This window comes from Aquarana catesbeiana, linkage group LG12 (assembly GCF_042186555.1).
Source record: "Aquarana catesbeiana isolate 2022-GZ linkage group LG12, ASM4218655v1, whole genome shotgun sequence".
Classification (NCBI taxonomy): domain Eukaryota; kingdom Metazoa; phylum Chordata; class Amphibia; order Anura; family Ranidae; genus Aquarana; species Aquarana catesbeiana.
This window is the reverse complement of record NC_133335.1, coordinates 214,418,823-214,490,911: the sequence shown is the minus strand read 5'-3', so window position 1 is coordinate 214,490,911 and position 72,089 is coordinate 214,418,823. Positions and strand designations below refer to the sequence as shown.

The window sequence follows — 72,089 nt, the reverse complement described above, 5'->3', positions numbered from 1 at the left end:
AAAAACAAAAAAAAGGTTCCCGCACTACCTTTCTGTGACTCGAGTGTCATAGACTGCAATGTTAAATCACAAATGTCACAAGGAAATTGCAAGCAAGTGGCAAGGAAATTGCAAGCAAGTTGCACAACTTTGGGGTAGCAGCAGTGTGAACTGTTATTGTCCCGCAGCAGGACCCTTTCACATGTTCTGCAGCAGGCCCCCTTCCTGCCAACTTGGGGCCATCCCACGGTGGTGGAACCCCAGGGCCTGGTCGTGAGTGCAACCTTTGCAACCCTGGTAATTCCACCATTGACTTAGGGAATCAAAGGGGATATAGGAAAACAAAAGATTTTAAGAGGGGACATATGGAGGAAAAGATCCTGGGAGATGAGAGGAGGAAAAGGCTCTGGGAGGGAAGTACTGTATAGGGAGGATAAAGCTCTGAAAAGTAAGTGGCTATGCAATCCCTTTTTTTATTAGTAAGTTGTAATCTGCCTTGAGTGCTTTTTTATAACACACTTGTATACTTCTTCTCCAGGAAAGACATATGTTTGATACAATATCATTACTAATCCAAGGCTCCATAGAGGGGGAAATGAAGCTTATGGATAACCTCTCTGGTTCGGTGTGCCATCATTATGCCCTCCATCCATATGAAAAAGGTTCATCCGAGAAGCAAGTAAGTATTGACAAGAAATTGTGCAGTTGCACTGGGGCGGGGTGTCACAGACAACCGTTAAAATGTTGTCAGAAGTTCTAACCCCTTAAAATGTGCTTTTGTCTGGCTCCCCGAAAATGAGATGACAAAAGACCCTAACCCTTCACTACTCTATCAAAATTAAATAATAAAAATAATCCTTTGTTTGGCATTGGGATTTACATTTTTGTTTAGCTTGTTATCCTTTTTAATTCATGATTATTTTTGCATATTTAGATCCCACTGGCGGAGATGGAGGGCTTGTCCCTGACTTCAGACATTCTTTCTGAAAAATCCTGGTCATTAGCCTTAACGGATGACTCACTGCCAGATGACATTGTCTTCAGTGTCCTTGAATCTAAGGTACTTTTGTTCCTTTGTACATATTACAAAATAATCAAAATGACTTTCTTTCTCGTCCATTGAGGGACCGAGAATTTGTGAATATATGTATCATACTGTTGCCTACAGGAGGATAGGACACTGGCAAACTAAAAAATTGTGAGCCAGCCTTGGGTATAATTCCTCCCATGACCAGCATTCTTTGGCATAATACCTCCCATGACCAGCATTCTTTGGGATACCTCCCATGATCAGCATTCTTCAGTATAATACCTCCCATGACCAGCATTCTTCAGTATAATACTTCCAATGACCAGCATTCTTCGAGATAATACCTCCCATAACCAGCATTCTTCAGTATAATACCCTCCCATGACCAGCATTCTTCAGTATAATACTTCCCATGACCAGCATTCTTCAGTATAATACCCTCCCATGACCAGCATTCTTCAGTATAATACCCTCCCATGACCAGCATTCTTCGGTATAATACTTCCCATGACCAGCATTCTTCGGGATAATACCCTCCCGTGACCAGCATTCTTCAGTATAATACTTCCCATGACCAGCATTCTTCAGTATAATACCCTCCCATGACCAGCATTCTTCAGTATAATACCCTCCCATGACCAGCATTCTTCAGTATAATACTTCCCATGACCAGCATTATTTAGTATTATACTTCCCATAACCAACATTCTTCAGTATAATACTTCCCATGACCAGCATTATTTAGTATAATACTTCCCATAACCAACATTCTTCAGTATAATCAAGTCAAGCTTTATTGTCATTCTACTACATGTGAGGACAAGAACGAAATGTCGTATATCACAGGGCCACGTGGCCACATACAAATTAAACATAATTTTAAACAAATATACAAAAATAAAAACTAACATTCTTCAGTATAATACTTCCCATGACCAGCATTCTTCAGTATAATACCTCCCCTGACCTGCATTCTTCAGTATAATACCCTCCCATTACCAGCATTCTTCAGTATGATACTACCCATGACCAGCATTATTTAGTATTATACTTCCCATAACCAACTTCTTCAGTATAATACTTCCCATAACCAACATTCTTCAGTATAATCAAGTCAAGCTTTATTGTCATTCTACTACATGTGAGGACAAACGTTAGAACGAAATGTTGTATCTCACAGGGCCACGGTGCTACATACACATTAAACATAATTACAAACAAATATACAAAAATAAAAACTAACATTCTTCAGTATAATATTATTATTTTTATTATTATACAGGATTTATATAGCGCCGACAGTTTACGCAGCGCTTTACAACATTAGGGCAGACAGTACAAGTACAATACAATTCAATACAGGAGGAATCAGAGGGCCCTGCTCGTTAGAGCTTACAATCTAGGAGGGAGGGTCAAGTTATACAAAGGGTAATAGCTGTGGGGGATGAGGTAACGGAGAAAATAGTGCAGTTGTTAGATGGAGGCAGGATAGGCTTCTCTGAAGAGGAAAGTTTTCAGGGATCGCCTAAAAGTGGATAAAGTTGGAGACAGTCTGACAGATTGGGGTAGGGAATTCCAGAGGATGGGCGAGGCTCGGGAGAAGTCCTGGAGGCGGATAAGGGAGGAGGTGATGAGGGAGCTAGAGAGCAGGAGGTCTTGGGAGGAATGGAGATGGCGATTAGGTTGGTATTTTGAGACTAGGTTAGTGATGTAGCTGGGGGCAGAGTTGTGGATGGCTTTGTAACTTATTGTTAGTATTTTGAATTTAATTCGTTGGGCGAGTGGTAGCCAATGGAGGGATTGGCAGAGAGGGGTAGCAGACACTGAGCGGTTAGTAAGGTGGATGAGTCTGGCAGCAGCATTCATGATGGACTGAAGGGGGGATAGTCTGTTTAAAGGTAAGCCAATGAGGAGTGAGTTGCAGTAGTCAAGGCGAGAGATAACCAGGGAGTGAATCAGGAGCTTTGTGGTTTCATTGGTTAGAAAGGGACGTAGTTTAGAGATGTTGCGGAGGTTGAGGCGGCAAGCTTTGGAAAGTGATTGGATGTGGGGCTGAAAGGAGAGTTCAGAATCCAGGATAACACCTAGTACCCTGACATGTGGGGACGGGTGGATGGTTGTGCCATTGCTCTTGACAGAGAAGTCGGGGGAAGTGGGGGAGGAAATATTATAAGCTCGGTTTTGGACAAGTTGAGTTTGAGGAAGTGGTGTGACATCCATACAGATATGTCGGTTAGTAAGTTAGTGATGCGTGAGGAGACTGATGGAGTGAGTTGAGGGGTGGAGAGATAGATTTGTGTGTCATCAGCATAGAAATTATATTGAAAGCCGTGAGAGGCTATCAGCTGACCCAGGGAAGAGGTGTAGATTGAAAATAAAAGAGGTCCAAGAACAGAACCTTGGGGGACCCCGACAGAGAAGGGAAGAGGAGTGGAGGAAGTAGAATTGTAAGTGACACTGAAGGTGCGTTGGGATAGGTAGGATGAGAGCCACTGAAGAGCACAGTCACGGAGACCGAGGGAGTAAAGTTTTTTGAGGAGGAGGGGGTGGTCAACCGTGTCAAAGGCAGCTGAAAGATCCGGAAGTAGGAGTACAGAATAGTGTCCGTTGGTTTTTGCAGTTAGTAGGTAATTTGTGAGTTTTAAAAGAGCAGTTTCTGTGGAGTGTTGAGGGCAAAATCCAGATTGAAGGGGATCAAGAAGGTTGTTTTTAATGAGGTGGTCACTCGGTTGTAAACCAGGCGTTCAAGGAGTTTAGAGGAAAAGGGGAGCAAGGAGATTGGGCGTAGGTTGTTAAGATTGGTAGGGTCCAAGGACGGCTTTTTGAGTATGGGGGTGACCAGTGCATGTTTTAGAGCATCGGGGAAGATGCCAAAGGTGAGGGAGAGATTGAAGATGTGGGTTAGAGAGTGTAGGATGGGGTCAGAGGGTGACCGTAGCATTTGAGAGGGAATAGGGTCCAGGGGACAGGTGGTTAGGTGGGCGATAGAAAGGAGTTTAGCAACTTCATCTGTAGTAGTAGATTTGAATAGGGGGAGTGTCAGTTGTACCTGTTGACATGGGGTCTTAGCTGGGGGAGATACCTGTAGAATAGAGATTTCATCACGGATTGTATCAATCTTGTTTTTGAAGTGATTAGCGATTTCCTGGGCAGTGAGTAAGTCAGTGGGTGGAGGCGGTGGAGGACAAAGTAGAGAGTTGAAGGTAGAGAAGAGTTTATGGGGATTGGATGAGAAAGTGTTAATAAGAGTTGTAAAATAGGTTTGCTTGGCAGTGTGGAGGAAAGAATAGTATATTTGGAGGGCAGATTTGTATTGGTTGAAGTCTTTGAGAGACTTAGTCTTGTGCCACAGACGCTCAAGAGCGCGACTACGTTTTTTGAGAATTTTAGTGTCATCTGTTTGCCAGGGTTGTAGGGGTCGAGGCCTGATTCTGCGTGTAGTGAGGGGAGCGAGCTTGTCCAGGGTGGAGGACAGAGATTTATTGTAGATGGACATGGCATGGTTGGGGCAGGACAGGGGAGAGATTTTGTCATAGAGGTGGTCAGTAGCAGAATAGAGGAGAGAGGAGCATTTTTCAGTATAATACCTCCCATAACCAGCATTTTTCAGTATAATACTTCCCATGACCAGCATTCTTTTGAATAATACCTCCCATGACCAGCATGAAGCTCAAAGCTCCAAAATGCTGGAGTCGAAAAAATCAGTTATTCTCTATGGAGTTGGTACACATCTCCACTCCAAGTCATCTGAAGCCTTTTGATGCCTTTTGCTAAAATTGGGCAAATTGGTGTGTTTTTTAAGTGTTTTTGTTCCATAGAAATACATGGAAACAATTGATTTGAGTGTTTTAGTGCGTTTTATTGCATGTTTTTGAAGCATTTTTCTGCTTAAATTCAATAATTAAATAAAAATAAATAAATAACCCTAATATTAAACCCTAATATAAACTTCTAACCCTAATATTAAACCCTAACCCCTAAAGCTAATATTAACCCTTAATTCTAAACCTTAAAGTGTTTTCACACTAGGGCGCTGTGCTGGCAGGACGTCAAAAAAAGATTGCAGATGAGACATTTTTCAGGCGCTTTACAGGCGCTATTTTTTTTTAGCGCTAAAGCGCCTGAAAAATGCCTCCAGTGTGAAAGGGGTCTTACTAGAAAGTTTTTTTTTTTTCTCTTGGGAGGGGGTTGCATGTGATCAGCAGAGGGCCAATCAGCACTGTCCAGGCAGAGGGTCAGGGGTCCTTGCAGCCTCATAGGAAAATCAGGGGAGAATGAAAACTCTTCCTACAAGCTTTAACCAGTGCTTTGCTGGACACTGTTAGAAGTCACAAGACTGCTATATACTGCTGATGAGAAAAGGTATTTAGCAGTTTAGATTTACTAAAATTATTGCATTTCCATGTACTGTGGGAGACCAGATATAGTAAATGCAGGCTCCTGGGTTTAGTAACACTTTAACCCACAATCTAACAAAATAAATAAATAATGAGTAAATAAATAATAATAAATGAATTCATTATTATTATTAAAATTAATAGTAATAATAATAAAAAAATATAATAATAAAAAGCATACATAAATAATAAAAATAAATTAAAAACCCTAACCCCAACCCTTAACCCGAATATTAACCCCTAATCCTAAACCCTAATATAAACTCCTAACTCTAATATTGAACCCTAACCCCTCAAAACTAATATTAACCCTTAATTCTAAACCTTAACTCCTAACCTAACAAAATAAATAAATAAACCCCTGACCTTTAACCCCTAACCCTTAGGCTGGATTTACAGTTATGCAAATTGGATGTGGGTTTCCCTGCATCCAATTCGCATAGCAGGAGATTGTGACCTGCTCTCTATGGAGCCGGTTCACACATCTCCGCAGCGAATTGCACAGGAGTCCTGTGCGTCTTTTGGTCCGTTTCAGGGCCAAAGTCAGACAAAAATTTTACTCAATCTCTTACAAAAAAAAATAATTAATTAAATAAATAATAATAATTAAAAAAAAGTAGAAGAAAAAAATGGCAAGAAAAAAAAAAGGTAAATAAATAAAAAAATAATAATAATTACATAAAAGTGGATGAAAAAATGGCAAGAAATGATGAAACGGATGATATTTTTCTTTGTTGGCTAATTAAAAATACTCCAACGCTCAACAACACTTTAAAAACACTCTACATAAAAAAACACTCAAACAGTTGAAAAACGCCCCCCAAAAAAATGCTCAAAAACACGACGCTAAGGTGTGAATGCAGGCTTATAAAGAGATTTACCCTCACGTTCCAGATGACAAGGATTTCACCAGACAGGAGGTGAGGGAAAATCTCCAACAACAACACAGAAGATATGTTTTTGGCCGGAGTTCTGCCACAAGCCTTCTTAGACTTTTCTCTGAATTATAATATTTGCATTTCAGGCTGACTTTTCTCCGGAGCAAAAGTCATCGAACACGAAGGAAAGCAACTTGTTAAGTGTGAAAAAGCCACCGGTGTGCCGAACCCACTCCCTGCCAAACGACAGTTACATGTTACAAACGGGGGAGACTTGTGCAGAGTGCCAGGCAAAGAGGAAACTGGTCTGCCAAAAATCAGGTGCGAGATCAAGCCCATGTCAGCCAATTGCTGTGATGACTATGCAGATACGGGTGAACCCTGGTTGCTGTGAATTATTGTCACTTGGGTGGGGGTGTCAATCGCCCTCTGAAAAGTGATCTGTGGTAGATCGTTTTTCAGAGGGTTGCAGAGCAGTAGCCCATATATATATATATATATATATATATATATATATATATATATATATATATGTGTGTGTGTATATATATATATATATATATATATATATATATATATATATATGGCTTGTGTCAGTAGAGCAGTGGATGGTGTCATAACGGCAGAGATTGGTGTCAGTAGGGCAGTGAACAGTGTCAGTAGTTTTTATTAAAAGAAAAAGGGGGAGGGTTTTTAACAAAGAGCCCCTGGTCGGACTTTAAAGGCACAGCAAATCAAGAAGATCATATTCAAAATAACAATATAGTAAATTTTATTAAATACAAATGCATAAATAACAAATACATTGAGAAAAAAATGTAAAAAGCATCTATGTGAGGATATACATAATGTGAGCCCTGATGCGTCTACGCGTTTCGTTCTAAAGACTTCCTCAGGACACATCTAAGTTTCAAATAATACAGAAAAAAGGTCTCACTATCTTAAAAGAGGCTTCCATAGACTTAAATGATTAAAGATAGAAATCTGTAATTCATATTTCCGCTGTAGGTGCAGGATTTTATGTCATAAGAATAAGTGACCGTCAGCTGTTGCCATATACCTCCAAACTCTGGGTTCATTCCTAGCAACGGAAAGGATCAAAAGTTGCCAATCAGCCAACGGGGTGAATGTTCACACCACCAAAGCTCCACCAATCATCACAGGGCACAAAAAAAGCCAAAGGGGATGTATATCAAACCCAATTGATAGCTCCTCCAGTGTTGTTACACACTTCCACATGGACTACTAAATGGATATCTTATATGGGTTTTTTTGTGCCCTGTGATGATTGGTCACATTATGTATATCTTCACATAGATGCTTTTTACATTTTTTGTCAATGTCTTTGTTATTTATGCATTTGTATTTAATAAAAAATACTATATTGTTATTTTGAATATAATCTTCTTGATTTGCTGTGCCTTTAAAGTCTGACCAGGGGCTCTTTGTTAAAAAAAACCCCTCCCCCTTTTTCTTTTGACAATTCAATTATACGGACATGGCAATAGGAGTGTTTTCTCTTTATATTGTGTTCAGTCGTTTTTATTATTTTATTTTTAATTATTTTTTTTTTATTTTTTTAGGAGGAAAAAAGAATAGGAGAAAGATTTTTTCATTTGGTGAAATTTCAGGGGTCTAAACTGGGGGAATATGCGCCACATGGGGTGATTAGGGTGTGCCCAGGCACACCTGGCACACCCTGTGCACACACCTATGCCTGGTTCATACTGCTGCAACTTCTCATGCGACCTGCATGTACACAGAAAGTCACATGACAAGTCAAAACACATTCATTTCAGTGGGTGCCGTCTTAATTGCTTGCGACTCAAGTCACAGGCTCTGAGCACAGCGGAGGGAAGTTGAATATGTGCAGCTGGGGAGGGAGCGACAATTAAATGGATTTTTTGCTTTGCCCTGCACAAGCTAAAATAAAGTTTGCAATTTTATATTTCCTTTTAAAAGTTGTAAATTTATAAAACATTCGTTGCAGGAATGTCAGAAATATTTGTGCAAGCTGAACAAAATTTCACTGTATGCTTTCGAATAGATTCATTCCTGTGTCATCAGCTCCATCTAGTGGCCAGTATATTTTCTCATTGACGTATGGCAGAAAACTATAATGCATTTTTAGCCACTAGATGGAGCTGATGATACAGGAGTTAATCTGTTCAGAAACATAGTGTAAAATTTCGTTCAGCTTGCACAAATGTTTGTGACATTCGTGCAGCGATTGTTTTATACACATTATTATTATCATACAGGTAAATAGACCCCAAAGTGTACTTTGAAGTCAGAAATCTCCTGATGTTTATAAACTTCCCTTTTCTGTGCAGGTTCCAGCGTTCATGTTCAGTGTCCGTTAAACGACGCCAGTTGCGGCCGAAAAGAGACAGCGATAAATGATAGAAAGTCCGAAGGCCTCATACCAAAACTCAACGTACCAATGCGATCACCGTCCACTCACAGAATGCTGCAAAGACAGGCAGGGATGCTTTTTTTCCATCTCTGGTTATAATATTGTGATGTGACTTTACAGTGTATACTAAAATAGTGCAGTCAGTAATCACCAATTGCATTTGGTCAACGAATATATGGCTGTGTTTACTATCTATGTGTTTTGATACAGTGCATAAAATAGGTATGAGCAAAATCCCAATACAAAAGACATACAGTATAAACAAAAGGATCATTAAACTTCAACCACTTGACCCCCCGAAAGTTTTACCCCCTTCATGACCATGGCATTTTTTGCTATTTAGCACTGTGCTATTTTAACTGACAATTGCATGGTCATGCTACATGGTATGCAAATTACATTTTTATCTTTTTTTCACATAAATAGAGTTTTCTTTTGGTGGTATTTGATCACCACTTTGTTTTTTATTTTTTGCTATATAAACGAAAAAATACCGAAAATTACAACAACAAAAAAAAATGTTTACTTTCTGTTATAAAACATATCCATTAAAATCGAATTTCTTCATAAGTTTAGGCCAAAGTATATTCTGCTACATGTTTTTAGGTTAAAAAAAAAAAAAAATTTGAATAAGTGTATAATAATTGGTTTGTGTGAAAGTTATAGCGTCTACAAACTATGGTATATATACAGTATATATTTGAAAATTGAAAAATTGAAAAATCCTGATGTACCAACAGCCTAATTTCTTGAGGCCCCAAAATACCAGGACAGGACAAATACCCTCCAAATTGCCTCTTTTTGGAAAGTAGACAGTCCAAGGTATTTAGTAAGAGGCATGGCAAGTTTTTTAAAGTTGTAATTTTTTGTCACAATTTTTTGGAAAATTAAAAAATCAAATTAAAAAAAAATTCACATTTTTTTTTTTTTTTTACATAGTGTCACCAGAGCAGTGCAGTGTCACCGTTTGACTGGTGTGATGGTGATCAGGGATACTGACTGGTGACAGTATGTGAAAAAAAAATTGATTATTTTTTTTAAAGATTTTTTTTTTTTTTTTAAGGTTTTCTTTTTTTACATCCTGTCATCAGAGTAGTTTAATGTCACCATAGTGACACTGTACTTCTCTGGAGGGGGGGTTATCAATGGCTTTCATCCAGGACAGCTTATGATCTGTGATTGGCTACAGGTAATCACATGGTACAGGGTGCTGTGATTGACCCAGGTACCATGTGATAGTGTGTGTCAATCACAATATCACAATAGTATATAAAACAGTCATGATTGGATTGCCATTCATGACTGTATTCTTTACATTGTAATCATGTGATCGATATGGTCAATCATAGTGATCACATGATACCCTGGCCGCTCACAGCGTCCAGTTACCAAGCGCCATGATCCACTATCACGGGATCGCACCAATGCATGCCCCAGGGGGTGCACCAGTGCGAGTGTGCTCAGCAACATACCATTACATCACTGAGCTTTCAGCTGCAGCCCTGCCGCAGTAAATGTACTGTGGCGGGGCGGCAAGTGATTAAATCAATACCATACACATTGCAAAAAAGCCTCCAAGGAGGGACCAACTCCACATTATGCCCATGATTTTAGTATGGGATGTCACACCCATTGAGTATGGTTAGGTAGTATAGTTCCACTTTACATTGGCTGTAGGCCTAGCTCAGAAACAGCAATTGACCAAACCTTTAGGTCTTGTTTAGCCAAATACTAAATGAAAGGGAAGGATTCCCAGTTGTGCAGGGAACCAATGGTCCTATTTATTAAACCCATAGTTCTCCACACTCTGACACCTGAATAGAAAGTCTTGTGAACATTGATATTAAATTAGGATTTTCCTAATAATAGTTCATGAGATTTAAAGGTGTTAATGGACAATAGATGACGGATTCCAGATCCAACAGGTGATTGTTGGATCAGAATATAAAGTAAACAGCACCTACAGCAGCCCTTTCTCAAACTTTACAACACGGAGGAACCCTTGAACCCATTTCCAGTCTCAGGGAACCCCTGCTAAAAATGACTATATCTACAACCCATGATACATTAGTGTGATGGTCAGTGGGAAGAATGCTCCTTACAATTGTACACTTTTTAGCTAAAAAGATCAATGGTGTCAGTGGGAACTTATCTGAGAGGCAGAAATTTTGAGTTGCTCAAGGAACCTCTAGGAACCTCCTGGAGGAACCCTAGTTCAGAAACCTTCTCTATAGGCAAAATCTGTATGGGCAATTCTAGAATCTTTACAGTAAACCCTTGGCCAACATTTCCAACCCCTGAACATCTATTTTTGATTTTCTTGGTATTGTTCCTAAACATCTATGCTGGGGTGGAGCATGCATGGGAGAGCGCATTTACAATGACACCGGGATGGGAAAAGGGAACATACTCCTTTGTTTCAAATTTATCAAAGTTTACAAATACCTACACCAGGCTCCATCCAAGATGAATCTGTTCACTCCCATCTACAAGAGAAAAAAAGTAACATTAAGAATTTCAGGTAGACTTTACAATAATACCCGAAGAGCTTTGGGCATTTCTGTTGTCTGCTCTTCCGGATGTTTCAATAGTGTGGCTCTGCAGTATGCTATGATTCCTCCTGTCAGGCCCTAAATGACTGCCAGACACCACAGTGACCTATAGGCCCACAGTAGAAACCACAGCACAAAGTGAGGCCATGCTATCTAACACACTCAGAGATGTTGGATAGCAGCAGGGCTGGGTGCACTGTAAGAGAGCCAAGTATGTGTTCATTACCCACTGGAGTTGTAGACCTGTCCTTCAGCCCTTAGGGGGGCTGGACCATGACCATCAGACGTATTAAGTGTCCCGGCATCAAGGGGAGTAAACAATGCCCCATTTTTGGTGTCAGTGAGAGGAATTGTGCCCTATTGTTGGTGTCATTGGGAGGAATTATGCTCCACCGTTGGTGTCAGTGAATGAAACCCCCCAGAGGGCTAGATAAAAAGCAAGCAAAGGGCTTCATCCAACCCCTGGGCTGCAGTTTGGACCCCTGCTTTATAGGGTGACTCTATTTCACTTTGTTATGCTAAGGACAGGGTCAGTTAAATCAGATTATCTAGTGGAATTTGCTTGCTTTTTTAATCTGTATGTTTGTCTTTTTAGAAGGCGATCCACAACGACTCCTTTGACATGCTGTTGGACAGTAAGGAAAACGACGAGAACGATACAGTGGACCATCTCTTTGTGAATTTACCTGTTTGCCAACCATCTGCGGAAGTGCCAAATGCTCCAAAGCCAAAGGAGCCAGAAAGAACTTTGTGTGATCTGGAAAAACGCAACCCATACACACAACACTGCTGGGATACACCCCAGTGTCCGGGTCCTGCCCAGACTAATAGGTACTCTTTGAAAGAACTATCCTCAGCCCAAGAAAGGACACATTTGTTGAGTACCTCTCTTTGTAAAAAACATTTGAGCTTAAAAGCGTGCGAAACGCTAAGACTCTACTCTGCCGCTTACTCGTTAAGCCAGAAGGTAAAACTGGAAAACAGCAACAATGTAGTTCTGAAGGACATGAAGAAGTTCTACAGCGTTGACGCTCATGGTGCCCTTAGAAAAACCACCTCATGGCTGGATGAGGCCAGAAGACATTCTATTGAAATTTGTTCCATGGAAAATAGTCTTTCTCATTACCCAGCCTCCCGTTCTTGTGGCTTTATCAGCCATATACTCAACGAGAGGGACGACTTTCTAACCGTGCAGAGAACTGGTGGACACATTGCCTACTGCCCGGAGTGCATGCCTGCTTCTAGACATTCCTGTCTGGAACCCGAGACCCTGAAAAGACAATCTTACTCTTTAGATTCTAAGGACCTCCCTAATATTGTTGATCCTTTAGTCCCAGAAATGTCAATATCTTAATTTCTATTGATATATTTTTTATCAGTACTATTGAACAAACAACTATGACTATTTTTGATGACGCGTTAACATTTGTTACAATACCAGGAGCCCTTTCTATAGGTCAAAACTGAGTGGCGTTGGTGGCTCCGGGGAAATACTTGAACAACTTGTTCTCCTTGGACAAATAGCAATACACTTTCCAAAAAAGGATTTTCATGTTTTTGTTTAGCTAGAAAAAAATACATTATGTTATTTTCTATGAAATAAAACTCTGTCTAGAGAGTCTATTTATTGAGGGCAATGGCCCCATGGTGTGACAATACCGAATACAGAGAAAAGATTCACAGCCAACACTTCATGGATTTCTTATTTTAGTTAAAGTGACACTGTCATGAAGGAAGTATGGGGGCTGCCATTGCTCGCCTCCTGAAGAAAATGTATTCTCAAACGCATTCTCAAAAGAAGCATCCAGCAGTGGAAGCTTCTTGGATGCCCTTATGACAAGGCCCCTTTCAGTGCCCGGACATGGTCATCTAGAGCTCAGGGCAAACATGCCAAACTGCACCCCCAACCCCAAGATGTATGAGCCTTATGTGTCAGGAAACCCCCGCCCCACACACACACACACACAAAAACACTGAGCACTAATCTGCATGCTTACCCCTAAACATAAACCCCCCTCTTCCCAGTACAAATCTGCACCCCTGCTGAAATCCCCCCTCCTAGCACAAATCTTCTTTCCCTCATCCCTACCCCCCCCCCCACAAATGCCCATAAATCACCCCTCTTGGCAACCCCCTCCCCCAAAACTCCCCTCCTAGTACAATACTTACCCCCTGCCACCAAAAATTCCACCTTCAAACATATACCCCCTAATTTCTCTGCCCCCCCTCCCCCACATGATACCATAGTGTTCAGGACAGCTGCCCCTCTTGCCCACCCCTTGTCTTGGCCCTGGCCCCTTTAAGGGTTTTTCAAACATTATTATTAGGTAATAGTGCAAGGCTATTAGTAAAACAATAAGCATTACTTTCCCTTCACTTTGGACAGATGTCCCATCATTTATTGTTTTGTCCCATGGACAAATGAGACCGACAAGAAAAAAAAAAACTTGTTCTACCTATGCTCTGCTTCATCCAAAAACATCTGGTGTTAGATTTTTGAGTATTTGAATTGTTTACTTATCAAGTAGTTGAAAAAAAGGATATATTTTATATTATTTTGTAACAGAAATTAATAATTTTTGACCTACCTCTTTCCATAGTAAACTCCGGCTTAAAGAAGATCTATCATTATTTTTTTTATTCTATGAGACAAAGTACATGTAGTAATTTATCACGTTTCTATGTGCTTCCAAACCCTAGCTATAAGGTCTGAACTGCACTCAACCCCCTCCTCCCGTGGCCGACCTGACAACAGCTAGGAAGGAGACAGAGGCTTCATAGTGGCAGCTTGTATTGGCTCTAAGCACTTTGGGAATGGCAAAAGAATTGCAGAGGGAGGGGGGATGTGCACCCCCTGCATTCCTCTTGCCGATGCATGTCTCAGGAAAGTGCTTAGAGAAGATACAAGCTGCCACTATGAAAGGTACATCTTTTTCCTAGCTGTTGTCGGATCTGCCCCAGCAGGAGAGAAGGGAGTGCACTTCAGAACTCATAGATAGGGTTAAGAAACATCTAGCAACATCGGACAAAGTACTCTATGTACTCAGTGGCGACTGGTGAAGTTTTAGGATGGGGGCGCCAGACCCCGCCCTTCCTTTTTGACCCCTCTCACTTCTCATAAGCCCCACCCCTTATAGAATCCACCCACTCTGTCCCCACTTGCTTCCACCCATAGTATCAGGAGTATACAGCTTAGCATCACAGGACAGAGTATATAGCCCCAGCATCACAGGACAGAGTATATAGCTCAGCATCACAGGACAGAGTAAATAGCTCAGCATCACAGATCAGGGTGTATAGCTCAGCATCACAGATCAGGGTATATAACTCAGCATCACAGGACAGAGTAAATAGCTCAGCATCACAGATCATGGTATATAGCTCAGCATCACAGGACAGAGTATATAGCACAGCCTCACAGATCATGGTATATAGCGCAGCCTTTATCTCGACCAATACTGTGTCAATCTTATCCTGAAGAATTGCTATATTTTATGGTACTGCAACTATCTCTCACACAATGTATAATGTCTCACTGCTATACTAACACACTCCTGTAGAATTAGGTTGTGCTACTATCGCTAAACCGATGTGAACCTGCTATCCCGACAATCTGTCTCACTCTGATATGTTTAAGATATTGCAACTATTTTACATCTACATTTATCTTACATCTTAATGTAAACCTTCTCACATCCTTAACAGACAGTGCAGAGTGCAGACACATTGCTTACCAAAATAGCTCTGCCCAGGCCATGCGTTCCAAGGAGCTGCTGACGTCACTTCCGGTTTATCACTGCCACAGGGAAACTGGAAGTGATGTTGGAACTCGGAGGGAATGCACCGCCCATATCCTAGGGTGGTGCCAATCTGGAACAAAGCACCCGTAGTGATACTACGGGCCGAAGTATTCCAGCACAATGGATTGCGCCACAAAGCAGGTTAAAATTCTGCAAATGAGGTGTCTCGTCTGCAATCTCGTGATTGCATAGACGTTGTGCCCATTCACCCCCTATGGACGGGTCGCCACTGTATGTACTGCAAGTTAAGTTAAGGGAGTGCAGTTCAGAACTCGTAGCTACGGTTAGGAATCACCTGGCAACATAGGACAAAGCACTTCATGTACTCCAAGTGCTCTAAGCACTTTCCCAAGACAGGGAACAGCAAAAGGAATAGAGAGGGAGGGGGAATGTGTCAGCTTCTGCATTCTTCTTGCCGCAACTTGTCTCAGAAAAGTGCTCAGAGCCAGTACAATCTCCCACTATGAAAGTTCCATCCTTTTCCTAGCTGTTATCGGATCAGCCATGGCAGAAGTTAAGGGGGTGCAGTTCAGAACTCATAGCTAGGGTTAGGAAGCACCTGGCAACGTGGGACAAAGTAAGGGTTGCCACCTGTACGGTTTTCTCCCGGACAGTCCGGTTTTTGAATGATGTGTTCGGGTTTACTTCTGCCCCAGACCCGGACACATCATTCACATGGACTGCCCCGAGAGTGACATGTCATCCCTCTCCCTGACAGCAGCTTGGTTCAGCAGAGCAGAGTGTCAGGGTATCAAAGCTCCTCCCCTTCACCTCCTTCTCCATTCTGTACACACACGAGGAGGAGGGGGAGCAGGGATGCACTGATATCAGGTCTATAGAAAGTTTTTATTATGCTCTGTAGATGGAGGAGGGAGGGGGAGAGAGCGGCTGGAAAGGAGGACAAGGTAGAAAATATGTGGAATGATCGAGGGGTTAGGAGTATATGTGCTGGGGGGGGGGGGTTGTCAGGGGGAAGATATTCTAGAAGTGTGGATTGGATTTGAAATCTGACAACCCCTCCTTGCACTATCTCTCTTCCTTCCCAAAGGACCCCTCCAGCACAAATCCTACCCCCCACCCCTCCCCCTTGCACTGGCCCTCTTCTCTCACAAAGCGCCCCCAGCACATATTGGCACAGAGGCTACATATGATGGGCACAGAGGCTGTATGATGGGCACAGGCTGCATATGATGGGCACAGAGGCTGTATGATTGGCACAGAGGCTGCATATGATGGGCACAGAGGCTGCATATGATGGGCACAGAGACTGCATTTTATGGGCACAGAGGCTGCATTTTATGGGAACAGCGGATGAATTTGATGGGCACAATGGCTGCATTTGATGGGGCACAATGGCTGCATTTGATGGGGCACAGTGAGGCTGCAATTGATGTGTTTTCATATTTTTCAGTTTGTTTGCAACCCCCCCCAAAAAAAAATTTTGAGCACCAGCCGCCATCTTTTCTACTCTATGCTGTTATGCATCCGTCTTCATTCTAATCTGCCAAACAAAGCCACTCCTTCTTTGTTAAAAGCCTCTGCACCTACTTTACAAGACATGTTAGGCAGTGAAGGAGTGGCAAGTTTGTGCGAAAGCATAAAGGGAATTTGTACTGAGGGAAGTATTGGGGCTGAAATTTCTAACCTGCTTCTGAGACCAATATGCCAATTGCCTGGCGGTCATGGTGGTCCTTTTCTTTTAGTATTTTAACCTTAATACTCACTGACTTGAAGTAGGTTGAAAAAGTCAGAAGTTGTTATCTGTATACTTGTTCCAAGTCCTTGACTCAGTATTAAAGCTAAAGGATCAGCATGCCAGCCAGGCAACTAGTATTTTGAGATGAAGGTCATCAGTGGCTGGCTCAATGTGCAGAGACTGTGGCTATGCAGGTCACATCTGGTCTGCTATAAGATTTTATCTGGCCCTCAACTAGGGACAGTAGCTTATTCTGAATGTGTGTAGATTGAGGATTCAGGTCAGCAGAGGCTGCCTATGGTCCCTATCTCTCCCTTCTACCATCATAATAACCAGTGACAAACTTTCCCCAGCATTCAACAAAGGATAGAACGGAGGATAGAACTTTCAGACCTTCTTTGCCTCCCAGCTACCGTACTGCTGCTACAGTCACACTGTAAGCCTTACAATGGTAAGAGGGATTCTAAGGGAGACACTGATGTAAGGGGGAATGGGGGAATCTGATGTGATAGGGACCTGGGCGAAAGGGGACTTTGATGGGGACCCTGATGTAAACTGAGAATCATTCATTTATAAAAATTGTTTTTATTTGTTTTCTTTTTAAGCTTATAAGAATATTTAAAAAATATGTGGCCCTTGTACTGAAAAGTTTGGAGACTTCTGCTTTGCCAGATAGAGGTTATGCTATAGGTGTCCTAAAAAGTACACTCTAAGCTGAGAGTCGGGCCGACTGTTTCTCTAAAAATATAGAAATCTAAAGAGGTGATTCTGAAAACTGTAGAGCATGCAAAACTATTGCATATGTTGCATCAACAGATAATTATGTAAGCCTACACCAAAGTAATGGAACCTTTTTAAAAGCCTTCTCCTCCTTGTATTCAGTGGAACAGGTAAAGGTTAGAACCTCTGTCCAGCTTTTGGTGCTGCTTAAGGACCCCAAAATTTCCACAAGTGGGCAATCAGCAATAAATACCGGACAATGGTAAAAAGAGATTTAAGATTTAATTGCTGTCTACACCCCTATTTGGAGAACCTGCTGCCCTGGTTACTACATAGGAAATGAGAGGAAATTCTATTATGACTACTACTTCCCTACTCTATTCAATACTAGAAACAATTTTCAACACATTTATTTTGCGTTTTAAGAAGGCATACCGTGCTTCACTTTAACAAAGTTGTATGTTTTATAATGTCTCCCAAATACCAGATGTATAATAACTTTTTATCACACAACCTATCCATTTTCCATGCTAGTACCAAGACCAGATAGGTGGTTAAAATGACAATGGACACATACCATCAACACCATACATTTGTATCTGCAGTATTAAAGTGGATCTGAACTCAAAGTAAGAATTTGCTATCTTATAGGCAGCACCTAGAAATGTTATTTCTGCCTATGTAATACCTTAAAAGATTTACCTTTTGGTTTAATTCCTCTTGAAAAATAGCAGTGCACTACCTATGCCCAGACACTCCTGTGCCTTGAGCCTGTAAAAGGATACTACTAGAAAACTACCGCTTCTACCGATAGGGCACTACAACTTTACATGCATGTTAATCAGTTTTCCCCTTTCTTTTCTAGGAAGCTCTGCACAATTTTCCATGGGTCACCCCTGCATTAGTGTGAGAGAATGTGTCCAGCACACCATGGATCTCCAGAACAGTGACATTCTCTCGCTCTAATTACCTTTGGTTCCAGCCAGTGTACTTATCAACACTGACAGCCATTTTGCAGGAAGGTGTGCGCTGGGAATGTTGGAACCCCTGCGTTAGTGCACCCAATATTTAAGATGTTTCTTTCCTTGGCCTCCAATGCCTCTTAACCAGAAGTAGATGTTTATTTATGTTACTTTTGGGCTTTTATGGTTTACATGTCTGAACTTTTTTAGAGGACAAGTCCTAAGCTGTTCCCCACCCACGGTTGTTTAGAGGACAGCACTAAGCTGCTCCTCAATCATTTCATTCAGAGGACAGCTCTAAGCTGCCCCTCAACCATGGCTGACAGAGGATGGCCCTAAGTTGCTCCTCAAATGTTGCTTTCAGGGGACAGCCCTAAATTGCTACTCAACAATGGCTGCCAGAGGATGGCCCTAAGCTTCTCCTCAAACTTTGCTTTCAGGGAGCAGCCCTAAGTTGCTACTCAACCATGGCGTTCAGAGGATGGCCCTAAGCTGCTCCTCAAACTTTGCTTTCAGGGGACAGCCCTAAGTTGCTACTCAATCATGGCTTTCAGTGAATGGCCTTTAGCTGCTCCTAAATCATTGCTTTCAGGGGACAGCAGAGTTCAGTACAGCGCAAATGGCACTATTGGTTGCTGGGACGCTTGGTAGCTCAAGGCACCTGCGCTCCATCAACAAAATACGCTAGGCGACATTAGCTGCCCACATCCTAGCAATGGTGTGGGCGAAGCTTGTGCTTCTTGTATACATTAGGTGTTTCGGTTCCCCATCAGGTCTGCTCTGTTGGCTGATGAGATCAGCAGTTTTCGCCTGTGTATATATATTGATTGGCAGGGCAGAAACAGCTCCTCCCACCAGCTGTCAAAGCAGACCTGATGGGGACCGTGATTGTCATTCAGGGCCAAAATGTAAAAATCAATAGAGAGTAACCAGTGGCATTAGTATCCACTGATTGCAAACTATTTACATGTGGCCAATAGTACTGCCTGCTTCCTAGCAACAAAGGCTGCTCTGTGTCCTTTATTGGTGGGAGGTAGGTAGTTCCAACAGAGTGCAGCGCTTTACACATGTAAACATTATCTCACACATTTACCTTAATACTGCATAAAAAATGTGAAAAAGGTGTCAGAAGATGGGTTTGGGGCTTTTTTTCTATTTTAAATGCTGTTTGGAAAACACTGATATAAAAGACCAGTGTGCATGGACACATTGACTATAACAGAGCCGTCTAAACAAATATGGAGTGAAATCTGGTGATGACACTGATGTGCTGCTTGCTGGAAAGGAAGCTGTACGTGAGGACCTGTAGTGTAAGCATCTCCCTGCTCCTGCTTACTCCATTCTGTGGCTCTGTGCTTCCTCTACCTCTCCTCCTGCTTCTTCTGTACCAGCCATCTCTCCATTATCCCCTTCCAGTCATCAGGGACGTAGTCATGACAAAGTTCTTCTCCTCTTTCAAGATACCCATCTCCAGAAAGACAATGCAGGATAAGGCATGGTAAGTGAATAATGGGCATACCTGGGAACTTTGCAAAATCAGTGAGCCCAATATTTTAGGTTTCTTTTTTCTTGTTCTTTTAATAGATCTTTCATCATGGTTGTAGCGATCACAAATGTGGCTTTTATAATTGCTGTAATTGCAGTAAACTCTAGCAGTCATTGACTATCTACTTTGTTGTGTCCAGTCTCTGACACTTCAGTAACACACTGTATTGTGTACAAACCACAAGCTCAAATTGCAAGGCCGTGGCAGGCATTTGTTATAACAAAATAAAAAAAAAAATCACAATGCCATGTTTCAGAGACACAAGCAGTGCTGGCTGATCCATTAGGGGCACAGGGGCGCCGCCCACCCCACCCGATCCCTGTGCCCGGGCCCCTAATCTACATGCAGGGCGCTGGACGCATGGATTTCAATGGATACTACAAAAGCCAGTGCACCAACCGCTCACCACCTCGGGGAATTATTATAGGCATTTTCTACTATATTTGTTCTCTATGGTCCCAATGTATGTAGGAACGTTGCCACCCTTCCTCGCTTGCTCCTGAGATGGACTATAGGATTTGTAGTGTGCATAGAGCTGTGCACATGACCGCAACTAACATGTGCTACTAGTTCCAAACAAACAAAAGTGAGGGGGGAAAAAAAGAGAGGTACCGGAGCTCAGAGGACATTACAAGGAGGCAGAAAAACACAGACATTTCTTATGAAAAATAGATTAGAGGGCCATTAAAGTGGTGTTCCACCCCCAAAAAAAAAAAAAAACACATGAAAATTCCTAAAAAAAAAATAAAAAGAAAACATTTGGAATTTTTTTTTTTTTTTAACTCACCTCTAAATGCCTGTTGCTAGGGGGTCCCTCGTAGTCTGCCTCCTTCAGTGCCTGGGCTGGTGACATCACTTCCCCCTCGGCACAGGAAGGGCTCAGCTCTGCTCCCTCCCTCTTGTCAATCATCTGGGACCCATTACAGGTCCCAGGTGACTGAGCGGCCAATCACGCTCGCGCATGCGCAGTGGGTGCCCGGCTGTTAAACCACAGCCCGGCGCCCACAGTTGCAATGCCGGCGCCGCCGAACGGAGGAGGAGACGAGCGGGGCTTCGATCCCCCGCATCGCTGGACCCAGGGACAGGTAAGTGTCCATTTAAAAGTCAGCAGCTGCAGTATTTGTAGCTGCTGACTTTAAATTTTTTTTTTTTTTTTTTTTAATGGGCCCTCCTCTTTAAGTAGTGGACATGTACAGATTATTATTTATGCTTTATAAAAATTGGAAGAAAAGCTGCGTAGGTCTAGGTGGCAGCCAGTCCAGCACAACTTCCATATCGACCATGGTACCAAAACATCCAATGAGAACGCCCAAAAAAAAAAGTTTATTACAGGAATTATATGCAGCGAATAATAATAATATCATTAAGACAGCTGTAAAAAATAAAACCTCAGCATTTCATATTTTGCGTCTGTTTGGTATAAAATAGTAAGAACAAGTCCATGTACAAAGGAGGAAAGATCGAGGCTGGTGCTGGGAGAACACACGCAGGATGGGTGCAGCAGACAGCGACCTGAAGGAAATGTATTAGACATACATATCATACAATATTATGTTACTTTACAGAAAATAGGACGCTACCAGCATCATACTGGAAAATGCCACCTGTCTAGCAGTTATGCAGACACTCTGGGGTGGATTTACTAAAGGAAAAGAGACTGTGCAGTTGCTCCAGAACTTAGTAAATAAGGTGAAGCTTCACTTTGTAAAGAATACCCAATCATGTGCAAGGAAACAAAAAAAAAAAAAACAGCTTTTTTGCTTGCACATGATAGGATGACGGAACTCAGCAGAGCTTCTGCTCCTTTACTAAGCTCTGGAGCAACTGCTCTTGCAGAGGGCAACTGCACTTTGCAAAGTGCACAGTCTATTTGCCTTCAGTAAATCAACCCCTCTGGCTTTTGTACTACCAGAGTCATCAATCTGTAACTAGTCTGCAGATCAGAAAATTCAGAGGCTCCTAATCTGCATATTATTTTGGGTCAACGTCTCAAAGGACTGAAGCCAGGCGGCGAGCATGACAGACAGAAAACTAGCATTTTCAGCATAAGACGTGAGCTGTGATGAACTCCACGAAGGGTTCCTGAACAGGTAGAAGGTGTGCTCTGGTTTGAAGGAAAAACAGGAAGTATGATAAAGTAGGGAAGGCATAGATCCTCGGTCATGTGGTTGTCTGTGGTGTGTCCCCACTAGGAAGATTTCTTTCACTTCCTGGCAGGACAGGAAGTGAGGACACAGAAACTACACCAAAACAGTTTTTTTGCCCTCTGTAACCTAGTTTGGAAGAGTTAGAACTTGTAACATATTATTACTGTTTGTGTTTTTTATTCTTTTTCATAATGTTTGTGTTTTAATGTTAGAGTGACCACAGATCTCTTAATTTCTTGTCCTGCTGTCACAGAATGCAAGGTTAAAGTGGTTGTAAACCTCAGACATGAAATATGAACAAAGCATATCCCTCTATAATGTGTACGTGTCTCAATATTAAGAGCATTTCTGTCCGCTGCCCTGTTCTTCTGCTATCAGCATCAGTCACTTCTGACAAGTTTTCCTGACACCAAGAGAAAAAAGGTGGCGGGGAGGGAGCTCCAGCTGATTGACAGCCTCAGCTCTGTGGGCTGGGGGTGTGTCTCTTCCCTCCAATCAGCTCTCACATCTAATATAACTTCAGCTCTCCGCCCCCTGCTTTTTAGAGCAGAGAGATTCTGTGTAAATTCTGAACTTTGAACAAATGTAGGGGACAGACAGCTGTAGATAAACAGGTACAACTTGTAGGAAGATTTGTTTAATCTCTGTGTATCACCTGAGGCCAGTCACTTCACTGGGTATATGTAAGGGTTTACAACCACTTTAACGGAAAAATTCAGCCTTTTGCAGCTCACAAAAATAAATGCATCCACATCACAAAAAACAAAAATTTGCATTTTTTTTCTATGCATTTGAGTCTGCACCTGCCATCATCTGATCACGGTTCTGAATTTTTCACTCTGTACACAACGCACCCCTAAACTCTGCACTCTGTGCATAGAGCAACCCCTAAACCCTGCATTCTGTACACAACGCACTCCTGAACCCTGCACTCTGTACATAGCACACCCCTGAACTTTGTACACAGCACACCCCTCAGCTCTGCGCATAGCGCACCCCTAAACCTTACACTCTGTACACAGCGCACCCCTGAAATCTGCACCCTGTACATGGCTTACTCCTGGACTCTGCACTGTGTACATAATGCACTCCTAAATAAATAAAAAAAAGAGTAGATACATAGTTTTACAGATACAACTGACCCTTTGAGGGCAACCATAGCGCTGATGTGGCCCGCAATGAATTTGATTTTGACACCTGCCCTAGACTATTGTTGGTGTCCCATCACATATGTCCTTGGTCCGCCTCTTACCTTCACCTATGAAAGGATAAGGCAACCCACTCACATTGCTCTGGATACCCACCCAAACCTGTCTGCCATTCACATCAGTGAAATCTGCATTTCATAATGAATTTAATAATAATAATAATGTGCTTTTTAACGCCTTTAACGTTTAGGCTCATAATTAAGAAAATAAAAATCAGCACAAGGGAGATGACTTACTATTAATCTGATATGTCCCTTGAGCTGCTGTCTTCTGCATTTGTTGAAATATTCCTCCTACAATCCCCCTCCGCACACCCCTGCTGATGTAAACTTTTGGTGCCGTGGGGGTTAATAGAACCTACAGACCTGGGATAGGCACTATGCCTGCCCATTCCACTCCCTCCTCCATTCATAGATGCTGTACTATAGCTTCTCTAACATAAAAGAGATCTATGAATAGAGGACAGGCAAATGAATGAAAGGTCTGCTTCCTCAACCCCAGCCAAATCCCAATACCTCAACATTAACCAGACAAACAGTAATTTGGGGAAATCTCAGCTACCCTAACTTTTCGTTTTTTTGGGCCGGTTACACCTGGATCATTTGAATTGCCTTCAAAATGCATTGGACCATGGAAAAAAGTAGTGCTTGAGCTACTTTTAAAAACACACTGCACCAAACCACATGGTACTGCGGTTAGCGATCTACATTTGAGGCGCCATTAACAATATGTTGGCACCTGCATGCAGATCGCAAAAGCAGCACAATCACCAGCAGTGTGGGAAATGTGCCTTTCCCACGCCGCGTTCTTGTGTGAACCAACCCTTAAGAAAAAAACACTTAATTGTATAAGGCTAAAGAAAAAAACAATTACAATGAACCCTGTATAACAAGCGGCACCGGCAGGTACTGCGAACCATCGAACGCGGTCAGACCTCAGTTTGTGTCTGCTCCACAAATTCTAAAACCAACTGCCCCCATTCTGGAGGCAAGATTTCAATAACGTCCTTGTTGACTGGTTGTACTGTAAACTCCAACCTGCCCGGGGCTGGATAGCATGGATCGGGTACCGCCAGGTCAACAACGCGGTATATGCAAGCGTGCGCCAGTCCAACAAGGTGAGTCTGAGAGTCTGGAGCTCGATGGCAGGTGACGCCGCGGCAGTATATTCGAAAGTGGCGGATATTGTCCATGCTGTGGCTCCAATGGAGGGTTAAGCTGACAAAGAGTTGATTGGACTGCTCGTCCCTTCGCCATAGAACGTGGGACAGAGAGAGGTCAGTAGGCAGCACAGGACGAGGCGGAGGTAGAGAAACATCGAGAGCCTGCGGAGAAGAAAGAACATTGGGTTACAAATGGTTCACCACAAAGCAGGAAAAGCTATTTATCAATTTAAAAGTATTTAAATACCCATTTGAAGAACGCAATTTGTGTATATATATATATATATATATATATATATATATAATATATACACACACACACACACACACACACACACACAATGCAGTTTTGAAGAGGATCGAATCGCAGTTATCCCAGTGAGATGAGAAACACCAGCGAGTATCGGGAGAGGATCTCTTCTGCTACTTTCAAAAGTGATCTAGCGGCTAATCAGTTACTCGGAAAGCTTTTAATATGGAGTTATCCCGGGATTCGATCCGGCGGTTTGCGCGGTTGGCCATAGAGCTGAAGAGAGACCAAATCATCTCTGTTTACCTCTATGATTTAAGAGGCCAAAAGCCATGTCATGACCTCACTTCCGGTTTAGGGCAGATATAAACACTGCCTTTTTTTTGGGGGGGGGGCATCAGATCAATGTTTTTTTGTTTTTGGATCTGATGCTTTCAAGGGTAGAGGAAAGATCTGAGATCTTATAGACCCCAGATGTCTCCATAAAGAGGACCTTTCATGCTTTATTGTTATCAAGGGATGTATGGGATGTTTACATTTCTTGTGATAGCAATAAAAGTGCTAAAAAAATAAAAAAAATAAAAGGGACAGTGTAAAAATATTTATTTTTAAATAAAATAAATAATAAAAAAAAAGCTTTAAAGCACCCCTGTATAAGAGCAATAATTCTATCTCTAGACCTTCTTTGTAACTCTAAACTGGTAACCTGTAAAAAAATTTAAACTGTCGCCTATGGAAATTTCTAACTTGCCGACCGGGCCATAGACAAATGACATTCTGGTCGGCAAGTGGAATACCGGGGTTATGGCTGCAGCAATGTGCCATAGCCCCGGTATTGTTTTCTTTCAGCCGGCGACTCTCGACAAGTTAAAAGTGGTCCGAATGACGAATTTGGATCACTTTTAGGAGTGGCAGGAGGGGTGCCCTCCCGTTCTGCCGGCGCTTCCCGGGTTTACCTGACCGATCAGTGAAGCTCGGGACTCATCTGGCACCGGCGAATGCTTGCAATAGAGAGGAGTGAGGACAAGATGGCCACCACTCATCTCTATGGTCTTGGAGGACTGGAGTGACGTTGTGACATTACTTCCGGTTCCTCTGGCATGTAAACAAGGCTATTTTTTTATTCATTTTTTTTAAGCAAAAGATCAAAAAATATCTATTTTTTTTTGTTTTTAAAGGTAGAGGAGTGATTTGACCCCAGATCTCTCCATAAAGAGAACCTATCATGCTGTATTGCTATCGCAAGGGATGTTTACATTTCTTGCGATAGCAACAAAAGGGATCACATTTTTTTTTTAAAGGGGACAGTGTAAAAATTAAAAAAAATTGAATAAAATTAATAATAATAACAATAAAAAAATGTAAAGTGCCCCTGTCCCCCCGTGCAGTGGTGAACGCATAAGTAGACCACTTCCACGTATGTAAACATGTTTAAACCACACATGTGAGGTATCCTTGCCAACAGCGAGAACAATAATTCTAGCACTGAACTTCCAATGTCAACTCTAAACTGGTAACTTGAAGATATTTTTAAAATGTCGCCTATGGAGATTTTATAAGTAGCGTAGTTTGGCGCCATTCCATAAGTGTGCTCAGTTTTAAAGCATTATATGTTGGGTATATATTTACTCGGCGCAACATCATCCTTCATATTTTTGGTTATATATTATTAATTTATAATTTTAATTCATTAAAGTGTATTTTTTACAAAACAATTGTGTTTGAGAAATCGTTGCACAAAAACCATGTGACATAAAAAATTGCAACGAGCGCTATTTTACTCTCTAAGGCCCCTGCTAAAAAATATATATATATTGTATATATAATGTTTGGGGGTCCTAAGTAATTTGCTAGCTATAAAACACAGATTTTTACGTGTATTAGAAAAGTGTCAGAATTGGCCAAGAAGGCAAGTGGTTAAGTACCGTAGTTGTCACCATTCCACGATAGTGCGCAATTTTAAAGCATGACATATTGGGTATATATTTACTCAGCATAACATCATCTTTTATAACTTACAAAAAATTGGGTTATATATTGTGTTTTTTTAGAATAACATCCATGAAAGTGTATTTTTTCCCCACAAATTGCGTATGAAAAACCGCTGAAATACGTGTCAAAAAAATTGCAATGACTGCCATTTTATTTTCCAGGGTCTCTGCTAAAAATAAATATATACTGTTTGGGGGTTCTAAGTAATTTTCTAGCAAGAAATACTGATTTTTATTTGTAAAGTGTCAGAAAAGGCCTAGTCTTAAAGTGGATAGTTACCCTTATTTCTCCGATGCGACATACAAAGTTTTGCTCCTCTTTATCAGGCGTCAGGTTGGAAAAATGTACAGATAGACTGGTCAGGAAACATCCCCTGAGTTCCACCTCATAATATCTAAAAAACAATGGTAACATGTTACAACATAAGCAATCTCCTTACATCTGAGCTCTGTTTAAACAACTTTTAGTTTTAGATTTGAAAAGTGTGGATGCCTTAGAAACTATTGGGTATTTATCACTGATCTAAAGATCAACATACCGAGCACTCAGCTGCATGTCGATAGGGCGAAACTCAATGACAACATTTTGACAGATCAGTCTGAATCATATACTGTATATGTTTATTGTTCACAGAAGTGTAGGTCCAACATGTTTCAGGGCAGTGCACCCTTCATCAGGTTTGTTTGGAACCTTTGTAAGGCAAGATATAGTAATTAAAAACCCTTCTTTAGTGAAAAGAAAGTACCTAAGTCAGAGGTATTCAATGAGGGTTCCACAGAACCCAAAAGGTTCTTCCAGTGGTTGCTAGAAGTTCCATGAACAGTGGCAGATTTGTCTCCCATCTACAATGACCAGCAATGTAAGGAGGTACTTCTCAGTGACATAAATTAAGGAAGCCTTTCTCAACCATAGTTCCATGGAACCCTAGGGTTCCTCCAGATATTGCAAGGGGTTTCTTGAGCTGTGGTGGATTAAACTCCCACCTAATGGTGCCTGCATGGTTCTGGCACCAATTCTTCATGGCAGAGCCAACGACATGGGACCAGTGGAGCTCCTCCTCCCTTTTGTTGGTTAAGTAAACACTGGCAACAATTACTGTTTTTTGCCTCTAAAGGGACATTTTCCTCACTATACACCAATGTAAGGAACATTCTTCCCACTGACCACCAATGTAAGGAACATTCTTCCCACTGACCACCAATGTAAGGAACATTCTTCCCACTGACCACCAATGTAAGGAACATTCTTCCCACTGATCACCAATATAAGGAACATTCTTCCCACTGACCACCAATGTAAGGAACATTCTTCTCACTGATCACCAATGTAAGGAACATTCTTCCCACTGATCACCAATGTAAGGAACATTCTTCCCACTGACCACCAATGTAAGGGACATTCTTTCAGGGTGGATTTGATTTAAATCAACTCGATTTAAATCATAACCTTTAAAGAGCAACTGTCATCTCTGTCCCACAACGGCTCCTCCTCTGACCCGCCCGACAATCTTATTCACTTTAATGGGACGGCTGGTGATGCGGCAGTGACACAACAAGGTGAGGGACGTGGCGGCAGCAGGTGAGTGGATGCCCCCTAACAGGCGCTGCCATGATGGATCTGAAATGACAGGTGCCCTTTAAATGTAAGGACTCATTCTTTCTGGTAGTTAGAATCTTTAATATTTTCAAACAAAATGAAGGTTTCCGATTTAGAATAATAAGCTGTCAGGTTAGTAAAACAGCGATATCAGAACCGATTTAATCATCCAGTTTGTAGTGTACATAGATTTGCAAAATATATAGCCTCATGTACATAACTAAGCTCCATTTCATGCTGAATAAACTCAATTATTAATATATCTGAAATAGAAATCTATCTTTAAATTTTTACTCCAAAAGCATTTTATTAAAATAAATTTGGTAAAAATCCCAAAAAATCCGATTTTAAATATTTTTTTTTTTTTTTTGATTTGTTTAAAAAAAATCATTGATTTGTATCCACCCTGCATTCTTTCCACTGATCACCAATGTAGGGAACATTCTTTCCACTGATCACCAATGTAAGGAGCATTCTTCTCACTGACCACCAATGTAAGGGGTATTCTTCTCACTGATCACCAATGTAAGGGACATTCTTCCCACTGACCACCAATGTAAGGGGTATTCTTCTCACTGATCACCAATGTAAGGGACATTCTTCCCACTGACCACCAATGTAAGGAACATTCTTCTCACTGATCACCAATGTAAGGGGCATTCTTCCCACTGACCACCAATGTAAGGAACATTCTTCTCACTGATCACCAATGTAAGGAACATTCTTCTCACTGATCACCAATGTAAGGAACATTCTTCCCACTGATCACCAATGTAAGGAACATTCTTCCCACTGATCACCAATGTAAGGGACATTCTTCTCACTGATCACCAATGTAAGGAACATTCTTCTCACTGATCACCAATGTAAGGAACATTCTTCTCACTGATCACCAATGTAAGGAACATTCTTCTCCCTGATCACCAATGTAAGGAACATTCTTCTCACTGATCACCAATGTAAGGAACATTCTTCTCACTGATCACCAATGTAAGGAACATTCTTCCCCCTGATCACCAATGTAAGGGACATTCTTCTCACTGATCACCAATGTAAGGAACATTCTTTCCACTGATCACCAATGTAAGGAACATTCTTTCCACTGATCACCAATGTAAGGAACATTCTTCCCACCGATCACCAATGTAAGGATCATTCTTCCCACTGATCACCAATGTAAGGGACATTCTTCTCACTGATCACCAATGTAAGGAACATTCTTCTCACTGATCACCAATGTAAGGAACATTCTTCTCACTGATCACCAATGTAAGGAACATTCTTCTCCCTGATCACCAATGTAAGGAACATTCTTCTCACTGATCACCAATGTAAGGAACATTCTTCTCACTGATCACCAATGTAAGGAACATTCTTCTCACTGATCACCAATGTAAGGAACATTCTTCTCACTGATCACCAATGTAAGGAACATTCTTCTCACTGATCACCAATGTAAGGAACATTCTTCCCACTGACCACCAATGTAAGGGACATTCTTTCCACTGATCACCAATGTAAGGAACATTCTTTCCACTGATCACCAATGTAAGGGACATTCTTAAAACACGGTATACCTGACCTGTGCATAAAACACTAGTCTAAATACATTGTAAAAATGAATATTGTTAGAATGTATTTTTTTCAATGAAGCCTGCAAATTCCTTTAGAAATCATTTACACACAGTAGCTGCTGTGGGAACTGCCAAAACACTAAAGGGGACTGGCGGTGACACGGATAGCTCAGTCTTGGCGCATTATACCCGCATATCGGCTGTGGAAAGGAGGAAGACCTGGGCATTGGAGTTTTTTGGTGCATACCATATACCAAGGTGTGTAAGTGGTTTATATACCAACCTTTTTACCCATCCGGATGCTTTGCCATGCTGAGGGTCTGTAAGAAATGAAGGTGGATCTTGGAGGGATGTCGGGGTGTGCGTTTGATGCTGCACTATTTGATGAGGAAGAGAAAACAAAATGCAAAAGTTCCAGAATAACATTGTTAACCTGAAACAGAGACGGTGCACAGGATCACACGCCTTTTAGTCGGACACATTTACATTGACAGCGAGGAAATGTAAGTAAATAATGAAAATTCAAATAATCCTTAAGAGGCAAGGCTGCTCTAATATTCAAGACAGGAGATCTAGATTGTTACAGAAACACATTGGTGATGGCAAATATGGTACTGGATATTTCATACTCGTAATTATATATTTTTTAAATATACACATATAATAAAGTGACCACTGTAGTATGGACATCATATGCTTAGCCGCTGGATTGCTTTTACAGGCAGTGGGAGGGGGCTCCCCCCCCCCCACACACACTCCCGCCACCCATCAGCGCCTCTCTGGGCTCTCCTGTTTACTCAGGAAGCTGGAGATCCGATTTACCATAGAGTTGGACCGCATGGTCCCCAGCCATCTCTATGATCCTGGGAGGCTGAAATGTAAACACTGTCATTTTTTTCCCCTGGAAAGCGGAGATTAATTTTTTTTTTTTTTTCGATCTCATGCTTTCCAGGGTAAAGGAGATATTTGGGGTCTTATTGACCAAAGATGTCTCCACAAAGAGGACCTGTCATGCCTTATTGCTATTACAAGGGATGTTTAAATTTCTGGTAATAGGAATAAAAGTGATAAAAAAAAGTAAAAAAAAAAAGAAAGGGGCAGTGTAAAAATAAAAACAAAATAAATGCTAAATAATTTAAAAAAAAAATGTAAGCGCTCCGTCACCTTGTGCTTCCATGCAGGAGCAAACGCATACGTAAGTTGCTCACGCATATGTAAAAGGTGTTCGCACCACACACGTGGGTATCACCGCGAACGTTAGAGGGAGAGCAATAATTCTAGCACTAGACCTCCTCTGTAACTTTAAACTGGTAACCTGTAAAAAAAATTTAAAGCATCGCCTATGGAGATTTTTAAGTACCGAATTTTTGCACCATTCGACGAGTGCATGCAATTTTAAAGCGTGACATGTTAGGTATCTATTTACTCGGCGTAACAGCATCTTTTATATTTTACCAAAAAATGGGGTCAAATTACTATTATTATTATACAGGATTTATATATAGCGCCAACAGTTTGCGCAGAGTTTTGAAACATGAGGGCAGACAGTACAGTTACAATATAATTCAATACAGGAGGAATCAGAGGGCCCTGCTTGTTGGACCTTACAATCTAGATACGGTGTGACAAAAAAAAATTGCATGATCACCATTTTATTCTCTATGGTCTCTGCTAAAAAAAATTATATGTCCTATTTCCTAGCAAAATACAGATTTTTACTTGTAAACAAAAAATGCCAGATAGGGCCTGGTCAGCAAGTGGTTATGGAAACAGTTTGCTATTTAAAGTGACAGAAAACCTGGACCTTGATTTGCCACGTGAAAAAATCAAACATCCCAACCATGGCAGTGCAGGAGGAAAAAAAAAGTGAAACTTTAAACTTTAAAATAGCGTCTTCTTCACTTGGCGAATATCCCGACAGATTGTCAAGCCCCGTTGCCAAATTACCTATTACTCCACTTGGGTATATGTGAAGCGATCTGCAAAAGTACACCCCTAAAAGAATATTTCTAGGAGATAATACTGTTCTGTTGTTTATAAAAAATTAGCAGTATTCTAAAATGTAACCACTTAAAGAACAGGCCTATTCGGACATTTTTGTTTACAAGTAATAATCTGTAATTTTTTTTCACTAGAAAATTAACAATATAACATTATAGATTTTTTTTTTTTTAGCAGAGGACCTAGAGAATAAAATTGCGGTCATTGCAATTTTTCTATGTCGCGCAAGATTTGCGCAGCGGTTTTTCAACCGCAATTTTTTGGGAAAAAATAGGATTTTTTAAAACAGCTTACCTGTAAAATCCTTTTCTTTCAATGGACATCACAGGACACAGAGCCTCAGTAATTACTGATGGGTTATATAGGTATCACTGGTGATTGGACACTGGCACACCCTAACCAGGAAGTTCAACCCCCTATATAATCCCTCCCCCTTGCAGGGATACCTCAGTTTTGTAGCAAAGCAATATAAGTGTATTAGAAGAGGGGCGGGACCTCTGTGTCCCGTGATGTCCTTAGAAAGAAAAGGATTTTACAGGTAAGCTGTTCTAAAAAATCCTATTTTCTTTCTCGAACATCACGGGACACAGAGCCACAGTAATTACTGATGGGATGTCCCAGAGCAATGCTACCTACCTGAGGGGGGGGGGACCACAACCAAGTAGGGTGCAATCAGACCTGAGGACCCTGTACCGCTGCCTGCAGCACACTACGCCCAAAGGCGATATCCTCATGCCTTCTCACATCCACCTGATAAAATCTGGTGAATGTATGGACTGAAGACCAGGTTGCGGCCTTGCAGATTTGAGCCATAGAAGCCCGGTGATGCACTGCCCAAGAAGCACCAATAGCCCTTGTGGAATGTGCCTTGATCTGAAACGGAGGAATCTTCTGTTTCAAACCGTATGCTTGAATGATCAATTGTCGAATCCATTTAGAAATGGTCGCTTTTGACGCTGCCTGTCCTCTACTGGGACCCTTTGGCAGCACGAACAAAACATCTGTTTTGCGAATCTGAGCAGTTGCCTCGAGATAGGCCTTGACTGCTCTTACTACATCCAAAGAATGTAGTGACCTTTCTTCCGGAGAACAGGGATCTGGAAAAAAGGAAGGTAGAACAATGTCTTGGTTTAGATGAAAATCTGAAACCACCTTCGATAAAAAACTAGGATGAGGGCGTAGTACCACTCTATACTTGTGTATAATCCAATAAGGCTCTTTACAGGAAAGAGCTGCTAATTCTGATACTCTTCTAGCAGAAGAAATGGCTACCAGGAAAATTAACTTTCTTGTCAACAAGACCAAAGGAATCTGACTTATTGGTTCAAAAGGCTGTTTCTGTAACACAGACAGAACCAAGTTCAAGTCCCAGGGGTTTAGGGGCGTCTGGACTGGACATCCTAACTGGAGGATTAAGACGCGTCACTCCCTGCATAAAGTTTCGGACCAAAGAATGCGAAGCAAGTGGCCGTTGAAATAATACTGATAAGGCCAAGACCTGGCCCTTGATGGTTCTCAAGGCCAGCTTCATCTCTAATCCTAATTGTAGAAAATCAAGAATTCTACCGATCACATATTTTCTGGGATGCCAACCCCTGGATTCACACCAGGATACATAAGCTTTCCAGACCCTATGATAAATCATTCTGGAAGCTGGCTTCCTTGCATTGATCAAAAAACCATAACTTCAGTATGCAATCGGCTGAAAACCGATACCAAAACGGACAGTTTTTACATTTCTTTTTTTTTTTTAATTAACTAGTTAAGGACCGAGCCTATTTTTCAGACTTGGTGTTTACAAGTTCAAATCATTTTTTTGCTAGAAAATGACTTAGAACCCCCAAACATTATATATATATATATTTATTTTTTCAGACACCCTAGAGAATAAAATGACGGTTGTTGCAATACCTTATGTCACACCGTATTTGCGCAGCGATCTTACGAGTGCAAATTTTTAAAAAACATACACTTTTTTAATTAAAAAATAAGACAACAGTAAAGTTAGCCCAATTTTTTTTAATGTTGTGAAAGATAATGTTACGCCGAGTAAGTTGATACCAAACATGTCACACCCTTAAAAATCTCCATAGTCAGCGTTTAAAAATTTCTACAGGTTACCAGTTTAGAGTTACAGAGGAGGTCTAGGGCTGGAATTGTTGCTCTCACTCTAACGATCGCAGCGATACCTCACATGTGTGGTTTAAAAACCGTTTTCATAAGCGGGCACGACTTACGTACGCGTTCGCTTCTGCGCGAAAGCTCTGCGGGACGGGGAGCTTTACTTTTTTTTATTATTTATTTTACTTTTTATTTTTACACAGTCCTTTTAAAAAAAATGTTTGGGATCACTTTTATTCCAATTACAAGGAATGTAAACATCCCTTGTAATAGAAAAAAAGGATGACAGGACCTCTTTAATGTGAGATTTGGGGTCAAAAAGACCTAGGATCTCACAATTACACTAAAATAAAAAAATAAAAAAATGTATCCCCCCCAAAAAAAATTTCCCCTTTAAGACCTTTGGGCGGAAGTGACGTTTGACGTAGCTTCCGCCATCCAATGGTATGGAGCCGAGTGTCCCTCACTTGGCTCCAGGCTGTTGAGGGGAGAGGACGCGACGGCTCCGGTAAGAGGCGGAGACGAATTGAGCGACTCCCACCCCAGATAAAAGTGATCTTGCGGAAAATCCGCCGCAGAGACCACTTTTATCTGAAAGCGGACCGCCCACTGTTGAAGAGGATACCGGGGGTATGGCAGCTAGCTGCTGCAATAACAATGGTATTCCCCTTCAAACAACCGACGTAGAACGACAGCGGGTGGTCTGCAAGTAGATAATCTGGCTGGTATTTTTTTATTCGAAGTCAATGGGGCACAATTTTGCATTAAATTCAATAGGATGCGAATTTGCATTGAAGTCAATGGGACTCACCATTGAAACAAAGCCTGCCCCGCCTCCTCCTCGTCTGTGATAGGCGGAACAGTGATACAGTTTCCCAGCATCGTATCAGTGTTCCTCTATCACGGACGGACGAGGAGGAGGTGGGGCAGGCTTTGTTTCAATGGGCGGCTGAACACAATGCATTACACAGCGGGAGACACACGTTGTTTTAGTAATGGGGGAGTTTTTCAGCCTAAAAAATGGGCTGAAAAACTTGGCTTATACTCAAGTATATATGGTAGCATGACAAAAAAAAACAACATTGATCTAACAATGCTTTCCAAAAAAAAAAAAATGGCCTTGTTCCGTGAACCGAAAAATTACACCATGACGCCGCTCCTGGCCGCCAAGCCATAGAGATCAGTGGAGGCCATCTTTCCTCTGCTCATCTCTATGGCCTGCCGCTGCAACTTCCGGCTCGGCTCCTGGGCTTCCCAATGAGCCAGGTAAGCCCGAGAGCCACTGGAATGCGGCAGGACCTCACCCCCTGCCACTTTCCACTGGTTCTTGGACTTACCTGGCTTCATCAGGAAGCCCAAGAAGAAAGAGGGCTCTATGGCCTAGGAGGCCGGGAGTGACGTCATGCCGCTCTGATCACTTTTAGTAGAAAGAGCAGCGGCTGCTGAAAATGTTAATATCGGGTTATGGCATCCAGCTGCAGCCATACCCCCTGGTATTACACTGTAAAAATATGACATATTAGGCGGTACAGACTTTACAGCACAAGCATCACCAACCAACAAATGGCTCACCGGTCAGTTCGGAGACACTCTCCACGCTGCATAATGGGGCGTCTAGGGTGGTAAGCTCCAGTGATACTGCGACATTGGATGACCCCTCCAGCCTGTACACCATGGACAGTAAGATCTTTTCCGGAGCGGGGACATGTAGAGAGAACAACCTACCAATACACAGCATTGTACAAATGAGGGATCTAAAATGATTCAGAGCAAAGCAGATTTACAACAAATAGAGAACAGAATTTCTGAGATGAGATGATGCCAAGTAGTCCACTTTTACCCCCATACCGCCCTTTGTACTCCAATTTTGAGGAACAATTTATAATAGAAGTGAACGTATCTAAATATGCTGGGGGGGGGGGGGTCTGTCATATCAGCAAAAGGGGAACAGCCATTGTTCTTTAGCTCTTGTTAGTTGCCTAGGATTTGCTTCTCTACTCAGTGAGACTACGAACTTGAACAGGAATGGTTGAGTAAGAACCCTACATATGCATACATGTTCCAGGTTTAAAGTGTCACTAACCCTTCATCATACAAAACTAACAGTAAATGCTCACTCAGTCACTATGAGATTTGTTTTCTGTATTCTACAAAAAAAAACTGGTTGATCCTGCTGTTCTCTATCTCCACCTTCTTTTCATGCCCCCGATTCATCTAGGGATTTTGCAGCTGTGGTGGCAACTCTGCACATGCTCAGTTTTCAGTGATTTTCTATGCTGCGCATTTCCTCCCTATCACATCTGAGCAGCCCATGTGACTATAGAGTCACACATTATTATTATTATTATACAGGATTTATATAGCGCCAACAGTTTGCGCAGCGCTTTACAACATGGGGGCAGACAGTACACTTATAATACAAATCAATACAGGAGGGATCAGAGGGCCCTGCTCGTTAGAGCTTACAATCTAGAAGAGAGGGTCAAGTGGAAACAAAAAGGTAATAACTGTGAGGGATGAGCTAATGGAAAAAATTAAAATACAGTTGTTAGGTGTGGGTAGGGTAGGCTTCTCTGAAGAGAAGGGTTTTCAGGGATCGTCTGAAAGCTAATAAAGTAGGAGATAAGAGGACAGATTGGGGTAGGGCATTCCATAGGATTGGAGAGGCTTTGGAAAAGGCCTGGAGGCGAGCATGGGAGGAGGTGACAAGGGAGCTAGAGAGCAGGAGGTCTTGAGAGGAACGAAGAGAGCGAGTAGGTTGGTATTTAGAGACTAAGCTAGTGATGTAGCTGGGGGCTAAATTGTGGATGGCTTTGTACGTAGTTGTTAGAATTTTGAATTTAATTCTTTGGCCGAGCGGAAGCCAGTGGAGGGATTGACAGAGAGGAGTGGCAGACACAGAGCACATGTGGGTGAGGGCGAGGAGACGCTATCCTAGTCACTTGGGTTTTCTTTTAAAGATTTATGCTGCAGTTTTTTAACACCTTTAGCTTTAGTAAAAAAGCATCTGACACCTTTGTGCTACATTGTCCAAGCCCTGAAGAAGTTGGATCTTTGGCTCCCACAACGCGCTGACAGTCTTCTGCCCTCCTGATATTATGTGTAATGGTAACAAAAACGGATCTTAGACAATCGTTTGGCATTCGCTTTTTTGTCTTCACTAGTTCATCATGAGACTAGGAAGTCTGGATGTAGCAGTGTCTGAGGGCGGTCAGCCTTTACCGCATGAGCTGTGAGACCCCTGGAGCACCTTAAAGTGGAGGTCCACCCTGAAAAAAAAAATTGCAGAAAAAAATACCTAAAAAATGGAGAAAAAGAAAAAAAAAATTTTTTTACTTACGTGAAATGGCTGTTGCTAGGCAGTCTTCCTAATCTGCCTCTTCCTACACCACGGTGATCTTCAGTCTTCTGCTCCCCCCATTGTCTTCTGGGGAATGGGGCACGATGTGTTATGGGAACTGTGTGTGTCCCACAACACATCGCGTCCCATTCAGAAAGCGCTGCGCCGCTCGCGTTTGCGCAGTAGGAAACTGGCAGTGAAGCCGCAAGGCTCCACTGCCTGTTTCCCTTACTTAGGATGGCGGTGCCGGGACCCGAGAGCCGAGGGACGGGTCGGCCTCGGGCGGCCGATGTCGCGGGCACCCACACAGGTAAGTACTTATTTAAAGTCAGCAGCTACAGTGTTTGTAGCTGCTGACTTTTACATTTTTTTTTCTAGGGACGGAATCCGCTTTAACCAAGCGCCATCCCACCTGAGGTTCAGCAGACTATACTAAAGCTAGCGCAACATGACAGCCAATCAGAAGCTCTATCAGGCAACTCACTTTAAAGAAACACCATTGGTGTTAGCCGATAAATTTCCTTCCACCAGGAGAGAGTTGCCTCCATTCCAGGCTTCCTGTGAGCAAACCCGAGTCTTCACATAGCTGCTGTCTTTATCCAGCTCTACCGCAGAGAAGATGGGCTGCAGTTCCTGAGCACTTAAATTAAACCAGGGCCCAATATCTTCCGCCTGAAGCAAAGCAAGAAGGAAACCATTAATAACCATCAGAGTTAAAAAAAAAAAAAAAAACATCTTCATGAGTTGCTTTTATTCATGGGACAGACATGGATGAGACCACCAGCATATACTATGATTCTTCAACTCACCTCTCCGTAGAAAAATCTCTTCTTTCCGTACCCAAGACAGAACGAGGAACATATAGGAAGGGTGCAGAGACTGTGGATGTACATGTGTTTCTCCAAGAGAGACCAAAACCTGCAGAAAGATTATGGGATGATCCAAATAAATTGTTATATATATACACAATTCCAAATGTTTAAGTCTAAAATATAGAAACGTAATTGACAAAGTGGAGCTCTAGGCTGTATTACATGTTTACCTGCCAGTTCTTAGCTGCTCTGTTGTAAAAAACAAAAAACCTTACAATACAAGACTAATAAATCAACATCAGTGCCCCAATGTTGATTAGGGATCTCTCTTATGCATTACCTACAAGAAAGATATACTTATATGGTTTATTTTATAACTGAAGCTAAAACTAACACAACAGAATGACTCGGAGAAGTGACCTCTACCCCTCCCTGCTGGCTCTGTTCAGACAGTTCTATTCCATTTCAACCAGAAGCTTCAGGCTCTCTCTTTAGAAACCCCATAATGATCTGGGAATCCTCTACCAAAGCTGTGCCTTGTAATATATATTTGTAAAAAAAAAAAAGATGTTATACCGTATATACTCGAGTATAAGCCGACCCGAATATAAGCCGAGGCACCTAATTTTACCACAAAAAACTGGGAAAACTTATTGACTCGAGTATAAGCCTGTATAAGTGAGTATAAGTGAGAAATGCGCAGCTACTGTAAGTGGAAAAGAGGTGGAAAAGAGGGTCAACAATGGAAAGAGGGTCAACAATTCCCATTTGCAGCCTCACTGTGCCCATTTGCAGCCATAGGTCCCCCTAACTTCAAACTCGGTAGTTAAGGGTTCCTAGATGCCCCCTAGCTGCAGCCAAAATTTGGAGTCTCTGGACCCAAAGGGTCCTGAAATGACATTGTTGCAGATGGACACAGTTGACCGACTTTGGGGCCCCGTGTCTCGGGGCCACTTGGTACTAGGAACCCCAAATTTGGTGTGCAAACCCAGTGGAAATAGCACTACAACATATCCAAGCTGTGGTTCCTAGAACTAAGTGGCCCCGAGATACGGGGCCCCAAAGTCAGTTGGGAAAATGTCAAGCACTTTTCTGCAGCAGAGAGTGACATTTTCTGAACTCAATTTGGGGCCCTGTACCTCGGGGTCACTTGGTGTAGTGCTAGTTCCACTGGGTTTGCACACCAGATTTGGGGTTCCTAGCACCAAGTGGCCCAGAGATACTGGGCCCCAAAGTCGGTCAACTGTGTCAGCAATGTCATTTCAGGACCCTTTGGGTCCAGAGACCCCAAATTTTAGCTGCAGCTAGGGGCATCTAGGAACCCTTACAGGGCCCCAAAGTCGGTTCAGAAAATGTTATTTTCTGCTGCAGAAAAGTGCTTGACTCGAGTATAAGCCAAAGGGGGCACTTTCAGCACAAGAAAATGTGCTGAAAAACTCGGCTTATACTCGAGTATATATGGTAATAATTTTAGGGGAAAAAAAAAAAAGGTGAACTTTTAGCCTTTAACACAATGCAATGCACTTCCGTTATACTACATCACAATGTGTGCTGTGGCTAGTTGCATTAAAAAAATGTTGCAAGTCCATTTTAAACGCATTGCAGGGCTTTGGCAGCCTATTTAAAATGAACACGCGTGCGTTACTGCAATACCCTGGTGTGACAAGGCCCAAATAGTTCATACAGCTTATTATTTTTATCATCACTATTATTATTCCCACCTGTGCTGGTTCTCCAAGAACTGATCCTTGTTGAAACATTCATAGACCCAGCCAGGAGCAAAGAGCGCAGCAGAGAAGCCATACTGACGGATCATCTGCAAAGACTGGAGAACAATACATGTTAGATTAGAGGGGCTGCATTGTCAGTACATGGGCAGATAGTCGGCAGCAGAGACATAGGGAGCCGAGTCATCAAAACTGGAGGAAAAACAAATTAGAACATAAAATGAGCTGTTACTGACAGTGACCAATCAGAGTTCTTGTTTTAAAGTGGATGTAAACTCGATTCTTGAGCTATCAGCGCCCATCAGTGCCGCCTATCAGTACCCATCAGTCCTGCATTTCAGTGCCTCATCATCATTGCCCATCAGTGCCACCTCACCAGTGCCCCTCAGTGCCGGCTTATCAGGTGCCCGTCAGTGCAGCCTCATCAGCGCCCATCAGTGAAGGAGAAAGATTACTTATTTACAAACTTTTATAACAAAAACAAAGAAAAACTTTTTATTTTTTTCAACATTTTCTGTCTATTTTTATTTGTTTAGCAAAAAAAAAAAAAAAAAAAAAGCCCCCAGTGGTGATCAAATACCACCAAAAGAAAGCTCTATTTGTGGGAACAAAATGATAATGGTACAGTGTTGTATGACCGCGCAATTGCCTATTAAAGTGCGACAGCACTGAAAGCTGAAAATTGTCCTGGGCAGGAAGAGGGGGAAGTGCCCGGTATTGAAGTGGTTTAAGAGTCCTGTGCGTTTTTCAGTTCGGTTCAGGTGGGCTTTCAAGTAAAAATTTGCACCTGAACTGGTGAACGAAACTGCACCGGAATCCTCTTACTAAACCAAGGAAACCGCGGCCGGACATATGTGAACCGACCCTTGGACTGTGAGATGCTGCAAATCACAATGTTCATCCAAGGATCACTAACACTTTGACAGCTGTACACATTCACTACGTTTACCTTGAAGGTTTCAAACTGCCCTCCTACAACTTCTCCCCGACCGAAGATGTCCACTCCAACGTAGACGTCCGTCCTGCGGGGCTCCGCCGCCATACGCTGCAAATGCTCCTCCTTCCAGTTGTAGTTTGTAAAAATTCCATCGCAAGCATCAAAAAACTGTCTATAGATATAAAAGAAAGAAACACAAAGATACACAAAGATGAAACAAATCCTCTTACATAAGTTGTACCTGTTTATCTACAGCTCTCTTTCGCCTACATCCATTCAAAGTGCAGAATTTACACAGGATCTCTCAGCAATGAAAAGCAGGGGGCGGAGCACTGAAGTCACATCAGTGAGGAGAACTCTGAGAGAAGGGACACCCCCCCTTCACACAGGAACAGAGCTGAGGCTGTCAATCAGCTGGAGATTCCTCCCCGTCACCCTTCATAGGGTAGTGCAGGAACCTTTTCCAAAATCGCATTGGTGTGAATGGGCGCCATTGAAAACAATGCGATTTGTCACATGGGAAATTGCACTTGTGTGAACCAGGTCTTAAGATAAATTCTGTACAACATATTTTGCATTTTTGCATAACAGAGGTCATCTTGTCTATTTTACTAATAATATTTAATAATTAATTTACTAATAATATTTTTTACTATTATGTTCAGTCTACTGATCCTTACTGGTGGTGTACACCAAGCGTAATGATGACTACTAAGGGGTACTTAAAAAAAGTATAACATGTTTTGCATTTATGAAGGTGAGAGGTCACCTTGTCTATTTTTTATTATAAATGTTTAATATTAATATGTATTACTAATTATTATGTATTACTAATAATAATATTTTCAGTCTACTGATCCTTACTGGAGTCATATACCAAACATATTAATGACTGCTAAGGGGCACCAAAAAAAAAAAGGGAAAATGTAATACATTTTGCATTTATGCAGGTCAGAGGTCACCTTGTCTATTTTATGAATTACATTTAATATAATATTTATTATTATTAATACTAATATTTTCAGTCTACTGATCCTTACTGGGGTCATATACCAAACATTATAATGACTGCCAAGGGGCACCTAAAAAAAGAGAAAATGTAACACATTTTGCATTTATACAGGTCAGAGGTCCCCTTGTCTATTTTATTATTAAATAATATTTTTATTATTAGTATTAATAATCACTATGTCTATTTTACTAAATATATTTAGTATAATATTATTATTAATTATTATTAATTAATAATAATAATAATAATATTTTCAGTCTACTGATCCTTACTGGGGTCATATACCAAACATATTGATGACTGCTAAGGGGCATTTATGCAGGTCAGAGCTCACCCTGTCTATTTTATTACTCAATAATATTATTCTTTTTTATTATTAATCACCTTGTCTATTTTAATAAGACTATTTAGTAAAATATTATTATAATTTTCAGTCTACTGATGCTTACAGAGGCCACCTTGTCTATTTTAATAATATTATGTAATTGAATAATATTTATTAATATTAATTACAATAATAATAATAACAACAACAATATAGATGTGAATCTTTGGTAGAACACAATCTCAATAAAAGCAAACCTAACCTCACAAACTTTTTTTTTTTGTCTTTTTTCCCCCTCTATTTTCACTTGGTGATTCGACCAGTAACATACTTCCTGTCTTAGGGTGACATCGCTCATTCACTGTACTGTATACATACCATAATATATATTTTTTTTTCAAACAACATTTATTTTATTTTTTTATTGCATTTTAGTGTAAATATGAGATCTGAGATCTGTCACCCTCTGACATGACTACAGAACACCTCCCCTCTCCTCTTCTCCATCACACAGAGGAGGAGATGTTCTGTAGTCTAAAGAGAGCACTGGGAAAAGTGTAACACCAGTGCAAGAAAAGAGCAAAGGAAGCAATCAGCTCGCAAGATTTCTGGTAGGATCAGGGTGGATATAAATTAATGATTTTTAAAAAAATCAGATTTTTTTAATTTAATTTTTTAAAATGTATTTTAACCACTTAAGGACCGGGCCTATTTTTCAAATTTGTTGTTTACAAGTTAAAATCAGTTTTTTTTTTTGCTAGAAAATTACATAGAACCCCTAAACATTATATATATATTTATTATATATTTTTTTTAACACACTAGAGAATAAAATGGCGGTCGTTACAATACTTTTTGTCACACCATATTTGCGCAGCGGTCTTACAAGCGTTTTTTTTAAATGAAAAAATAAGACAACAGTAAAGTTAGCCCATTTTTTTTATATTGTCAAAGATAAATATTACGCTGAGTAAATTGATACCCAATATGTCACGTTTCAAAATTGCTTCTGCTCTTGGAATGGCGACAAACTTTTACCCTTAAAAATTCTCATTTGCTCTGACATGCACTGTGAGCTGTAAGGTCTTATATAGACAGGTGTGTGGCTTTCCTAATCAAGTCCAATCAGTATAATCAAACACAGCTGGACTCAAATGAAGGTGTAGAACCATCTCAAGGATGATCAGAAGAAATGGACAGCACCTGAGTTAAATATATGAGTGTCACAGCAAAGGGTCTGAATACTTAGGACCATGTGATATTTCAGTTTTTCTTTTTTAATAAATCTGCAAAAATGTCAACAATTCTGTGTTTTTCTGTCAATATGGGGTGCTGTGTGTACAATAATGAGGAAAAAATGAACTTAAATGATTTTAGCAAATGGCTGCAATATAACAAAGAGTGAAAAATTTAAGGGGGTCTGAATACTTTCCGTCCCCACTGTATATATACACACACACACACACAAACACACACACTTCGTGCATTTACGAAATATCAGAAGATAAAAGAGAAAGGCCCCTTTCACACAAGGCGGACTCTGATTTGATTATCGGGGGATATGAGCGCTGATCAGAGCAGAGCAGGCAGATGACAGGTCCATGTCCTCTCAGTTTATGTAGAGCAGACACAGGCAGAGCCCAGTCTGCTCTATGGGCGGTTAGGTGTATACAGACTTCACTGTCCGTTTACACCCGGCTGCCTCAGATCCACCTAGATGGAGGGGGACGGATCCCCTTCCATTTTTTTTTTTTTTTAGCAGATCGAATTGGAAATAGGCAGATGTAAACGGACTCGCAGGTCCATAGAGGTGAATGGAGGGTTCAATTAGGTCCACCTGAAAAGCTGACAAATGGACCTGATCAGACCCTTTGTGTGAAAGGGGTCAAAAGGTGAGGTAAAATAGATAAAAGCCAACACCGTTCCACTGGTCACTTACCTGTTTTCATTATTAAGTTCATTTTGCCATCGCAGTTCTCCGGTATGGATCACACTGTCGTACCACAGGATGAGACTGCCCGGGACCTGGGAGTGCATCTTTTCCATCAAGTAGGAAAGGAAGAGCGGGACCCGGGACACGGCCAGTGGCTAGACATGAAAAGAGGAAGACAAGCTATAAGGGCTTTCCATTATCGTGTTCGTTGTGATGATCCTTGGATACATAAAATGACTGAGGTCACAGCCCTTATCTGAGATCTACAGTACTAAAAATTGGCTGGTTGTTAAAGGCTAATGGCTCATACACACGATCAGAAAATCACAAAAAATACCACTTTTGAAGCGATCGTACGATAATCTGATTGTTCAAGAGCAGATCACGACAGTTCATCCAATATTATTCGAAGGGACAAGCATTCAAATTTTTCTTGTACAATCTGGTATTTTCATTTCATCAGAAAATTTTTGGCCGAAAATGCAATACAAATACAGCGCATCCGGAAAGCTTTCACAGCGCTTCACTTTTTCCACATTTTGTGATGTTATGGCCTTATTCCAAAATGGATTAAATTCATTATTTTCCTCAAAATTCTACAATGTCCCATAATGACAACGTGAAAGAAGTTTGTTTGAGATCTTTGCAAATTTATTAAAAATAAAAAGATGAAAAAAAAAAATCACATGTACATAAGTGTTCACAGCCTTTGTCATGACACTCAAAACTGAGTTCAGGTGCCTCCTGTTTCCACTGATTATCATCATCCATCTGTTACATAGTAGGTGAGGTTGAAAAAAGACACAAGTCCATCAAGCCCAACCTATGTGTGATTATATGTCAGTATTACATTGTATATCCCTGTATGTTGTGGTCGTTCAGGTGCTTATCTAATAGTTTTTCGAAACTATCGATGCTCCCCGCTGAGACCACCGCCTGTGGAAGGGAATCCACATCCTTGCCGCTCTTACAGTAAAGAACCCTCTACGTAGTTTAAGGTTAAACCTCTTATCTTCTCATTTTAATGAGTGGCCACGTGTCTTGTTAAACTCCCTTCCGCGAAAAAGTTTTATCCCTATTGTGGGGTCACCAGTACGGTATTTGTACATTGAAATCATATCCCCTCTCAAGCGTCTCTTCTCCAGAGAGAATAAGTTCAGTGCTCGCAACCTTTCCTCATAACTAAGATCCTCCAGACCCTTTAGTTGCTTTGTTGCCCTTCTTTGTACTCGCTCCATTTCCAATACATCCTTCCTGAGAACTGGTGCCCAGAACTGGACAGCATACTCCAGGTGTAGCTGGACCAGAGTCTTGTAGAGCAGGAGAATTATTGTTTTATCTCTGGAGTTGATCCCCTTTTTAATGCATGCAAATATTCTGTTTGCTTTGTTAGCAGCAACTTGGCATTGCATGCCATTGCTGAGCCTATCATCTACTAGGACCCCCAGGTCCTTTTCCATCCTAGATTCCCCCAGAGGTTCTCCCCCCAGTGTATAGATTGCATTCATATGTTTGCCACCCAAATGCATTATTTTAAATCTTTCTACATTAAACCTCATTTGCCATGCAGTTGCCCACCCCATTAATTTGTTCAGATCTTCTTGCAAGGTTTCCACATCCTGCAGAGAAGTTATTGCCCTGCTTAGCTTAGTATCGTCCGCAAATACAGAGATTGAGCTGTTTACCCCATCCTGCAGGTCGTTTATGAACAAATTAAATAGGATTGGCCCCAGGACAGAACCCTGGGGGACCCCACTACTCACCCCTGACCATTCCAAGTACTCCCCATTTATCAGAACCCTCTGAACTCGCCCAGGTTTCAATCCATGTACTCACCCTATGGTCCATGCCAACAAACCTTATTTTGTACAGTAAACGTTTATGAGGAACTGTGTCAAATGCTTTTGCAAAATCCAGATACACCACGTCTATGGGCCTTCCTTTATCTAGATGGCAATTCACCCCCTCATAGAAGGTTAATAGATTGGTTTGGCAAGAACGATTCTTCATGAATCCATGCTGATTACTGCTAATGATACTGTTTTCATTACTAAAATCTTGTATACAGTCCCTTATCATCCCCTCCAAGAGCTTGCATACTATTGATGTTAGGCTAACTCTGTGGTAAATTTGGGTGATTGGATATGATTTGTACAGGCACACACCTGTCTATATAAGGTCCCACTGTTAACAGTGCATGTCAAAGCACAAACCAAGCCATGAAGTCCAAGGAATTGTCTGTAGACCTCTGAAACAGGATTGTATGGAGGCACAGATCTGGAGGAAGGATACAGAAAAATGTCTGCACCATTGAAGGTTCCAATGAGCATAGCGGCCTCCATCATCCGTAAATGGAAGAAGTTTGAAACCACCAGGACTCTTCTTAGAGCAGGCCGCGTGGCCAAACTGAGCGATCGGGGGAGAAGGGCCTTAGGAAGGTGACCAAGAACCCGATGGCCACTCTGACAGAGCTCCAGCGTTTATCTGTGGAGACAGGAGAACCTTCCGGAGGAACAACCATCTCTGCAGCACTCCACCAATCAGGTCTGTATGGTAGCGTGGCCAGACGGAAGCCACTCCTCAGTAAAAGGCACATGAGAGCCGCCTGGAGTTTGCCAAAAGGCACCTGAAGGACTCTCAGACCACGAGAGACAAAATTCTCTGGTCTGATGAAACAAAGATTGAACTCTTTGGCCAGAATGGCAAGCGTCATGGCCGGAGGAAACCGCTCATCACCTGGCTAATACCATCCTTACAAGGAAGCACGGTGGTGGCAGCATCATGCCGTGGGCATGTTTTTCAGCGGCAGGAACTGGGAGACTAGTCAGGATCGAGGGAAAGATGAATGCAGCAATGTACAGAGACATCCTTGATGAAAACCTGCTCCAGAGCAGTCTGGAGCTCAGACTGGGGCAAAGGTTCATCTTCTAATAGTCAAAAGGGACACTACTGCAAACTATTAAGAACACAGAGGCAAACCAATGACAGTGTAGTCTACAAATAAAGACACTGAGGCCAGCCAATAAGGACACTTTGACCAGCTAATAATGACACTGAGGCCAGTCCATAGTGACAATAAGGCCAGCCAATAAGGACACAGCAGGGCCAGGAAATAAGGACACTGAAGATAGCCAATAAGGAAACTAAGGTCATCCAATAATGACACCTAGGGCACCCAATAAAGACACTTAGACCAGTCAATAGGGGCAATGAGGCCAGCCAATAAGGGCACTGAGGCCAGCCAATAAGGGCACTGAGGCCAGCCAATAGGAACACTACTGCAAACTACTAAGGATGCAGAGGCCAACCAATGACAGGGAACCTAGCAAAAAAAAAAAAAAGACAAAGAGACCAGCCAATAAGGACATTTTGACCAGCTAATAATGACACAGAGGCTAGTCCATAGTGACAATGAGGCCAGCAAATACGGACATTGGGGTCACTCAACATGAACACTAAAGCCAGCCAAAAAAAAGAGGAAGGGAAGCCAACAATGACACTGAAGGCAGCTATTAAGGACATTGAGATCAGCTAATAGGGACACTGACCTTGTAGCTGCAATTCAATATTTACTGACCATCTAAGACATTGTTAAAGAAATCTGAAGGCACAAGCAGGTATCTCTAGGGTTACTGCATGTAATGTCCTCTGTCACGTTATCATTTTAGATTCATCACAGATACACTTTAAAACCTCATTCCAGTTACAAATTTTTAAGTAAAGCACAGGCACGTCACCCATCATCTTTCCACCCACTTCTTGTGAGTCACAGCCCCTCACCCTGAGGATGTCTCATCACATTGGACTGGGATCATAGAATAAAACTGCAGATGCTGATGTGCTAACATCTTCCTGAATGCTTCAGGATCACCAACCACCGGATAGAAAGAGGACCCGGCAGATCATGCGACGGCCAGAAAACAGTTGAGAACAGATAATGGTGGTGAAAAGAAAGGACTGCTTGGCCCAGTCTGAATTGGGCCTTTCATATTCATGACATGGACAGTAGGCATAGGCAGTACTTACGCTAAGTACATTCTCAATGTTGACCAGCCAGCCATCAAAACGGTAGAATTGAGCCAACATGACCATCTGATCTGCTGCAGCTTTATATGTCGATTCTTCACCACTTAGGATAGACTCACAGACTTTAGCCCCATCTTCCCATTCTGTGATAAAAGTTCCTGGATGAAGATCAGAAGAGAAACTCAACTTGACAGCAAAGATGTAGAACTAGTGGAAAAATGTTAATAGTATAACAATATAACGCAAGTAAAAGTCATGTTCTGGTAAGACCTACTCAAAGTCCACCCCTAAACCAAAAGAGATGTTATAGCAGACATAAAATGAGTAACTTGAGCAGGTTGCACTCTTGGTCACTTCTCAATGCATACCATTTATCTTTTAACACAATTAATAAATCAATACATACAATATTAAAGTTTTTTTTAGTTGGCAAACTTAGAAATATTGCATTTTTTGTTTCATATTAAAATTTCTAAATTTTCTTGGGCTCTTTTCACATGTTTACCAGGCTAATCTTATCTGCTTTACTGAAAAAAGCCTGTTGTCTACCAAGCACAATAGTTAAAATGTAAGATCACCTTTTGTAGTAGAATTTCATATTAGCCAATGTATTTCATATTATTCATATTAATTTACATATGTTTTATATAATTAATATTCATATTATTATTAGTGTAGTAGTAGTGAAAATATCATCAAAAGTATTATTAGTTCAATATTAAGAAAAGTTATTAATTTATAGACGTTAATACAATAATATTTATAATATAGAATAGTGCATTGTAAGTTTTTAAGTCAACTACTTAGAAGAGAAACACTTTGACAGCAGTTGAACTATAGTCTGATAAGATAACATTCCTTAACCGCTTCCGGGACAGCCGCCGCAGTTATACTGAGGCAGGTTGGCTCCGCTGCGCGAAACCACGTAGCTGTACGATGGCTTGCAGGGGATGGATAGCAGGCGTGCATGCGCGCCCGCTGCATAGCGGGGGTGCCGATGCTCACGGCCGACAGTCGCGATGACCACCGGCCACGAGCGATCATAACCAGGAGACACAGAACAGGGACGAGTGTGTGTAAACACACACTTCCCTATTCTGTTAGGAGTGACAGATCGTGTGTTCCTATTGGCTAGGAACCACAATCTGTCACTTCCTGTAGTTAGTCCCTCCCCCTTCAGTTAGACTCACGTAGCAGGGAACACAGTTAACCCCTTCACCGCCCCCTAGTGTTAAGCCCTTCACTGCCAGTGACATTTTTACAGTAATCATTGCATTTTTAATCGCACTGATCGCTGTATTAATGCCAATGGTTCCAAAAATGTGTCAAAATTGTCCGATGTGTCCACCATAATGTCGCAGTCAGGATAAAAATTGCAGATCGCCGCCATTACTAATAAAAATAAAAAATAATAATAAAAATGCTATAAATCTATCCCCTATTTTGTAGATGCTATAACTATTGCGCAAACGAATCAATTTATGCTTATTGGGATTTCTTTTAACAAAAATATGTAGAAGAATACAGATTGGCCTAAACTGAGAAAAAATTTGCTTTTTTTTAAAAAAAAAAAAAAAAAAAAATGGGGATATTTATTATAGCAAAAAGTAGGAAATATTGTGTTTTTTTCAAAATTGTTGCTCTTTTTTTGTTTATAGCGCAAAAAAAAAACAAAAACGCAGAGGTGATCAAATACCACCAAAAGAAAGCTCTATTTGTAGTAAAAAGGGATGTCAATTTTGTTTGGGTACAACATCGCACAACCGCGCAACTGTCAGTTAAAGCGACGCAGTGCCGAATCGCAAAAGACGCTCTGGTCAGGAAGGGGGTAAATTCTTCCAGGGCTGAAGTGGTTAAAGGTAATAAAACAATCATTGTCAAGAATAAGTGATAAAACTTCTTATACTGTGGTTTAAAAGTAATTATGTGGAATATGGGAAAGCTGTGTACATTAGTTCAATTTGACAGGGTCTGCTTGTGACCCAATTAAAACAGTTAAAATACATTTGAGTAAGAGAACACTATTATGTGTATGTATGTATGTATTAATAATTAGACAATATTGAATACAGTAGTTAGCTTTGTATGCATATAATATATGTAAATAATATAGTACCTTTTTGTGAAACCAATATATGAATACATACATATAGGTATGTATAGTGAAAAACATTAAGACATATAACACATAAGGTGGGGTTATTGCAAGTTCATTTTCCCAAAGTCATAAATCTGTTATCCTTGAGTTGGTGAAGTCTTATCAGGACAAGGAGGGTTTGATTTAACATCACTGGGTGCCATACTCTCTCTATACAAGTATTTTAATGGGTAAAACCAAAGGCAAAACCAGTTATAAATAATTTTAATAAACATATAGGAATTTTGTGAATTAATAGGTTTGTCTGGTTGTATGACAGGTGTCAGATTTATGGTTAGTTACACTGACGTAGATCTTAGTAACTAATCATGTTGTACCTAATATACTTGCATTGTAAGAAACTGTATAAATTAGACCTGCATCTTGTAATACTTTGAACATAAACCTGTATGTTCCCAGCTGTTGTTAATAAACCTGCATCACTGAGGCCCTACGTTATTGTTCTACTTCACTTTTCAGAAAAAAATTAAATGTGAACTAACACCGTACACCCATCCCAAAGCCCACGATCCGCGCTGTACTTTCCACTGTGGGTGATTTGCTGTCACCACCCACACAGCCATCCAGGGATTTAAAAATCCTTGCTCTTTTCCCTATTCTCTATGGAGGGCTTCTGGGAAAGATCAGAGTGATTCTGACTGGTCAGCACCAGAGAAGAGCAGAGGTTTCAGATCTCTGGACTGCTGCACCATTGGGCACTGACAGTCCATCTGCCACAAGGGTAAGTACAGCAGTGACCCGGGGGGTGTGGTGGGGGGGGGGTGCGTTGTGAAGGGGGTAGAGTGTTATTTCACCTTTTAAAATTTTCCTGAAAAGAGACAAACCTTTTAACCCTTTCACTGCAAAGTCCGTACGCTGTACAGACCTACAGAAGTGCCAGCAGGTGGCCAAGTCCGTACGGCGTTCAGACCTCATTTCTCCCTCTCCTTTAAGCTTATCGTCACAATGACCATAAGCTTATATCAGAATTGTTCAGCAGACTCTGCTGAAAAATTCTATAACTCTGATCATCGAATTACATCCCGCTGATCAGAGTCATTAACCTTAAATATGACCCCCACCCATGCTGCCGTTTCCCTGTCCCCCGCCACTCCACCCACGCCACTCCCTTTCATCTTAAACTTCCCCAATCCCCCTCCGCTCTCCTATCCCCTTCACCCCCCTTCTTCCCCCCCAACGCTGCAACACTGATCCCCCCCCCCCCCCCAAACCGGATCCCCGCAGCTACCACCATTAGCCGGCATCCCTCCTCTGCCGCTCCCGCTGGCTTCAAGTGCTGCATGGGGCTTGGGGGGGATCCAGATGTGTCCCCCCCGCTGGTCAGATCACCCCCTCAACTGCCCCCGCACCCCCCGATCCATGGCCGCTCCGAGTGGCATCTCTCCTTTCCCTCCCGCCGCCTGCAGCTTCTCCCTGCACTGATCTCCGTGATCTGTCAGGCTGGGGAGCGCGGTGGGGGGAGGGGAGAAGAGGTGTGGGTGGGGGTGAAGTTGGGGCTTGCGGGGCTTAGTAAATGTGTTTACTAAGCTACCCCCCTGTAGTACAGTGGATATAGGCAGCGATCGCTCCTTTATCCACTGACAGTTGATATATAGTAACCACGAGTGTTACAATGTATCAGACTGCCATTTTCTGAATGAATGAGGAATCTCTATACAGATTCCTCATTCATTCAAGTAAAGTGCTACAGAGAAATGTCCCTTTCTCTGTCTCAGAAAAAGAGATATGGGGGTCTGTTTAGACCTCTGATATCTCACCAAAAAAATAATAATAATAATAATAAAAAAGGAAAAAAATAACTGTAAAAAAAAAAAAACAAAATGAAAAAAGTAAAAATTATAAAAAAAAAAACAAACAAAACACAAACATTGTAAGACTCCCCAGGTCCGCCCGCACTCACCCCTCCACGGTGATGGTCCCCCACGCACTCACCCCTCCACGGCTTCCTCAGCTTCTCCTCCCAGCTAACCCTATCCGTCCTGATTGGCCAGAAGGAGAAGGCGGAAGACAATAGCGAATATTAATTCGCTATTGTCACAAGTGGGTGGGTTGGGTGTGCAATGCTCTGTGCCCCGAGCCCAACCTTTCTAAGCCAATTAGAGCCTCAGGCTCCAATCATGTGGCTTTAAAAAAAAAATTAAACAAACGTATGAGTCCAGCACCCTGCAGGGGAGCAGCGCCCCTAATGGACTGGATGCTCCTGGTAAGACCCCTTTCACATGGAGCGGACTCTGTCAAGCAGATTTGCCTGCTTAGCGGGTGATCTGTCTGCTGATCCGCACTGAGCAGGCGGATGACAGGTCCGTGTCCGCTCTGCCTCAGCGGAAACAGCCAGCTGTTCTCTATGGGGCAGTCGGATGGAAACAGACAGTCTGTCCATTTACATTGGATGCCATCCGATCTGCTAGATGGGGAATGGAATCCCCATCTGTCTGTCTGTTTTTAGCAGACTGGACTGGATCGGATGCAGGAAGGTGAAAACGGACACATGTCCATTTACATCGGCCTCTCCATAAAGAACTATAGGTGGTCCGATTGGGCCGCCTGAAAAACGGACAGGAAGACCCGATAGGAGTGCTTGTGTGAAAGGGGCCTAAGGCCTTGTTCACACAGGGAATACACAGCATACCTTTACGGGGATGCACAGGTGTTCTGTGCATCTCTGTGCAGGCAGTCCCATTGATGTCATTTGGGATGCAGCAACTGCACAAACAGAGCCGTTGCTCCCAATTTAACATCCATGTAGGTCCGCATGCATGTCCCTGAGCTCACACTGTCTGCGTTCGGGGTCATGTACCCACACTAAGGTCAGATTGGGAACAGCAGCTATGCCTGTGCAGCATTGCATCCCAGTTGACATAAATGGGATTGCCTGTATGGGAATGAATGGAACACCTGTGCATCCCTGTGCGGGTAAACATGGCCACCATGGGAGTACACTTTAGTATGTCACATGTGAACGATGCAATTTAGCAGAAATTTTATAAGTTATGTTGTGTTTATGTGCACTATTAATGATATTAGTGTATTTTTTGCGAAAATAATGTTTTGATAAACATTTGCACAAATATCGCGCTGCCTTAAAAAACATTAGCACCTTCCTTTTATTCTACTGGCTATGTGCCTTCAGAAAATATACGGTTTGGGGGGTATTTTTACAAATTCTGAAAGCTGTAAGTGAAGAAGGAAAACCTCCAGATTTTCTAAGAAACTTTTGCGTACGTCCGATTTTCACTATTTCTCAAAAAGGCGCAATTTCAAATTTACAAATATTTGTTATTTATTAACTCCATACAGGTTAAACTTTTATATTTAGTTAGAATTTAGTAGAAATTTTGTAAAACTAGCTGTTTTTTAATCTGCTAATAATGGTTTATTGTATTTTTTGCGAATATATTCTTTTGATAAACATTTGCGCAAATACCGCTGGGTCTAAAAAAATCAGTAGCACCTTCTTTTTATTCTAGAGGTCATATGCTTTCAGAAAATATATGCTTTTGGGGGGCTTTCACAAATTCTGAAAGCTGTAAGGGAAAAATGAAAACCTTCAGATTTTTTGTGAAATTTGGATATATACATTTTTGCATACGTTCTATTTTCACCATTTTGCAAAAAGGCGCAATGTAAAAATTAAATTTTTTTGTTATTTATTAACTCCATACAGGTTAAGCTTTTATATTTTAGTAGGAATTTTGTAAAATGTGCTGTGTATTTATATGTCAATCATGATTTTAGTGGATTTTTAGCAAAAATATTGTTTTAATAAACATTTACACAAATGTCGTGGGACCTTAGAAATCAGTAGCACCTTCTTTTTATTCTACTAGTCATGTGCTTTTAGAAAATATATGGTTTGGGGGGGGGGGGTCTTTTACAAACTCTGAAAGCTATAAGTGAAAAATTACAAAGTAAAGGAAAAAATAGCAAAAATGGTCTGGCCACCTGAGCGTACAAAATGGAGCACAGGGTCTGTCAGCGAAAGGGTTAAAGCAGAAATTTGCACACACAAATGAATGAGCCAGAGGAGTGACCTACTCTGTTAATAAAGGCCATATGGAAATTCAATCAGAGAGAGACAGTCTGAAAGCAAACAGTTCTGCAATGCTCTCTCCTTAGAAAACCTATACTGATCTGTGACACCAATGTCATCCTGTTTTAAATGTTTAATTGTAACAGAAAGATTTCATATAAATATGGTTATCTGACTAAAGGATATAGCAACATTGATATGGATGGTAAGAGTTATCATGATGCACAAGGCATGATACAGAATGGCAATGGCCTCACCTAGAATGGAGACTCCATGTTTGTGGGCAGCGTTAGTCCAGCAGACAGGAGGAAGGGTGAACATACGGTGACTAAAGTACACAAATGTATCAATGTACTGCCAATGATAGAACACAAAAGGGTCCTTCGCGTCAGATCCCTGGATGAACCTGCAGGACAACATGTGATTAAATAGAATCTATTCTTTAAGGCAATCATACATACCAATCAGATTTTTTAATTTAGTGTTGGAAAGAGTGAGCAAGATTTATCATTTCTATCAGGTTTATTTCTGTCTGTGATCCTGCTGGAGAGATTTTTCCTCACTTCCTGTCTCTGTGACACCAGGATAAGAGACACAGGTAGTAGGTGTCACTGGGTGAAGGAAGGCAAAGGCAGCAAAATAAAAGATCACATTTTTGTGGAATCCATTTGAGTAACTGAAGGGTTAAACCAACCACGAGAGCAAAGAATGTGTGGTATATGCTGCTGGGGAGAAGGGGAATTAAGTAACACCCTTTCTTTGCCCTGGATATTTAAACAAGGGGTTACTTTAAGAAAATACATTTTCTGCTTGTTTAATCTATCCTCCATACCTGTCATCCAGATATCCTCCCATCATGTCATGGCAGACCAGTGTTTTCGGCCTCTGATGTTCAACAGGTGGATGTCTTTTGGCAATAGGGGTTACAGCGACATTGTATTTGTCGTGATTGGTTGGCCTCCATGACAGCAGTTCCTCCAGGTTGGAAAAGAAGAAGCTGATTGGTTCAGTGGTCCCCCTATCATGGTGCCTTGCTAAATTAATAACAGAAATAAACCACATTAGAGTAAAGCTGTAGTAGTCTTACCAAACTATTCTTTATTATTCAGGTTTACAAAGATGCTCCACTTCTTTTCCTTATTAGTATTGCTTAGAGCAGCCTTTCTCAGCCTTTTTAACACCGAGGAACCATTGAAACTAGGGTTGTCCCGATATCGCTTTTTTAGGACAGAGTACAAGTACCGATACTTTTTTTCAAGTACTCACCGATACCGATACTTTTTTTCAAGTACTCGCCGATACCGATACTTTTTTTTTTAATGTCACGTGACAGTGTTTTTTGTTTTTTTTTAAACAATGCTTTCTTTTTTTTCTGGGGGGGGGGGGGGGGGCGGGGTGAACAGTGTCTGTGTGTTTTTTTTATTTACATTTTTATAATTTTTTTAGAGATTCCCCAATCCCTTTCTCTGCAGCCTCAGCTGCACTGAGAATCAATGGAGAGAAGACAGCGGCTCCTCTCCATTCATAAACTGAGACATCGTAATCACAGGAGATTACAATGTTTCAGTTATGTGAATGGACAGAGTCAGCTGACTCTGTCCATTCACAAAGGAAGGAGGAGGACATGGAGGGGGACAGCACAACGGAGGGGGACAGCAGAACGGAGAGGGACAGAGGAAGAGAGAGGGACAGCAGAACGGAGGGGGACAGAGGAAGAGAGAGGGACAGCAGAACGGAGGGGGACAAAAGAAGAGAGGGGGACAGCGGAACGGAGGGGGACAGCGGAACGGAGAGGGACAGAGGAACGGAGGGGGACAGAGGAACGGAGGGGTACAGAGGAACGGAGGGGGACAGCGGAATGAAGAGGAACAGAAGAACGGAAGGGGACAGCGGAGGGGGACAGCGGAACGAAAAGGGACAGCGGAGGGGGAAAGCAGAATGGAGGGGGCATGGAGGAGGATGCGGTGACAGTCAGCAGTGATCGCGTGTGGGGGAGTTACAAGCACCGATCACCGCTGTATGTCACTAAAGCAGCTGAAAGCCGCGGGGGAGAAGCTTGTAACTCCCCCACGCGCAGATCACTGCTGACTGTACAGGTATCGGCGGAAGCATCGGGAGCATTTGCCCGAGTACAAGTACTTGGGCAAATGCTCGGTATCGGGACAACCCTAATTGAAATCTTTCAGTCTCAGGGATCCCCTGCTAATAATTACTATATTTCAAATATCTCATGGTGGTAATGTTCATGGTGCATTACCATAATGGTTAGTGGGAAGAGTGTCCCTTTACATTTGTGGTCAGTAGGAAGAATCCCCTCTTCGATTGTTAAAAGATCATTTACTTAAGTAATTACATATCTGAGAGGCAGAAACTGCTTAATGCTCAAAGAACCTCTAACAACCTTTGCAGGAACCTTTGGGTTGCACATTATGCTGGTCGAGAAAGGCCAATCTGGACACTAGCTTTAGACATGGAGGAGTTCTTTGCTCACTGCTCAAGGAACCTCTGGAGGAACCTTTGGTTTCCACATTACCTCGGTTGAGAAAGGCTAATCTGGACACCAGCATTAGACATGGAGGAGTTCTTTGCTCATTGCTGAAGAAAACCCCTAGTAACCTCTCAAGGAACCTTTGGGTTCCATGTAATCTGGTTGAGAAAAGCCAATCTAGACACTAGAATTAGACATGAAGGAGTTATTTGCTCATTGCTCAAGGAACCCCTACCAACCTCTGGAGGAACCTTTGGGTTCCACGTTACCCTGGTTGAGAAAGACCAATCTGGACACTAGCATTAGACATGAGGGTGTTCTTTGCTCATTGCTCAAGGAACCCCTACCAACCACTGGAGTAACCTTTGGGTTCCACGTTACCCTGGGTGAGAAAGGCCAATCTGGACACTAGCATTAGACATGGAGGAGTTCTTTTCTCATTGCTTAAGGAACCCCTACCAACCTCTAGAGGAACCTTTCAGTTCCATGTTACTGTGGTAAAGAAAAAGGCCAATCTGGACACTGCCATTAGACATGGAGGAGTTCCTTGCTTATTGCTCAAGGAACCCCTGGGGACCTCTAGAGCAGGGGTAGGCAACCTTGGCACCCCAGCTGTGATGATACTACAAATACCACTATGCCTCTGCCTCTAGGAGTCATGCCTGTGATTGTCAGGGTCTTGCAATGTCTCATGGGACTTGTAGTTTCACCACAGCTGGAGGGCCAAGGTTGCCTACCCCTGCTCTAGGGGAACCTTAGGGTTCTAATGAACCCTGGTTGAGAAAGGCTGGCATATAGGCACCTACCACCACCATATCAAGACTGACCATTAATGACTGCTCTGACAAACAGTTCCGTTTTACAGCACCACATATTAAGGGATGTTTGATGGGGCCCCTTAGAAATCAGGTAAGAAGCACTCTGCTAACGGGGTATTTAGCCCATTTTGGTGGAGGCAGTAGGAATCCTTAGCTGGTACTCTAAGTGGAGAACCTTTAAAGAAGAAGTCTCACCTCAATTTTAATTGTGTTCTGTTCCCCAGTGGATAAAGTATATACTTTGTCCCATCTACCTAGGTGCTGTCTAAGGCTGGCTGTGAGGCCGGACAGGAGGCCCCTCCTCTCTCCATGGCTGTCCGACAATGCAGCTAGCAAGGAGACAGCTGCTTTGACAGATGGTACTTTCCTCTGTGTCCAAGTACTTGTCCGCTTGCCTGAAATATTTTAGCAGACAAGCCACCTCCTTCTACATTTCTCCTGAGATGCTTGTATTGGACAAACACTTGGAAATTGAGAAAAGTGCCTTTGTCAAAGCAGCCATCTCCATGGCTAGCTGTGTTGTTGGACAGCCATGAATGTCTGACCTCACTGCTAGCCTTAGATAGCACATAGGAAGTTGGGACAAAGTACAGCATGTACTTTGTTCCTGGGGAACAGAAGACAATAATAAAAAAATGGAAGTGAGACTTCTCCTTATAAAAGAGGAAACTAACATCTGTAATAAATATGAACCGTTATGTTGCTTCTGCTCTAGCCTCCCTAAATGTATTATAGCTGTACATCACAAGCCTTATGTGAAATGTCTGGGATCAGATACAAACATGCTGAGCAAATCCAATGCATTTTATCTCTGAATGAAATGCGTTTTTGTGGCTGTGCATGCTGTGCCCTATTTACTATTCCTAAGATAGTCAGAGGAGACGGTAACTCCAAAAAGGATGCTGGGAGGCATTATTTGACAGGCAATCAGTCCTGTGTCTGCAAATAAATGTCCTGGAAAACAGAAGGAAATTTCAACTTGCAGTGCTATCAATGACCCCACAACCAGATACGATGCAATAAAAGAAAGGCAAAAAGATACATTTTCTAACCTGCTTGACTCATTCAGACATGTTAAAATATAACGGAGATGATTTGCGAGTGTACATGCATACACTATTTGTAATTGAAAATTTCAAAGTGTTTACTTTAAAAAATATAGTGAGTGCTATTTATTACATTTTATAAAATCTGTAATCAAAGTGAGCAGATATTAAATTTACCAGACAAAGGAGTCCCTTCATATCTAATGATCTCTTTATAGACTTTCATCTCCAGAATCTAAGAGAACAAATACACAAAAAAAAAATATTACAAATGTTGTTCCATTGAACTTTTATTTTGTAAAAAAATAAATACACACACATATATATATTCTATCCATCTATACAGTATATACAGTGGGTATAGAACAAAATATCACCTCCCCTTTAAAACAACTGACAACAATGCACTCCCTGCGTAGCTGACATCAAACATTGTAATGCAGATCCAAACCCATTCGCTAAATTCTAATATATGTTTGAGCATATTCATTTATTTATTACTTTTTAACTTCACTCCAGCAACTGATCTCAGTTTCGAGACCTTTACAGAGTGCTGTTAACCACTTCAATACCAGGCACTTTAACCCCCTTCTTGCCCAGGCCAATTTTCAGCTTTCACCCTGTCACATTGTGAATGATAAATGCAACACTGTACCCATATGAACATTTTATCACTTTCTTGAGAAAGATAGAGCTTTCCTTTGGTGGAATTTAAACACCACTGGACTTTTACATTTTTTTGCTAAACAAACGGAAAAAGAATGAAACAATCTTTTCTTAGTTTCTGTTATAAAATTTTGTAAATAAGTAATTTTTCTCCTTCACTGATGTGCGCTGATAAGGCTGCACTGATGGACACTGATGAGGAAGCACTGATGGGCGCTGATGAAGAAGAACTGATGAGGCGGCACTGATAAGGCTGAACTGATGGGCACTGGTGAAGCTGCACTGATGGGCACTGATAAGGCTGCACTGATGGGTACTGGTAAGGCTGCACTGATCGACACTGGTAAGGCTGCACTGATGGGCACTGGTGAGGCTGCACTGATGGGCACTTGTGAGGCTGAACTGATGGGCATTGGTGAGGCTGCACTGATGGGCACTGGTGAGGCTGCACTGATGGGCACTGGTGAGGCTGCACTGATGGGCACTGGTGAGGCTGCATTGATGGCCACTGGTGAGGCTGAATTGATGGCCACTGGTGAGGCTGCACTGATGAGGCGGCACTGATAGGCTGCACTGATAATCAGTGGAAATGTGCCTTGTCAGAATTGCCGGTTACCAGCTCTCCTTTCCTCACGCTGTGACAGTGCTGTGAACACAGCTGATCACATGGTAAAGGACCGCTGTGGTTGGCCCTTTACTATGATCTGTGATCAGCTGTTTCTGAAGGACACAGTGATCATGGAGCACAGCGGATGCATGCCCCAGGGGGAGCAGCAGGGGGGGGGGGGTTGGGGTTCTGGGAGGACATCAATGGATGCCCACTTAGAACTGGACGACCGCATTGCAGCTTTCTTTTGGCTATAGCGCAGTCGGGAAGTGGTTAAAAGAAGAGAAGATGCTACACCATAGTAAACACGGCCCTGTCCCAACTATTTTGAGACATATTGCTGCCATCAATTTCAAAATGACCTGGTTTCTTTCTTAATCACCTCCCACCCGGCCACTGCACATAAACGGCCAGGTGGTCCTTTCCTCGGTCTGAGTGGACGGTCAGGAACGTCCTCAGAACGAGTGCTCGCAGTGCGGCCCCGAGGCGTGTCTCTGTGACAGTTCTCCCCGCCGAGCTCAGTGCGGGGGAGGGGGAATCTGCAGCTCTGTGACAGCTCTCTGTGTGAAGATGATTTTATACAGAGAGCTGTCACAGATCCCCCCCACAAACAGTACACCAAGCACCACTGATACCCCTGTCCCCATACACATGTCCGTGTCCCCAAAAAACATGTGTCTGTCCCCATCACATCTGTCACAGTGCACAAAACATCTGTCTGTCCCCCATCACCAAATAAACCCTGATTTGGTTTATGTTTACCAAAGCAATGTAGCAGCATATTTTTTGGTCAAAATGTATGAAGAGAAATTACTTATTTGCAAAATTTTATAACAGAAACTAAGAAAATTTCATTTTTTTTTTCAAGTTTTCGGTATTTATTCATTTGTAGCGCACAAAAGAAAAACCCCGGCGGTGATTAAATAGCACCAAAAGAAAGCTCTATTTGTGTGAAAAAAATGATAAAAACTTTGTTTGGATCCGGTGTTGCATGACCGCGCAATTGTCATTCAAAGTGCGACAGCGCTGAAAGCGGAAAATTGGTCTGGGAAGGAAGGGGGTGAAAGTGCCCGGTATTGAAAGGGTTAAAATTGTCCAATTTTTTTTTTCGGTTTAAGTTAAGTTGTACGCCCCTACCGCGCCTTGCGTGCATGAGGCCTTACTGTCTGCAGAGGCCAATGACTGGGCTGATAACACGAGATAATACATAGTAAACATCTCTATAAATATAGGATTATAAATATATAAAACATTATATAAATAAATACTCTAAAGCTATATATAACCAGAAAATATATAAAAATATAAAACACTAGATGTATATAAAAAGACGTCCAGACCTTGATGCGTTAATGAACGGTCTCCTTCTGGAAGGCGCTGGCTGTCTTCAATCTATAGAACACGTCAGGTTACAGAGGAACGTGTTTTCCATCTGAAGTGTGGGAGTGAAGTGAGATGAGTGGGAGGGAAGGAGAGAAAAAAAGGAGAAAATCAGCACAAGATTTATAATCCTTCTATTACTACTTGACTTATTTCACCAAGGCAGCACAAGGAGCAGCGATGGAGAACAGGCGTCATAACCCCAAGAGAACCAATTGGTTTTCAGATTGTCATTATTATTGCCATAGGATGACTTCTGATAGGTTGTTATTACTTCTAATATTTTTACATTAATAATGAAACCGTCTATATTAGGGTCACCATACATGTTACATTCTGGCCATACAATCTCTCAACTTTATATTTACCAAAACTATGTATCAATTTGCATCCAATCAGATGGGTTGTTGCACTAAAGAGCTGTTGGTACATTTAAAGGTTTTACAATTAGGTTGTAATATATGTGGTAAGCTTTAAATAAAAGCCAACTCCATCGTTTCTGAGCACCAACCTTCTTTTTTTTTCTCCCATCACTCAAAATGTATCTAATACCGCGTACACACGATCGGAAATTCGGCCAGCAAAAGACCGATGAGAGCTTTTGGTCAGAAAAATGCGACTGTGTGTATGCTCCATCGGACTTTTGCTGGCGGAATTCCAGCCAGCAAAAGATTGAGAGCATGTTTTCAATTTTTCGGTCGGAAAAAGTTCCGATTGGAAATTCCGATCGTCTGTAGCAATTCTGACGCGCAGAATTCCTACGCATGCTCGGAAACAATTCAACGCATTTTCGGAAGCACTGAACTTCATTTTCTCGGCTCGTCGTAGTGTTGTACTTCACAGCGTTCTTGACGGTCGAAAGTTCAGCGAACTTTCGTGTGACCGTGTGTATGCAAGCCAAGTTTGAGCAGAATTCCGTCGGAAAAATCATCCAGGATTTTTCCGATGGAAATTCCGCTCGTGTGTACGGGGCATAAGCCTCATAAAAAAATTGTAATATATTAAAGCTTGACAATACTTAAATTATTATACTATTATATACAATATTTGATATACAGTTGTGCTCATAAGTTTACATACCCTGGCAGAATTTATGATTTCTTGGCCATTTTTCAGAGAATATGAATGATAACACAAAAACATTTCTTTCACTCATGATTAGTGTTTGGCTGAAGCCATTTATTATCAAACAACTGTGTTTACTCTTTTTAAATCATAATTGCCCCCCTTTAACATCAATGACAGCTTGAAGTCTTTTGTGGTATTTGTGGATGAGGCTCTTTATCTTCTCAGGTGGTAAAGCTGCCCATTCCTCTTGGCAAAAAGCCTCCAGTTCCTGAAAATTCATGGGCTGTCTTGCATGAACTGCACGTTTGAGATCTCAATCTCAGTGGCTCAATGATATTGAGGTCTGGAGACTGAGATGGCCACTCCAGAACCTTCACTTTATTCTGCTGCAGCCAATGACAGGTCGACTTGACCTTGTGTTTTGGATCATTGTCATGTTGGAATGTCCACGTACGTCCCATGTGCAGCTTCCTGGCTGATGAATGCAAATGTTCCTCCAGTATTTTTTGATAACATACTGCATTCATCTTGCCATCAATTTTGACCAAATTTCCTGTGCCTTTGTAGCTCACACATCCCCAAAACATTAGCGATCCACATCTGTACCTTTCATCATAGGTCTTGTTGACTCCTCTCCAAATTCAGCATTTATGGTTGTGGCCAAAAAGCTCAATTTTGGTCTCATCACTCCAAATGACTTTGTGCCAGAAGGTTTGAGGCTTGTCTCGGTGCTGTTTGGCGTATCGAAAGAGGGATACTTTGTGGCATTTGCGTAGTAATGTTTTTTTTCTATCGACTCGACCATGCAGCCCATCTTTCTTCAAGTGTCTCCTTATTGTGCATCTTGAAACAGCCACACCACATTTTCAGAGAGTCCTGTATTTCACCTGAAGTTATTTGTGGGTTTTTCTTTGCATCCCAAACAATTTTCCTGGCAGTTGTGGCTGAAATTTTAGTTGGTCTACCTGACCGTGGTTTGGTTTCAACAGAACCCCTCATTTTCCACTTCTTGATTAGAGTTTGAACACTGCTGATTGGCATTCTCAATTCCTCGGATATCTTTTTATATCCCTTTCCTGTTTTATACAGTTAAACTACCTTTTCCCGCAGATCCTTTGACAATTCTTTTGCTTTCCCCATGACTCAGAATCCAGAAACGTCAGTGTAGCACTGGATGAAAGATGCAAGGGTCTGTCAGTCCAGAAACTCATTGACCTTTTATACACACACCAATTACAAGCAAACAGATCACAGGTGAGGGTTGTTACCTTTAATAGCCATTCAAACCCCTTTGTGTCATTTTGTGTGCATGTTATCAGGCCAAAATCACCAGGGTATGTAAACTTTTCATCAGGGTCATTTGGGAAGTTTCTGTTGTGATTATGATTTAAAGAGAGTGAGCACAGTTGATTGATAAAAAATGGCTTCAGCCAAACACTAACCATGAGTGAAATAAATTTTTTGGGTTATCATTCATGTTCTCTGAAAAATGGCCAAGAAATCATAAATTCTGCACGGTATGTAAACTTATGAGCACAACTGTGTGTGTGGGTGTGTATATATATATATATATATATATATATATATATATATATATATATATATACACCCACACACACAGTATCTCACAAAAGTGAGTACGCCCCTCATATTTTTGTAAATATTTTATTACATCTTTTTATGTGACAACACTGAAGAAATGACACTTTGCTACAATGTAAAGTAGTGAGTGTACAAAATAACACACAGCCATTAATGTCTAAACCGCTGGCAACAAAAGTGAGTACACCCCTAAGTGAAAATGTCCAAATTGGGCCCAATTAGCCATTTTCCCTCCCCGGTGTCATGTGACTCGTTAGTGTTAAAAGGGTTTAGATGTGAATGGGGAGCAGGTGTGTTAAATTTGGCACCCCAGATGTTTTGGAACTACATTTCCCATGATGCTCAACTACACTGCAGAGTGCATGAGAATCATGGGAAATGTAGTTCCAAAACATCTGGAGTGCCAAGGTTCGCCATCACTGGCCTAGGCTATAAGAAGATTGCCAAGACCCTGAAACTGAGCTGCAGCAGGGTGGCCAAGACCATACAGCGGTTTAACAGGACAGGTTCCACTCAGAACAGGCCTCGCCATGGTCAACCAAAGAAGTTGAGTGCCCGTGCTCAGCGTCATATCCAGAGGTTGTCTTTGGGAAATAGACGTATGAGTGCTGCCAGCATTGCTGCAGAGGTTGAAGGGGTGGGGGGGGTCAGCCTGTCAGTGCTCAGACCATACGCCGCACGCTGCATCAAATTGGTCTGCATGGCTGTCATCCCAGAAGGAAACCTCTCCTAAAGATGATGCACAAGAAAGCCCAGTTTGCTGAAGACAGGCAGACTAAGGACATGGATTACTGGAACCATGTCCTGTGGTCTGATGAGACCAAGATAAACTTATTTGGTTCAGATGGTGTCAAGTTTGTGTGGCGGCAACCAGGTGAGGAGTACAAAGACAAGTGTGTCTTGCCTACATTCAAGCATGTTGGTGGGGGTGTCATTGAGGGAACCATGAATGCCAACATGTACTGTGACCTACTGAAGCAGAGAATGATCCCCTCCCTTCGGAGACTGGGCTGCAGGGCAGTATTTCAACATGATAACGACCCCAAACACACCTCCAAGATGATCACTGCTTTGCTAAAGAAGCTGAGGGTAAAGGTGATGGACTGGCCAAGCATGTCTCCAGACCCAAACCCTATTGAGCATCTGTGGGGAATCCTCAAACTAATGGTGGAGGAGCACAAGGTCTCTAACATCCACCAGCTCTGTGATGTCATCATGGAGGAGTAGAAAAGGACTCCAGTGGTAACCTGTGAAGCTCTGGTGAACTCCATGCCCAAGAGGGTTAAGGCAGTGCTGGAAAATAATGTTGGCCACACAAAATATTGACACTTCTGGCCCACTTTGGACATTTTCACTTAGGGGTGTACTCACTTTTGTTGCCAGCGGTTTAGACATTAATGGCTGTGTGTTGAGTTATTTTGAGGGGACAGCAAATTTACACTGTTATACAAGCTGTACACTCACTACTTTACATTGTAGCAAAGTGTCATTTCTTCAGTGTTCAATAAAATATTTACAAAAATGTGAGGGGTGTACTCACTTTTGTGAGATACTGTATATTATATATATATTTTTTTCCCTTCGATATACAGTAGAGCTGCACAATTAATCGTTAAAAAATCGTGATCTCAATTAGGGTTGTCCCGATACCACTTTTTTAGGACCGAGTACAAGTACCGATACTTTTTTTCAAGTACTCGCCGATACCGATTACCGATACTTTTTTTTTAATGTCACGTGACAGTGTTTTTTTTTTGTTTTTTTTTAATAGTGCTTTTTTTTTGGGGGGGGGGGGGGTGAACGTTGTATGTGTGTGTGTGTTTTTTTTTTTTTATTTACAACTTTTATTTTTTACAATCATTTTTTTTTATTCTTTATTGCAATATGTGTTTTTTTTTTTGTTTTGTTTTTTTTTAATCAGCCCTGTTGGGGGGCTTTGGTGAGATATCAGGGGTCTTAACAGACCTCTGATATCTCCCCCTTGAGACAGAGAAAGAGACAGAGGATAGAGATTCCCCAGTCCCTTTCTCTGCAGCCTCAGCTGCACTGAAAATGAATGGAGAGAAGACAGCGGCTCCTCTCCATTCATAAACTGAGACATCGTAATCACAGGAGATTACAATGTTTCAGTTATGTGAATAGACAGAGTCAGCTGACTCTGTCTATTCACAAAGGAAGGAGGAGGGGGACGGTGGAATGGAGGGGGAGAGAGAAGGAGAGGGGAACGGAGGGGACAACGGAGGGGACAGCGGAGAGGCACAGCAGAACGGAGGGGACAGCGGAGGGGGACAGAAAAGGAGAGAGGAACGGAGGGGACAGCGGAGGGGCACAGAGAATGAAAGAGGAACGGAGGGGGACAGCGGAGAGGCACAGATAATGAAAGAGGAACGGAGGGGACAGCGGAGGGGCACAGAGAATGAAAGAGGAACGGAGGGGACAGCGGAGGGGCACAGAGAATGAAAGAGGAACGGAGGGGACAGCGGAGGGGCACAGAGAATGATAGAGGAACGGAGGGGGACAGCGGAGGGGGACAGAAGAGGAGAGAGAAACGAAGGGGGCACGGAGGAGGATGCAGTGACATACAGCGGTGACCGATCACCGCTGTATGTCACTAAAGCAGCTGAAAGCCGCTGGGGGAGAATCTTGTAACTCCCCCACACGCCGATCACAGCTGTCTTCTAGGTATCGGGGGAAGCATCGGGAGCATTTGTCCGAGTACAAGTACTTGGGCAAATGCTCGGTATCGGTGCCGATACCGATACTAGTATCGGTATCGGGACAACCCTAATCTCGATTTAACCCCTCTGACAATCTCTATTGCAGAGTTTGCCGATTCTTTCATATAACAAGTGGAGAGACTAATCTGCTCACTCAGCTGTCAAAAGAAAACATCCGGGCAGTCTGCCAAGTTTTTAAAATGAAACATTGTAACTAACTTCCTTCTTAGATCAAAGGGAAACTTCTGTGTGTAAGAGCCGGTTCACACAGGGACGACTTGTCAGGCGACTTAGCCGCCTGACAAGTCGCGTTCCGTTCTGTACAATGGAACCGTTCTAATAGGAGCGACTCAAGTCACTCCGACTTAGAGAAAGGTTCCTGTACTACTTTGGGGGAGACTTGCATAGACTTCTATATAGATGTTGTCTTGCAAGTCGCCGGTGCTGTCTTGTGCAGGTCGCCTGAGGCAGTCGCGCTGCAAGTCGCGTTGCCTCAGTGTGAACCGGCTCTCAAGAAAAAAAATCCAGGCAGTCTGACAAGTTTTTAAACAACCTGTAAATGCAGGAAGTTTAACCACTTAAAGTCTAAATCTTTTTCTGACACTTGTTTCTTAGGGCCCTTTCACACTGGGGCGGGGGCGGCATCGGCAGTAAAGCGCCGCTATTGTAAGCGGCGCTTTACTGTCGGTATTCGGCCGCTAGCGGGGCGGTTTTACCCCCCCCCCCGCTAGAGGCCAAGAAATGGCCTTTCACACTGGAGACAAAGCAGCGGCACTTTCGGGTCGGTTTGCAGGCGCTATTATTAGCGCAATAGTGCCTGCAAACCACCCCAGTGTGAAAGGGCCCTTAAGGTAAAATCAATATTTTTTGCTGGAAAATTACTTGGAACCCCCAAACATTATATATATTTTAGCAGAGACCCTAGGGAATAAAATGGCAATTGCTGCAACACACTGTATTTGCCCAGCTGTCTTTCAAATGCAATTTTTGGGGAAAAAATACACTTCAATGAATAAAAAAAAAACCACACAGTAAAGTTAGCCCAATTTTTTTTTGTTTTAATGTGAAAGATGACGTTACGCCGCGAGAATCGTGAGAGAATCATGATCTATTGTCTAAGCAAAAAAATCGTGATTCTCATTTTAGCCAGAATCGTGCAGCTCTAATATACAGTATACTTTACTTTTTAAAATTATTATTAGGATTATTTATATATCTATTAAAGGTACAGTGTAAAAAAATGAAAAATAAAATAAATTGTAAATAAAATATAAATATAATAATAATAATATAATAATATTATAAATAAATTGTAAATAAAATATAAATAAAATAATAATAATATAATAATAATATAAATAAATTGTAAATAAAATATAAATAAAATGTTAAAAAAATGTAAAGCACTCTGTCCCTCTGTGCTTATGTGCAAAGGTGAACACGTGTCAGTCCAGCACACAGTGATTGCACCACACGTGAGGCATCACCCCCAACAACAGAGCGAGAGCAATCATTGTGGCACCTCCTGTGTAACTCTAAACTGGTAACCTCTAAAGGCTTTTAAAGCGTTGCCTATGGAGAATTTAAAGTACTGTAGTTTGTCATACAAAACAAAATAGCGCAGCGCTAAAATTCAAAACGTGATTAATATGTGCAAATACTAAATAAATCAACGAATAGGGTGACAATTGAATGTCCACCAAGGTGCAAGTCCTCATCCAAGTATCTGTGCAATCACATAGAAGTTTATCAAGATGAGAAGTCCCACATGCCGTGAAGGAAGCGAGAAAGAAGACAGAATGGGTGACACCGACCAAAATCAATAAGCCGCACTTAGCAGATGGTATGCGACCCCCTAATAAGAGCGGTCACATAAACGTTATTTACAATAGCCAAGCCAAACGATCCAACTCTCCTCGATTCCTCTCCCTATCACTGGATGACCGGGTAGTGTGGAGCCAGATGACTGTGAACCAGGAAGTATAGTCCTCAAAACGTAACTCCCCCGTGGGGTGAGAATGAGTCCCCAGGCATGTAATAAAGAAGTAAATGCACCATGCAGTAGAAATGGAGACTGTAGTTTATCGCGTGCCCAATTTTAAAGCATGGTTTGTTAGGTATTTACTCAGCATAAGATAATCTTTTATATTTTACCCAAATTGGGTATAATATTGTGTTTGTGTGCACTAAAACTCATTAAAGTGTATTTTTTCCCCAAAAAATTGCATTTGAAAAACCGTTGCACAACTACTGTGTTACATTAAAAAAAACTGCAACACCCACCATTTTATTATCTAGGGCCTTTTCTTAAAAAATATATAATGTTTAGGGGTTCTAAGTAATTTTCTAGCAAAAATAAAAGATGAACCCTGCACTCCATACATAGCACACTCCTGAACACTACACTCCGCATGTAGCACACTCCTGAACACTACACTCCGCACGTAGCACACTCCTGAACCCTACACTCCGTACATAGCACACTCCTGAACCCTACATTCCGTACATAGCACACTGCTGAACGCTGCACTCCGTACATAGCACACTCCTGAACCCTACATTCCGTACATAGCACACTGCTGAACGCTGCACTCCGTACATAGCACACTCCTGAACCCTACATTCCGTACATAGCACACTGCTGAACGCTGCACTCCGTACATAGCACACTCCTGAACCCTACACTCCGTACATAGCACACTCCTGAACCCTACACTCCGTACATAGCACACTCCTGAACCCTACACTCCGTACATAGCACACTCCTGAACCCTACACTCCGTACATAGCACACTCCTGAACCCTACACTCCGTACATAGCACACTCCTGAACCCTACACTCCGTACATAGCACACTCCTGAACGCTGCACTCCATACATAGCACACTCCTGAACACTACACTCCGTACATAGCACACTCCTGAACCCTACACACCGTACATAGCACACTCCTGAACCCTACACTCCGTACATAGCACACTCCTGAACCCTACACTCCGTACATAGCACACTCCTGAACCCTACACTCCGTACATATCACACTCCTGAACGCTGCACTCCGTATGTAACGCACCCCTGAACCCTGCACTCCGTATGTAGCACACTCCTGAACGCTGCACTTCGTACGTAGCACACTCCTGAACCCTGCACTCCGTACATATTGCATCCCTGAACCCTGCACTCCGTACGTAGTCACTCCTCAATGCTGCACCCTGTACATAGCACACTTCTGAATGCTGCATTTCGTACGTAGCACACTCCTGAACCCTGCACTCCGTACGTATTGCACCCCTGAACCCTGCACTCCATACGTAGTCACTCCTGAATGCTGCACTTCGTACATAGCACACTCCTGAACCCTACACTCCGTACATAGCACACTCCTGAACCCTACACTCTGTACATAGCACACTCCTGAACCCTACACTCCGTACATAGCACACTCCTGAACCCTACACTCCGTACATAGCACACTCCTGAACCCTACACTCCGTACATAGCACACTCCTGAACCCTACACTCCGTATGTAACGCACCCCTGAACCCTGCACTCCGTATGTAGCACACTCCTGAACACTGCACTTCGTACGTAGCACACTCCTGAACCCTGCACTCCGTACATATTGCATCCCTGAACCCTGCACTCCGTACGTAGTCACTCCTCAATGCTGCACCCTGTACATAGCACACTTCTGAATGCTGCATTTCGTACGTAGCACACTCCTGAACCCTGCACTCCGTACGTATTGCACCCCTGAACCCTGCACTCCATACGTAGTCACTCCTGAACGCTGCACTTCGTACATAGCACACTCCTGAATGCTGCACTTCGTACATAGCACACTCCTGAACCCTGCACTCCGTACGTATTGCACCCCTGAACCCTGCACTCAATACGTAGTCACTCCTGAATGCTGCACTTCGTACATAGCACACTCCTGAACCCTGCACTCTGTACGTATTGCTCCCCTGAACCCTGCACTCCATATGTAGTCACTCCTGAATGCTGCACTTCGTACATAGCACACTCCTGAACCCTGCACTCCATACGTATTGCTCCCCTGAACCCTGCACTCCGTATGTAGCACACTCCAGAACGCTGCACTTCATACGTAGCACACTCCTAAACCCTACACTCCGTACGTATTGCACCCCTGAACCATGCACTCCTTACGTAGTCACTCCTGAATGCTGCACTTCATACGTAGCACACTCCTGAACCCTGCACTCTGTACGTATTGCACCCCTGAACACTCCACTCCGTACGTATTCACTCCTGAAATCTGCACTCCGTACATAGCACACTCCTGAATGCTGCACTTCGTACGTAGCAAACTCCTGAACCCTGCACTCCATACATAATGCACCCCTGAACTCTGTACGTAGCACACTCCTGAACCCTGCAAAAAATACCAAAATACTCCGCAATAAGGATGAGCTCAGGCGTGTTCGCACAGCCCACGTGCAGAGCCTGCCAGGAAGTCGGCACGGCGCTGCGCTAATCACAGGCAGTGAGACATTTTCCCGATGTGCGGCTGCAGAGATCAGGAAATGTCTCACTGCCTGTGATTAGCGCAACGCCGTGCCGACTTCCTGGCGGGCTCTGCACGTGGGCTGTGCGAACACTCCTGAGCTTATCCTTACTCCGCAATCGTGTGTGTATATGTTGTGTGTGTGTGTGTGTATATATATATATATATATATATATATATATATATATATATATATATATATATATACACACACACATGCATACACACACGTGTTTAAACTTTGGGGTGAACACCTATGGGCGGAGACCAGACCTGTCACCCAGCTAGGGAGAGAGCAGCACTGACCGGTCTGTATTACAGGAAGTGTAGGAGAGATCTTTCATGCAGAATTGCTGATGTGGAAGAAATATACAATGATATCCAATATTTGTGGAGCCTAAATAAAGATAAAGGTACCAAAGCAAACAAAAGGTAACATACAGACTCCTGCAGGTGAGTGGGCGGGCTGCCGAGTGACAGATCGAGATGATTTGTGATCCCTCTCTTCCTATCTATTCTTCTCATTCAGGGTCTTTCCGCACTGACTACACTGACATAACTTCCGCCCGGCGGGTGCACCAAGATGGCCGCGAGGCGACGTCACTTCGGCTGCTCGTCGCGCATGCGCAGTAGGCCGGGTAGCGGCTATTTGATGGGTAGCGGCTATCTGATGGAACACAGTCTCTCAGCCCTCCCTCCGAGCTCTGTGCGGGGAGAAGGCTCTGCTACACCAACACAGGCCGCTCATCGCACCTCCCTCCACCAGGGGGCGCGCCTCACCGCTGTATAATTACTCTCATCATATCACCGCACAGAGCCAGCACTGCCAATTTTAATC

At 42.2% G+C, this 72,089-nt stretch overlaps 2 protein-coding genes across 7 annotated transcripts in view; one reads left to right on the top strand and one right to left on the bottom strand.

Moving 5' to 3' along the window:
* Positions 1–12,875, top strand: part of CACNA1G (calcium voltage-gated channel subunit alpha1 G) — a 345,931-nt gene extending 333,056 nt beyond the window's left edge. For all 6 annotated transcript variants that reach the window (XM_073606661.1, XM_073606662.1, XM_073606658.1 and 3 more), the window contains 5 exons: positions 518–658; positions 914–1,039; positions 6,431–6,605; positions 8,618–8,766; positions 11,848–12,875. In XM_073606661.1, the coding sequence (XP_073462762.1) occupies positions 518–658; positions 914–1,039; positions 6,431–6,605; positions 8,618–8,766; positions 11,848–12,606 (1,350 nt within the window). In that variant the 3' untranslated portion in view covers positions 12,607–12,875. The remainder of the gene's footprint in view (positions 1–517; positions 659–913; positions 1,040–6,430; positions 6,606–8,617; positions 8,767–11,847) is intronic.
* An 8,405-nt stretch (positions 12,876–21,280) lies between these two features.
* Positions 21,281–71,859, bottom strand: ENGASE (endo-beta-N-acetylglucosaminidase). Its single transcript, XM_073606656.1, has 15 exons — positions 71,693–71,859; positions 61,293–61,384; positions 58,857–58,914; positions 55,160–55,361; positions 54,585–54,733; positions 48,140–48,297; positions 44,120–44,268; positions 40,856–41,015; positions 39,901–40,004; positions 38,177–38,285; positions 37,852–38,039; positions 35,600–35,748; positions 30,189–30,282; positions 27,015–27,129; positions 21,281–24,655 (listed from the first exon to the last, which is right to left on the bottom strand). Exons 3-15 carry the CDS (start codon positions 58,903–58,905, stop codon positions 24,260–24,262), a joined length of 2,022 nt encoding a protein of 673 aa, XP_073462757.1. The 5' UTR covers positions 58,906–58,914; positions 61,293–61,384; positions 71,693–71,859; the 3' UTR covers positions 21,281–24,259.
* Positions 71,860–72,089: the final 230 nt, after the last annotated feature.

Coding starts and splice junctions, on each gene's coding strand:
- ENGASE (XM_073606656.1), bottom strand. CDS start 58,905: ATGAAAGTCTATAAAGAGATCATTAGATATGAAGGGACTCCTTTGTCT. Junction 35,749..37,851: donor ACCAATGGTGTTTCTTTAAA/GTGAGTTGCCTG, acceptor GTGTATTGGTAG/GTTGTTCTCTCTACATGTCC. Junction 24,656..27,014: donor GTCGCATCGGAGAAATAAGG/GTAACTATCCAC, acceptor TCTTCTCCGCAG/GCTCTCGATGTTTCTCTACC.